This window comes from Neospora caninum, chromosome V (assembly GCF_000208865.1).
Source record: "Neospora caninum Liverpool complete genome, chromosome V".
NCBI classification, from domain to species: Eukaryota; Apicomplexa; class Conoidasida; order Eucoccidiorida; family Sarcocystidae; genus Neospora; species Neospora caninum.
In genome coordinates, this window is record NC_018391.1 from 110,557 (window position 1) to 178,557 (window position 68,001).

Sequence of the window (68,001 nt, forward strand, 5' to 3'; positions counted from 1 at the left end):
GGGGGTCTTCCGTTGTGTAGCGTTCACACACCAGTCCAGCCGATGGAGTGTGACGAGATCTACTGCGATGTTCGTTTTGTAGACGCGTTGTGAGTCTGAAACAACTTACCGGTTAGGTTCTTTCTGCGGCTCTCGGCACACAGCCCCGGTGCACTGTTTTTATATAGACACGGCACGGTCTGGTTGAAACAACTGAATTCTTGCTGCTGCTCTGGTGGCATCCTCGGTGGTGACAGGGCGCTTCCGAGTCATTCGTGTCGTGGAAGTCCTCACAAAGAAAAGAACAGGATGTCCAAGACACACGAGTGGAAAGATATGCAGGTAGAAGCGGTTGGCCGGTTTGCGAGTCTCTCCCCGGTACTCTATCATCTGATGTGTTGTCATGGACGCCTCAACTGTTCGAGAATCTAACAATAAAACATATTCAAGTCATCGGTAGGTTAAACGCTACTGAGATTCTGGTCTAGACTCATGTATAGTCACTCCTTTCAAATAAAATTCTTAAATGGCCGGCTATCAGCAATGTGGAAGAACGTCGGTAAGCTCTGTCGCTGGTCCCATTCTCTTCTTGTGAGCCAGAACAACGGATAAACGGTCTTTCCCCTGTCGAAGTTCCCACTCCAGCTCCACTGGCTGTCCGGTGTGACATCGCCGTGAACATCTCGTGGAGCGGGGTGGTAATGGTATACGGGGTGTAGTGCTCAACAAGAGACGTGCCATCGAAAAAAGCGTCGAGCAACACCAGTGGCTGTGTAAACATATGAGAATCCAGTTAACATGCCGTTTCCGAACTGCTGAGATGGGATCAGTAGTGTAGGATGTGTTCGACTGCCGCGATAAACCACCGCCGCTTTCGGGGTGCGAAATTCGTGGCGTTGGAGTCGGGCTTCAGGCGATTCCGCTGGTCTCCTGCATCAGCAATGATATCACTCACTCGCGGCGATCATCAGTCGATAGAGTTATTCCTGCTTTGCTCAGTCCGGGCTTTTGCATAAAAGCGTGTTTCGATGTTTTTGATTAGCGAAATGTACGGCCAGCCACAGCCAGATTGGCTCCGTCAACTAGAGACCCGACCCATAATAAGCGAAAAGAAGCGGACTGCACGCCGGTCGTAGTTTAGGTTCCTGGCGTTCTGTCGCTGTACTGATCCACCAGCATCGTCACTCAAAATGTGTTTTTCCGACTTTCGTGTCATTCGTGTTGCCGTTGCCAGTACATCTCAAACGGGCTTATCTACCCTGGACGAACAGGACTGAAGTGTCAAGTGAAAACTTAGTCCTCCCTGCAGCATCACAAGGAGGAAGCCAGGCGAACACGTCATGGGTGCACAAAGCACACACCATTAGCAACAAGGCCAAAGCGGCATCCACCTCCCGTGTTCCTTCCTCATTTTACTTGGCAATGCCTCGGGTGCTGTGTTCTGAAGGATTTCAGACGCTGCGAGGATAGCACGCTACAACTGCAAAATTTTTTTCACCCATATATAAAAACCGTTCTTCACTGGTTCGTGTCATGCGGAGAAGAGCGGATCTAGAATGCTCACAGACGGGTAACAAGTCTGATACACGAAGAGACAAGGTACCCCTGCGTCAAGCAAGTGTTTCTGAATCGCTGAAACCGTAGGCAAAGTCAATGAACTATGGTGTCACGGAGAAGGAAGGTGTACCCCGTGCGTCACATCACGTGAAAAATCCTGTCGCTGCGCACACAAAAGCAAAGTGGCAGTAGGGTCCGATGAAACGCTGCGTGCCATAGGTCCGTTTTACGCAAGAGAGCTAGAATATCCCCAGGCGGTGATCTTGATCAAGCACCGGCGGCATGGATGATGGCCTCTCCATGGGTCCTTGGTGCGCTGGCCTGTGGCCAGTCCGGATCATACAGATTGAAGTTAAAGCACACCTTCATCCTCAGGAGCATCGACTGCGAAATCAGGGAGAAACACCATTTCGTCATCGAAACGCGTCTTGCTTGAACGGGCTCGGCTTCATTCCGCTGTTACAAAGGTGGATCGCAAGGCCCCATGTCACTGTGTTCCAGTACTTGTCTTTTCCGCATTGGCGGAAGTTGACGCTTTCCCTTTCTGGTCGCCGATTACTCGCCATGTTCAAGCTTGGCTTTTCCCTATGACGCAGCGCAGGGATTCCACTGGGGCTCTGTCCTCCCGAATGTGCCACCCGCCGGGCGCTGCTTTCGACCTGGAGGCTGTCCCGGATGGTGACCGGCTGCGGGCTGCCCCGCCTGTCACGCACAGACCTGGCCTGAAGATGTCCCTGATGGCTTCCGGCCTGGTTCCAGTTGACACACTGGCTTAACAGGACACGATGGCGCGGTGTGTGGGTTTAGTTTCAATGAAGTTACAACCTGTCAAAGGATAGTCTCTCGGCATCCCGCCGCTGGGTTGCTGCCACTGCCTCTTGGCCGTTTCTTCACAGCTGTCGCGTCCGCAAATTCGCTACCGCAGGCGAAAAGAGTCACAGTCTGGTGTTGCTGTCGCGGGTACGGATTTTCGCTTCTATGTCAGCCCGCTGGGCTATGACCGCCGTGCCGTACGGCGCCACAATCCTACACCGCCCTCCCCACGCGGCTAAAAAAGGGTGGAGGAAGCGGACGACCCCACGGGTTTGTCGTTCCTCTTACAGTACAACAAGTTCGAGAACCGCTGCGCTCACCCGCGGCGGCTGCACGCCTCCTGTTGCTATGCCGACGTCAAGCAAGAGCTGGTAACATGAGGCGGCACCCCCCCTCGAGGGGACGGGGCGATGACGGTCACCTGCTGTCGTCTTCCTTGGTGTTGTCTATCATACTCTCCTCTTCTTTTTTTCCCTCCGCTGTACTTTCGCTCTCCTCTGGTATCGGTGCCGCCGCCGCACGGGAACGCCGATGCGGGCGCTGCTCCAAGAACCGGTGTAACCATGGGTGCTTGGGGTAGGGTGTTGGCGCTGGGTCCGTACTGCCGTGTTCACGCTTCTCTCCGCGGCGCGCCCCTGCGTCTCTTCCCGGCGGCGCTGGCTCTGGACGATTTTCGCCTGATCCTCGTGGCGTCACCGTCCCTGCGCCAGCAGGCACCCGTAAGAGCCCGGGGGTTTTCGTCTTTCCGCCTCTGCCTGGGTCACGCGGCTCTCCACGGCGAGGTCTGGAGCCTCCTCCTGGCGCCTGTGTAATCAAGCCAACACGTTGGCGTGGTTTCGCTCCACTTACACCAGGAGGCACCCATGGAGGTGCACGCGGACTAGGCACGCTGCCATCGAATCTTCCACCCGGCTGCCGTCTAGGCGTATCCCGTGAGCCGCTGGCCCCACCGTCTCCCCTTGGCGTCGCGCTTAGCTGCTGTGCACGAGAGTTCGGAGGCGGTGGGACAGGAGCCATCCATGTAGGCGAACCAGGCGGCCCGCTGCTGCTACCACTTGCCGGGTGCGTCTCCTCTCCACGTCGCGCGCCTGACTTGCTCGCCCCACTGTCTCCCCCTTGCGTCTCTCTTAGCAGCTGTGCACGAGGGATCGGACTCGGTAAGACAGGAGCCATCCATGTAGGCGAACCAGGCGGCCCGCTGCTGCTACCACTTGCCGGGTGCGTCTCCTCTCCACGTCGCGCGCCTGACTTGCTCGCCCCACTGTCTCCCCCTTGCGTCTCTCTTAGCAGCTGTGCACGAGGGATCGGACTCGGTAAGACAGGAGCCATCCATGTAGGCGAACCAGGCGACCCGCTGCTGCTACCGCTTGCCGGGTGCGTCACCGGTTCACCTGTCTTCTTGGTGACGGGGTCGTCCTCACCTTGCGTGGCTGGCATTGAAAACCCGGCAGGTGCATGAGGGCTCAATGGCCCAGGTGTGGAATGGCTCGGCTGCTTTTCTGTTCCCTCGCTGCCTATCGGAGGGACTGATGTTCCACTGCTACCCGCAGTGGACTCTGTTTCACCGTGTCCCCAAAAAGGATCGTGGAATCCCGCCTGCGGTGCGTCACTGTCATTGCCGCTACTACCAGACACAGCGGTCCATTCGCCACTTGTCTCCAAGGGTGCGGATGTGCCGGAGCCAGATTTGGAAGGAGTGGATAGGCCATCGCCATCTTGACCTGTTAGGAGATACGCTTGCAACACTGGAACTGCGGTGGCACCCGCTGCAGAAGTAGAGCCTGAAGACGCCTTGCTAGTAGAAGCGGTTTCTGGCAACTCTTCTGGTTGACTGCCTTCCTCGGGAGGAACCTCCTCACGCGGATGCTTGCGGGCACGTCTAAAAACGGAATACCCTACGAGGAGAACAGCAACGATCGAGCAGATAGCTCGAATCGGAATTGCATATCGCTTGAGAGCCCCATGCACCCTTTTCACCAGTTTTTTCTTTAACGAGGTCTTGGCGCTACCGGCACCGCTGACATGAGCCACAGAACCCGAGGCGGGGTATCCGTCGGGGCCGCGCGTCTCGACAACAGCCACGGCTTCCGCAGGGGAATCATGCGGCGATATGGCATGAATCCAGAACCCCAGCAGTCCCGCCACCCACAACAACTGCGCAAACCGAAATCTGACTTCCATCGCGACATGCCACCAAAGAACTGCAGCGCAGTACAAGAACGGGTGAACGGCTCGCGACCGACATCAAGCATCCCAGCTGCTGATACGTAGCGATGGGGTGCTTCCGAAGCTGCTGGGGAATCTCGTGACCTGAAGGGTCTTCTTCTCTCTGCAGGAGTCAAGCGGTCAGCTGTTTGCTCATTCATACAAGACCTCCCGTAGATATATGGCGCGGTGCGTAAGTCTGACATTCCAGGCAGGCTAAGTGATCGATGATCCGTCTGCAGGAGTGATGTTCACAGAAGTTACACGGCACATACGCGAGAGTGCTTCGCCTGTGTACGTATTATTAGAACTTGGGCCACACGTAAACGAACCTCTAGAGAATGATACAGCTACAAATAAATTCGGTTCGACGTCTGCAGAATGGATCATTATAACACACAACTGTAACGGTACCTGAGGTTGGCTACAGTGGGATTCGAAAACACGGCTTGCCCCTCTCTACAGGTGCGGGCAGTCTCCGCCGACCGAGACCGGTGTTCAAGATTCGGCCACGGTCCGTTCCGGAACCCCTGACTGGACCTCCGACGCCCAGAGACACACGGTGCGTCGCTAGCTCACAAGGCTCAGCGTTGGGGGGGAACGGGTTCGGTTTGTGTGGGGGTCAGTTGAACTATGCCTTGCGCGTGACCAGGCCGTTTTCCGTTTTACCGTGTTGCACTCCTTCGGAGGCGTGGACTGGCGGAGGCTGCAGACGCGGGTAGCTCCGCCCAAAGCTACGGCGTGTCCGGCGTCTTCTCCGGCGATTCTGATTGTCAATGTACAAACACCCCACAGTGTCAAACTCTTCGTTCCTGACAGAACGGAGCAGCAACAGGAGATGCACACGTCTTACTGCGGCGCACCCCGTCGCTGGTCCTCCCCCGGGCCAACGTAAACAACGCGGGCCTCGTGTGCGAGGCAACGTCAAGGGCATCCAAGAGACGAGGTGGGGCCACGCCGAGGGATCGCGTTATCAAGGGACCAAGGTGAGGGCGGGCGGCAAAGGCCTAATTTCACATTGTTGGAATTTGAAATACCACTGGGAATATTGCTGCTCCTAGAAATCGAGAAACGGGCAAACTCTTCAAACGGGTTCGTACCAAGACTGAAAGAGACACGGGAAGTCCAATCCTGCTCCAGGATGCCCCGGGAACGAGGTTTTCCCGCTCCCATTGCTGGCTAGGTGACTTGACAGAGCACACAGCCTTCACGTCACTCCAGTCCACGTTACCATCACACTCCCACATGCTCTCACCAAGTCGAAAGCAAAAGAAGAATTCTGGGAGCAAACGTGAGGGACACCGCAGACGGACCCAAAACGAGGGCTGTGGCCAGATCTCGCTTTTTTTCCACGTTCTGCTGATTCGAACCGTCCGAAAGAGTGACGGGTGTACCCAGCAAGACGAAGCGAAGGAACTTCCTCTGCGACACAGGGTCGCACAAAAGCGAATCGGACAAATTGAGAAGTTCTCGTCCCGGCTTCACCCGGGAGGCAACTCGCTTGTTGTTCCCTTTCCCCTCTCACTAAGTCGGTATGGGCTGTACGTCTGATAACTTTCATTTGGTCGACAGCTACCAAGTCATGTATACAAGCGCTTCAACGTTGAAGGCCCCGCGCTAGCGTTCCCCGTGTTCTCCAAATGCCATTAAGCCACTTCTGTCTACGGGAGTCTTCCTGAACAGTCTCCGTCTCTGTTCTTCCTTTTGAATTGCTTCTTCCTCTGCCCTTCATCCCCATTCGTCGTCCTCGTTCCCGTTCTACTCGGTTCCCTGTTCCTCTCCTTTTCTGCCTGCCTCCCATGTCCAATCTCACGGTGCCTTCTTTTTCTGCATCCATCGCTCCTGACGGTGCGTGCCACCGGTACAACTGCCAGCAGCCATGATGGAATTCGCTGCCTGCTGCGCTGACAAAAACTAATTCGTGCCCCTGCGGCGTACCACGTAATAGTCAGACGAGAACTCCCTCCGCATACCACGCGGTTTTTTGTTGTGCGTGGATCCTTAGGATAAACCGTTGTGCGTGGAACTGAGAGTCGACAATGTGTGTTTGCTTCCACACTGGGGGTATTTTACGTATTGTTTCGGTCTCTCACGCAACTGGTTTCGGGGTTCGATCATGTTGAGGACAACAAAAATACATAGTACACCGAAAAAGCCTGGAAGCTCTTAGCTGCCTGGTTTCAGTGGTGCTGCGAAACCCCGGCGCGTTGCACCGGCTCCTGTTCACAGTGCTATTTTCGCAGTTCATTCGGCGCCAAACATTTTCCACAACAGTAAAGAGTTGCAGTTTCCAGTCGCCTTCCCTAGCTGCTTCCGCGTATTTGGCACGCGTTCTCCCGCGAGATTCATATTCACCCAAACTCCTGCATACACAAGCTGTTTAACACCGACTCGCGTGAGAACATTTAAAGCGTGCGTGGTATTCTTTTGTGCCGGTGCCGCGCATCTGGCAGCGGAATGCGCACTGTATGAAGACCGAGCTCCTGTTCATACGTTGTGTCACTAGGAACGGCTCCCAACGAAACAGGGAGATGCGCGTGCAGCGTTCAGCCTAGGGCATCTCCATTCATTGTCGCCCGTCCTTGTCTAGTGTCCATTTGGCAACATATCTACATCCTCTCGCTCGCCGGCGTCTCGGTCTTCCCCGCCCGCGCCATTTCCGTCCTCTCCGCCCTCGACGATTTCCCAGCCGCCCTGCAAGCATCACAACAGGGCGGGATGTGCCTGCATTTTGCTGGAGATCTCTCACATGCAAATGAACTATTTTTTCTCTCAACAGCGCAGGCGACGCTCCGTCTCCTGAAGCAATCGGCAGCCTCCTCACAGTTCCCGTGAAGCAAGAAACAGACGCCGACCCAAGGAAATGCCGGGACTTCTCAGTAAACCGTCCCCACGGTCCCGAGGTCCGCTAGACACTCCAAACCCACAGACCCGTCTTCTGGGTTGCCCACGCCAGCCTGGTCAGTGTTTGAGCGTACTCATATACACACCCTGAGGATGTGGCATGCTGGCAGTATATACGCTCTATAAATAAAGCTGCGTTTGTGTAAGCACATAGTCCTGTGGCCTCCGAAACGATGAAGGATGTGCACATGTGCTACGCAGACGCACGCATATATATATATATATATATGCACATATGCAGACACAAGAACAGCTGTGCATCCGTGTTTGCACATTCACCTATCCGCCGTGGCAGTCCCTGCTGATCGTTCAAAGAAGTCGCGCCGTCAATGACCACCTGGGTCACGCGATGGAAATGAAAAACCTACATGAGCCGCCGAAACAGCACACACTCTTTCGAAACACTTACAGGAAGGGACCCTCCCTCTCGCAGCCCATCAGCTTCGATGATAAAGTCGTCCTCATCATCGTCCCCGTCATCTGCGTCAGGGTCCGGATTCAGCGCAGCCATCTCAGACATGACTTTGAACAGTGTGTCGAGCTTTCTGAGCACAGGAATGCCGGAACCAGAAAGGAGTGGAAGCAAAATGAGGAAATGGCCTCACAGGCTCACTGCAGCCAGGCCACGCTCTCTTCGTCTCATCGGTGGCACGAAGACACGCGAGCTCGAGACACCGTGCAGGTGGGTCAGACACTGCGAGGCACGAAGCTGGAACCGAAATGCTACTCCCCGCGTGTTGTCGCCTGGCGACGACGCTACGCCAATCTCTCTGCATGCAGTCCCTTACTCGGGGGAACTGGGTACAATGCGCATTTCTGGGATCACATAGTCCTCGTCTTCCTCTGCTGCCGCGTCGCTCTTAAGCTGGCAGTAGATACACGGCTCGTGCCCGCTGTCTGACGATTGGAGGACAGGGAGCGCACAGGCAACGTCACGAACAGTCGTGGAGCAAACGGTGTCGGAAAAAGACTGGAAATGTATGCGCGTGAGGCAACGCCACTGCCGATTTCTCCCCGAGGTTCCCACATGTATATGTGGCGAAAAAAAGTGAAGAAATCGCCTTCCGGTTGCGCAACAGGCGACCGGCCACGCGCAGCCGCATCTATCTACGCGTGTGCACACACATTCACAGGGCGCGCCTTGCATCAAAACGTCTGGTACAGAAATTGCACGCAGCGAACGTGACAGGCACCGCAAATGGCCGTGAATATGCGTGCAACGATACCCCGCAACCTATGCTAGACAGCACATAGGCCACAAGTACATCTAATCTCGAGATCCTGGCAGAGAGAGTGAATTGACGGTGGCGTTTTCTTTCTCACTTGGATCTCGTGACAGGGCGTGAAGCACAATCGAGGGATAGTCGACAGCAATGTCCTTTCGCTGCTCGTCTCCCGCAGAGGCTGCATCTGGCTTGGTGAGCCACGCGACGCGTCGCGAAGTGACATAGAAAGTCCCGATGCCTGAACGCAAAGGCCGGGGACAGACGCTTCGCTGGCCTGAGGAAAAACGAACAGTCGCCCTTAAAATTCGACGCCGACCGAGAGACAGAGAGCTCCGCGTACACCAGGACGCCGGGCTGCCTTCCGTGCCTGGATCCTCGAGGAGACTGACACAGTTAAGAGCACGTCACTGCGAGGTGACAGAAGGAAAAGAGAGCGAATGTTTGGAAAGCCATGGTAGTATTTTATGAGGGTATGTGAGCGACTAAATGTCAGTCGTGCGAAACTTAGGTTTTCCATGAAGTCTACTTGGAAAAAGACAAAAGCAAATTGGATAGAGCCGAGGCTCAACTTTTTTTGGATGCCCAGACGGACATCATTCGTCCTTGTCGAGTTTACACTTACTTGACTCCCTAGCGTCTATTCTGGCTTTTTGGAGATGCAGAGTTATCTGTTCCAATCTTACCTGGCTTCGGTGTACTGTACTCGAAAAACAACCCATCCACTGACTACGTTTCAAGTCATGCACCGGTGACGCATCAACATCAAGAGCTTTCTCTGGGGAAGTATATCCTCCTGCGCTGGCGCTTGTCTCGACATATTTTCATAGACTTGCGTTTGAGAGCGCCAGAAAATTCGCCCAGCGGTCAGTGACCCCGCCGAGGCGCTGAGGGGAGTCCCGACGCCAAACGATTGCCCGAGGGAATGGCGTACGCGACGAAGCCCGATGCGTTCGTTCGAAAACTGAGAGAGCCTACCATGATTTTCGCCCTGAAGAATAAGCGCCGCGTCGTTTTCGCGACAGGCAATCACCTCCTCGTCGCCGTGCGGGCCCTGTAGGATCTGCAAACTCCCGTCCGCGTTCCGGGCTGGGGACCACTGGACCGGCATCTTGGTTTCGTTCGTTTTCCCTCTCGATCGAACCGCCTTCTCGCTCTCGCCTTCTCTCCTCGGATCGGTGTCTTCTCCCTCTCCGTTTCCTCGCCCCTCCCCGTGTCTTTGTGTCTCTTTTGCCGTCGACGCGCGCCTACACTGCCCCACAGTGCTCCTAGGCTTCTCTCGCGAGGCTTGCCGACAGCGTATTTCCCTGGACGGCTTCCTCAGGAAAGAAGGCAGAGACACTGCACCAGAAGCGTCGTCGGGGTACAGGCTTCATACACAAAACCCGCAGCGAGATGTCTCTGTGCAAAAGTCGGCCAATGTGAGCACACGGCGCAAAAGGCTCTGCTATGGCAGACTGGGACTGGACTCATTCGCGTGGGGCACGCCCTTGCGCTTCGATTCTTCGGGTCGTCTGCGTTTTTCTTGAGGGGGAAAGTGCCTCCAAAAAAAGGGACCAGATCCAACAATGACCCTCCTGCGCTCCCCACAGAAAACAGCCACTCCGGGCGGACAGCTGCCTTCACCTGTCTATACAGAGAAGCGCCAATGGAAGACACGAAATGTCGAGAAAGAAGCGCCCTCTCACGGGTTCCGAGATACTTTGCCACGTGCAGCTCGGCGCAAAAAAGGCGTAGAGCGCATGCTCCAAGCCTGCGAGTGAACGCGCAACGCGTGCAGAGAACGAGAAGAATCCAGCAACTCCTCAACACAGGTTTCCTTTTGCGCGCGCGTCCAGCGAACGGATCCAAGAAGAATCGCAGATATCACGATGTTCCAGCTCTTGATAGAATCGATGTGAAACGCAGTGGGACTCGACTTCGCGATTGACATGCGCGCATGCAGAGGCCTGCCAGGGAAAAAAGGAGCAGACCCCCGTTAGCCATGGCTCCACGCATTGCGCATTTCCCACGTATTTTTACTTTTCGTCCTTCCCGTTTCAAGAGGACATGGGACGCGCTGTTCTCTCCAACAGAGACACCTTCACAAAGTTCACGTTCGCGCGGTTCCGCGTCCAACCCGGTTCCGGGCCGGCTCTGCCGTGTCGTCCTCCTGCTTGTATCCGAGGCAGCCGAAGAGAGTGTTCCTGTTCCGCTTTTCTGTTTATGCCGCTTCTTTTCTCTCTACATGTGCATCGCGGGGTTTTTTCTTGCGCTTTCGCCGCACCACCGTCCGTATTTCAGTCCGTGTGATGTGTGCCCCGCTCAGGCGGACGTAGCGCCGGGCTGCACTTGGCGCAACGGCAAACTTTGCGTGTTCAAGGACTTTCTTTCCTCTCTCCTTTTTCTACTGTTCAGTTTGCCTATTTCTCCCTCGGCCTCGCTCCCCTCTCCCGTATCTCTTCTTATCCAGTGCTTCGGTCGACGACTTCTCGCCCCCCGGCGCTCGGTTCTTCCCCCTTTGTCTGTGTCCAGCGCGCCACCGTCCCCCTCTCGCCTTCCTCCTCGTAGGTGCGTCTTCTGCGCACATTTGCCCTGTCTTCTACATCTCATCTGTCTTTCGACACCGCCTTCTGCGTCGTATTTCTTCGGAAGGCAGGCCGGCCTCGAATCCTTCCCGTGCTCCTTTCTCCGCTCTCGCGTCTCCCTGTGCGATAGAAGCTGACTCCGACCATGGCGGTGGCGGCGTCCGTCTTGTCTCAGCTCCACCAGCAGTGGAACGTATCATTCAAGTCTGAGGCACTCGATCTGCTTCCGATTCTCATTGCGGATGCATGTGACGGGCTGCCTTCTGCCGGGGTCGCCCCGTCGTCTGTGGCCTCGCCAAGCGGGAACGCGGCTCCTGTTTCCCTTCACGCGCTGCAACGGTTTCTTCTTTCGTCTGACCTTCGGAGTCTCCGTCTCGCTCCTCCTTTGCCCGAGGGGTTCATGGCACAGAAAACCGCGTCGTCTCTCCCGGCGCCGCTCATGCTGATGCTGCTCTCCTCACGAGACATCACCTTGCCGTCGAAGGAGGGCGAAGAAGACTTTCTGTCTGCCGCGGCTGCGCCTTGCTACCGGGGCCACAAGCGGCGCTTGCTCCTGCTCAAGCTGACTGATGGTGCGGGGTGTACGTACACCGCAATCGAGCACCACTACTGTCGGCAGCTGGACGTCCCTCTGGTTCCCGGACTGAAGCTGCTGCTCCGTCCGACGACGCGAATCACGAACGGGCTCTTTCTCCTTGAGCCGGCCACGGTGCAGGTTCTTGGCGGGAGCGTGGCCAGCCTCGAAAGCGCGTACAAACTCCGCGAGCACGTCCAGCAGGCGCGCATGCACAAGAAGTCAGAGAGAGCGTCTCTGAACGGAGCGGTCGGCGGTTCTGGAGACGGCGAAGAAGACGGACCGCCGCGCTTCCTTCCCTTCTCCTACGCCGCGGCAAAGAAGGCGCTCGCGGAAGGGAAGGAAGTCGTCGCTGCGGCGCTGGTGAGCCAGCAGAAGAGCAGTGAGAAGGCCCAGACTGCCCGCCGTGGCGACGACCGTGAAGGCGCGAGGAAGACGTTGCAGCAGCTAAAGGAAGAGTCGAGTGCAGGAGGCGAAGCTGCTGGAAGCAAAGTGGAGAGGTTCCAGCAGCGAGATGAGCCGAAGAACGCTGCGCTGCAGGCACTTGTCGTGAATCCCCACGAGAGAGGCCGAGAGAGGAGGGGTGCTCGAGAGGACCCGGACGGGGAGACACCGCCTCGCGGAGGGCGAGGCGGGCGCGGAGGGACGGGCGGAGGCAGGAGAAGAAGAAGAGACGACGGCTTCGAAGAGGAAGGCCTCTACATGAAGGATTCCAAGGCACCGGTCTCCTACAATCTCCTCGACCTGATTTGCAAAGAAAAACCCAGCAGCGCAAGCGCGACAGGGAACGAGCAGACGGCAGGAGCGACTCCCTTCTCTTTGCATCCCAGAGACGAGGGCCCCACGGCCTCCACCAGTGTCTCGACACTTCAAAGACCCGGTTCGTCCGAGCCGGCCTCTCGGCCTGCCAGGGACAGAGGCAGGGCCGGAGGCTCAGGGCAGAGCAGAGGGGGACGAGGGCACGGGGTCGTTTCTGGAGACAGCTCTCCTCGAGGCGGAAAAAATCCCGAGGAGGGAAGAGGCGGCAATTTCTTCTCTTACTACTACGCCGAAGATCCGTCTACGATGGCTCTCTTCCCTTCTGCACACGCTCCTGCGTATGCTCAGAGAAGCTCAGCACGCGGTGGAGTCTCTTCGACCCGTCCCGGAGGCAGTTACGCCGGTGGAGGTCATCACAACGCCTCGGGTCCGCAGTCGTACTCTTCTCATTCGCCTTCTACCGCCTATCCTGCACCGTCTCTCTCTGCTCACCCTTCGCCGCACGCGCATGCCACTAGACGCGCTGCAGAGGCAGCTCGTACTCTCGATTCCGGCCCTGGTCACGTGCGCGGAGCGAGAGGGAGAGGGAGAGGAGGAGAGCGGGGACGAGGTATGGGAAGGGGGAGAGGCGGAGGGGGAAGGGGGAAAAGGGAGTTTTAGGACGCACTGAGGCACCTGAAACGGCCGTTTTTGTCAAAGTGAATCGGGGCAAAAAGGAAAAGCGGTGGGCCACCAGGAACGAACAGGGAAAAAAGGGATTTCCCCAGCTGGAGACACCTGAGACGCATTTGTATTCGCAGCTGCACGCGGGGTGGAACGCATCCGCGCCGCCTGCTTAGTCAAGGGAGCGGACGCTGCGGTCTTAGCCCCGGCGGTAGGTGTGGTTCTGTCTTTGTATCGCCAACGTCCTGCATTCGTTGTGTCAGTGACCGTTTTTTACTGTGCCAGGAATGGCGGCCATCGAGGCAGAATGTAGCCTTGGGGGACGGGGTGGATTAGAACCGCCTCCGTGGCGCTTGTTTCCCTATCGTCTGTCCTACGCGTCTAACAAAAAAAACCGTATTTGGGGAGTTCACCGTACCCCAGTTGTGTCTGTTTACTGTTCGACTGAACCTCTACAGCAACAAGGATGTTCCACTTCAGGTAGGTTCTTTGTGTAGCAATGCCGTGTGAAAGAAGAAATAGACGCTCTCGCGTAGATAGAAAGGGTTACACGCGCAGGCAAGATAGGGCCGCACGCAGCAGCTACGACTGCGGGTTTTGACGCGTTTCCCCTCTTAACTCAGGGGGGGTAGTGACGACCGACTCGTGAGTTTTGCCGCATATACACAGCACCTGACTCCTAGCTGCTGGTCCGCAGCAGGTGGAGAGCAGGGTGACCACCCCGTTTTTAAGGGCGTGCTTCGGAAAAAATAGGTGAAACTTCAGCCATGTCATCGCCAACAGTGTCATTTTTGCCTGGGAAAGACTCAACTGACGGAGAGGAATCGGTGCAAATGCGGCGTGCGAAGTCCACTCCTGCCTGCACGATACAGCGAGTCAGGGATGCGAGTCGACGCTTTGAGGCAAATTCCACAGCGAGAGCAGAAGCCTGACCTGAAGGAAACCGGCTTCTGTGAAAGAATTCGACATATTTGACGACCCCGCCGAAGCGACTTGCTCCATCGTGGTGTGGGCATTGGCACAGGCTTAAAAAGGAAACGCAAGCGTCCTCAACAGCAGCGTGTGGCGACAGACCCGAGGTGATCCCATGTGGCACAGTATCTTTGGCAAGACATTTTGGGGGAGCGGAGACTACGAGTCGGGCTCTTGAACGAAACCGTTTGCAAAAATGGATATCTCCGCATTAGTCATCAGGTGGCTTTTACATGAGAGACGCCCGCCACGAGTTGACTGTCTAAAACACTTGATCAGACAACACGTGGAAAGGAGCAGAAAGTGTCTCTCCTGTGGTAATTCCTCGCGGCAGAGAGGTGCACGCGCTCTCTGCTTCTTTGTGTCGTTTCATGACTCTGGTAAACGGGGACGAATTGAGTAGCAATCGCCCCACAATTTCTTTCGTTGTCGCTGCCTTCACTCACAAGGTTGCCCTGGTGTTGCGAGCCGTACATTTAGTGAACGGCTAGCGAGAGCGCAAAGTACGCAATCATTGCGTAGAGCTCAGATACTTGCCTGCTGAGCAAGAGAATGCTGCCTTACGTGTCACAACCGTGCATAACTGACTCAATGATGCAAACAGGATCTCCGAACATCATTAGCAAACCGTGTTGTCTCCGGCATAAGCAGGGGTCACGCCAAGACTTGTGAGTCCGTACCGTAGTCGAAATATATGTTTAGGATGAATAATCGAAAACGAGAAATCGTTTTTGTCGGCCCGGTAAGGAAGCGGAACGCAAGACCCCTCAGAAGCCAATCTTGTTACGTTAATGGCCACCGTCGGTGTTGCTGGCCCGACTTGAATGGCACAGTAAACGCCAGCAGGGTTTTCTCCCTTGTACGCATCCTCACTCCTATTCTTTTGTTTGGTACACACAGGCTGCCCTCGAGACTGTTGCAGGTTCCCCTTGTAAGGATATGCCGTTTTCTTCACCGCAGACTTCCGTTTTCTTTTTACGTCTGCTGAAAGTCTCGTGTCCAACAAGTTGCAAGTGCCGCCAGATGGCCGGTCAAGCCAGATAGGCAGAAACCCGCCACTTTTGCAGCGCCAGCTAACAGGCTACCGGTGGTTCCATGATAAAAGCACCCTGGTCGCTGTAGCTCCTCTGTAGTCCATATGAATGTATATAACGCTGGAAATCACACAAGCAATACGTATGTGGGTTGTAAAAACTTGGTCGTGGTGTAGGGGGTCGGAAGTGGCCTTTTGAGGCAACAAAACGTTTTCTCAATTGCCAATCGTGTGGCGTAGTGCCGCAGCATAAGGAGTATGAGACATCAGCTCTGAACGTACAATGGCGCCAGTTCGTACGCAAATTCTCATTGGTTCTGTTCGTACGAGCATCGCAAACGCCCGCTGGAACCGCGGCGTGGTTTCGATCCTTCGCATCAGCACTAGGTCCCGCCGGCGTAGAGCCCCAGGTTAGACCGGATCCGATCGAGTCTGCCAGTCTCTCCGTCCTGTTACACCCTGCGACTACCTGGGTCCTTTTGTACCCTACTTCCTGTCTCGGCATCTCTCGTTTATTTTTAGACCGGCACCTCTTGAGGTAAGAAACTCTCGTAACCCTTTTTCTTTAATTTTGATTTCAAAAGAAGTTAGTGAGTTCACACCCGGAAACATGCAACGCCCAGGTTGTGAGGAGAACGCAAAAATGTTGGAAAAGAGTGGAAGGGGCGACATTTTTTACGCCAAAGAGATTCGCGGATATCTGGGGAAGTGAATACGGCGCAAGACCAGCCACCAGCTTTGACGCTGGATTGTTCCTTCAACACAGTTGTATGTTTGCATTTATATTTATGCATGCACATACATAAATAAATCTGTATACAGCGAAGATCTGGGATATATGGGTATGCTTCACATTTGCAGTGGGCATACACATGCGCAGTGAGCATACACGATTCGTTTCCCCCGGTCATATCTTCTCTCCTGGCAGGCATGTGAGACTAGTTATGCCTGCGGTGCATGTCGGACGCGGGTCCCCTCTACCCAAGGAGCGGGGGCACATACAGGATGAGTGCCTCATGACTGCCGTTAGCGCAATTCGAGTTGATAGGAAGGCAGAATAAAAAACGAAAAGGCACCCCAAAAACTGAAGGTAGAAGATCCCTCTGTCACTCGATTCACACAACAGCACAAAACAAGAAAGCACCTTTTCGGTGCCGTCGCCAAAATTATTCGCGTCCTGCACCCGTCAGCTCATCAGGTCCCCGCGCCCTACCAGTGAGCTCGCTCCCAGTCCCACAGACATCCCGAGGCTGTTTGATACAGCTAGTCGTTACCTCCCACGTCGAAGCCTTCTCGGCTTTCCTTCTACATAATATTCTTCCAGATTTGCCTGCAGACTGTGGCTGAGTGCTACCTTATGGGCGCTCCCAAATTGTAAGAGTCCCTGCACTGTGTCCCTCAGCCTATTTTGAGCTAGACCCTGTCCCGCCGCAGGTCTCGGTCCTTGAGCCTCAGTGCACGTCATCTTCAGAGATGAGAGAGCTGCCTCGGCTCCTCTGTTGCTCACCCGAGCGGGCACTTCTTTCCGTTCTTTCGGACAGCCTCTCGTCTCCCGATCCTTGGCGGGGTTCTGATTCTGCGCCCATCTGCGCCACAGACGACCCGCGATTCAGTTGCCTCGAAGCTTCTGAAGTTCTTCCTTCCTGAACAGCCGCGCGTACTTCTTTCATCTGGTCTGCTGTGAGAAATTCCATTTGTCGCCCTTGCTGGGGAGGGCCGCACACGGCACCCGCGCCACAGAGGTTCATGGCGTCCTCGGCGGCGAGTTGGTTGTGGGCTCTGATGTACTCGTCTGAAACACGAAGAGTGCCTGGAGGAGAGGCGACATCGAAGCCTTGCTCTGCGATGGCTGAGTCGGGGACTTCCTTGCGAACCATGACCGCAGGCATTTCCTTGACAGCTTGCATCGGGTACGGGACAATGAGAGGCGCGGGGCACTCAAGAGAGACATCGAAGACGGGGACAAAGCGTTCAACGTGGACGATCTTCTCAACCGGAGTCCACACATATTTGACTTCGTCCACGTATTTGGGGACCTCGATAATCTTCGGGACCTTCTTTTCGATGGTGTCAACGACGACTTCGTGTTCAACAACCTTGTCGACGAACTTCACTTGCGGCACCTCCACTTCGATTTCTTCTTGCTTACCAACATACTTAACGACGGGACGCGGGACCTCTCTAATGTCCCATTTGGCAACGAACTTATGAGTAAAGCCTGTCACGATAGGGACCACGACCTCTTTCTCGACATACTTGATCTGTTCCACATCAAAATCTTCGTGATCCGCGTTAATCTGCATGACAGGAACCTCATGCTCGACCCCCTGGTTGTACACCTTAGGTCTCACAGCGTCCACCACGTCGACTTGAGGCACTTCAATGATTTTGTCGCGCCGGTGAATCTCCTGGATGACGGGGACGGGGACAAGGGGCTGGCCGCAGCGCAGCTGCAGCTTCCCGTCCCTCGTCCACCTCCACATGTTGTCTCCATAGCCCTGTTCGTATGTTTCTGCGCCATTGACCGCTCCCATCTGAGCCCCCCCGCAACAGTTGCCGAACACGCCGCCGTTGTCCATAGGAATTCTGTTCTGATGCCAGTTGTACATGGGTAGTGGGTTGCTGGCGCCGGCAAAACTGCCCATGGTGGCCATGCCCGGGACAGTCTGGTTCGCGGGCATCGACCCTGGGAATCCCGCTGGAGGGGTGAAAAGTGGCGAAGGCGGGGCGCCTGGCATCTGGGTTTGTGGAGCCGTTCCCGCAGCCGGAAAACTGGTCATGGAAGCCAGAGGAGGAAAACCCGGAGTCGGGCCAGATTGGGTAGGGGCCGTCTGCGCCATTTCGCAGGAATAAACACGAAACTAAAGAGAAACTACCACCACACACTCCAGTAGAAAGCGACAAGACGGACGGGGGTCAACAGGAGCAGTTCACCGAGAAGCGAAGTATCTGGGTGACTCGAAAGTTGCGCACTGCCCCGAAGCAGCTGGGCTCTCCCGCTGGTTCGACCGCGGCGCCTAGAAGGAAACGGCGGTTGGTCGACGAGCAAGGGAGACACCTCTGCAAACGAGAGAAAGCCGAGAGCAACGACACAATGACTTAAAAGCAAAAACTTAACCCAGTGTGTTTCACAAGGTGGCCGACGAGCTAAAAGCAGTCGATTGGACGGGCGGGTTGTCGGAGCGGGCAGCAAGCGACTGAGCAACTGCGCGGCCCTCGACCGAGCGCTCGAAGAAAAGGAAGCAGCTTGTTCCACAGAAAAGCCTGAGTTCTGCCGTACACATAAGCAAGCAGGAAATACATCAGTTGCGCTTTAGAAAGAAGTTCTATACCGCTACCATGTGGCGGAAAACAATGCGCCGAAAATGAGTAACCAGTGGCTTCGCCACGCTGTCCTCACGGGCCTCGCGTGCGCGAGAAGGAAATTGCTGGATGCGTCTCGTGGGTTGGGGCTGCGCAGCGCTCGCCAAGGCACCAGTCGAGGGCTCACACGCACCGTCCAGTTGCCACCGTTGGCAAAACACTCAGGAACGGGGAGGCAAAATCAGGCGTTCAAGATTTCGTTGCATACTTCGCAAGAAAAATCGGCTCGTTTGTGCTGGGAAAGGTAGCACCCCCACAACAAGCACCCTGAGAAAAAGTACTCGCGAGTCACTGCCTATAGATGTAGGCACCTCGGCGTTGCAACCAGCAAGACCTCGCACGTGTCAGGAGCAGCCACGACTCATGTAACGCGCTCTTCCAGTTTCTGCAGTCGCACGCGGCATCGAACCTCTCAGCGACAGCGGCCGCGTCCGCTCATCAACTCCGTGGTTCTCCTCGCCGCTGGTCGAGCAATCGATCTGGCAGCCACGCCGAACTTCTGAGCTCACAGCGGCCTAATCCAGGTTTCGAAAAGCTGTCCATGCAATTAATTACTACACAACCGCCGACGCTTTTTTTTCGGTTGAGGTCTCGGGCACTGTTGCGAAAAAGAGCACGGCTGCCGGCAGTTGAAGGCAGAGTACACTTGGAGAAAAAGGCGTCAGATACAAAACGTGATGTGTGTATGGACTTGTTAGTCCCAGTGTCTACCAGCTTTCATCGGTGAGGCGCTTTCTCACCATGGCCAGGCGAGGCTTGCGAGGTAACTAACCGATTACGTAGTTTCTATTCATCAAAGGGAAACACACTGCTACCCCAGCTTCAGCACGTCACAGTGACCATATTCGTCGAGATGCCTATTTTCCTGTTAGCAGGAGCATGGCTAGGGGTTTTCCGTAGCTAGCTCTCACGAGGGGCAGCAACCACAGGTCGTGTTTCTCTGCGATGGATCGGCACAACGCCTTCACCAGGTGTTCGTACCTGAAGGTCGTGGAGTTTCTAGAGGCGACACACCGGTGAACAAGGCTCTAGAAGACTTGCCTAGACTTGTAGGAGTTTCGGATTCTGTTCTTCTTTCCGGGGGTGGAAAAAAATGGAAGGTGCCGCCCAGATGCAACTGCCTGTCCCAAGAGTGCACCATCCAACTCTGGGTATCTCGACAGCAGCTGAAGTTGCTCATGGGGCAAAATCCCGGAAGCGAAAATCGGACAGTGCGTATGTTAACTACAGCGTGCCATAAAATGATGGGTTTCAAAGTAGAGAAGAGTAATCCACAGTTTCACTGCAGTCTCACTGTTTGGCTTGATTCCCTTTCTTGAATAGAGTGTTGCATGTTTGGGCGGAAGATGTGCCTACAATTTCAAGTTGTAGTTGGTAAAACTGAATTACGAATGAGTCTCCTCCCTCAAGTCGGATCCATAAAAGAACTTTCTTTGTGACCCCGCAGGATATAGGCACCGGAGAAGCCGGAAACTGCATGGGTGCTTCCGGGCTCGTGACGGGCCCCCAAATTCCCGGAAGGCCGTGCGGTAGCCATGACACCAATGTAACAGCATTTTATTCTGGAGGCAAGAGCTTTGACAGGCAAAAAGATATCGCGTGATGTTTATCCAAGGTGTCGATACGTAAACGGATGGGTGTGCTGAGCTGATAACAGGTGATGTCGAGTGTTGGTAATACCAGGCCTACGCGGACTGGCAGATCACATATTTTCACCACGCGGCAACAGCTTGTTCGTGCCATCTGTAGTGCCCCTGAAGCAGGTCCATTGCCAAGTAACTGTATGTGCAGCCCACTGGAAGACACCTCGAAGCGGTTGCGGGTAGTGAAACACGGCAGGTTTACAGCAGCTCAAAGTAGGGTACCAAAGAGTCTCTGTTCCACGCTACAACTGCTGAGGAGTTATATGCAACAGTAGTCAAATACCGTCAACTGTCCCGAAAGTCGCTGTCTTCAGAGCTCCAAGGAGCCAAGTACAGTCGCTACTCTTTAGTGCGCAACGGAGACGAGCATTCAATCGCTCGAGTTTTGTGTTCTACCGGATCTCAACTGAACGAGGGAAAACTCCTCCTGTCAGTTTATTTCTGCACCATTGAGACGCGAGGCGAGGTCATTTCGTGTCTCCGAGGCACACTTGCTGTTAATCTACTGGTCGGCGTTAGTTAAACTGCCTCGCACCAGCGAATGGAATGACGCATTTGTGTATAGATACGGAATCTTTTTCTGAACCTTTTCTTTTTTTCCATGTCTTGGAAGTGTTCTTGAGTTACATCACAATCTCCTTGAGCAGCTGATTGGCTGTATGCATTACAGACACACGCGAAATGGACATCCATATATTTCAAGTTTGCTGTACACCTGGGCACACCAAATTCTGCGCGGACATCAATGCGTAGTTGGAAAAATCGGACACTGACTTGTTTTTTTTCCGTTAGGCACTCTCGGAATAGCATTTATTGCGAGCGGTACCAGATGCGATGTTCGGAACTTAGGCGATTGTCGAAGCGACTAGCTAGCTCGGTGTGCCCTGGAGTTACCTGCATCGACACTACACAGGACTACGTTACCTTCTGTGAGTGGACATCACGGAATCAGCTGCAACGGAGCGTCACCGACAAGCCACACAGATGCTGAGCTACGTTCGTCCTGCAAATTCCACAAGGATGGTCTTTCCTCTTTCCGCTTCTTCGACCGGCGAGGCTGTCACACCGATAGCGCCTGGCTTCTCACCTGAGCGCCCTCTCCCTATGGCTAGCGGTCTCATTTGGCTCAAGTTTCCGCTGTCGCCTTCCACAGAACAGATTCAGGCTGTAGATGGCTTGCTGTAGTTGACTAGGTTGTCGCAAATCACCGATCTCTGCTGTTCGAATCAAGGAATGCACCGAAATTCTATCCAACCCAGGTTGGGAGTAGTCGATGATAGCCAAATGACTTCACTCATACTCATTGTCAGAGTATTTGCTGTTCTCCTTGCATATGAAGCAGTTGCGTCTTCCAGTGCCTTTCAATGTTTCCACAACGGCCATCGAAGCTTTGCTACCCCGCGTACCCCTTGGCTTTCCAATGTTCAGCTCAACTCTTTTCCCGTTCATGCGCTTGACTTGAAGCGTGTTTTCCCAGTTCCCATTTTCATTCTGCTTTGTTGCTGCTGGTAGATGGATTCATCGGTTAACAAGTCGTGGAATGTTGATTCACACGCATATAGCGTTGTCTGTCTATGGCCAGTATCCTGGAGTAGTTTGTCGTTTTAACTAACAACAACGACTGCTGAGATACCTCATCCATCGTGCAAAGCCACGTGAAAATCTTCTGTAGGAGACACCCTCATGTTACCACACCAAGAGGTTTCTCTGCCCATCTCTGCATCTGGCAACAACGTTATGTTCGTTTCAGTTTCGTTACTTATTGCAGTTCTGACTCCGTAGTATCGTAAACGCTGCCAATTTTCACCCTGCAGCCTCATTGCCAGTTGTTAACCCTGCTGATCGAGGTAGCCATGGCTAGAAGTATTATTTCGCTCGGTGGCCTTCTCCTCTCACTCTGCATGCTTGCGTCAATAGAGAAGAAGCATTTTGTTGTCGGATGGCGTCCTCGTCAGACGCAAGGTGAGTTGCTCATTCTGAGAATGAGACAAAGAATGTGCGTAAACTCATTAGCATGATACAGGAATCGAAACTATCAAGGCCTTCCTTGTCTAGAGCATGATCAAAAGGACGCGAAAAAATCCATGTTGCTCTTGAGGAACCGTCGAGCCTACTTGCATTGCTTCAGCGAATGCCTGTTGTTGCAGATCTCGATTCGGCGAAGCCGTACGCCCAGCAGAATGATACTCCACTACACAGTGCTGCTTCCCGTGTTTCTTCGCGTGTCAACAATGAAGCCGGTTATCGCCGGGAAGTATCAGCATCCCTTTTGAACACATCAGCAATCAACGCCCACGCGGGTCTGCGTAATTTAGATACTCTCGCATGGACCCCGAAGTCAATGCGAGAACTGAGTACGCCCAGATATGCCCCAGATTCTCATGTTGACTCATATGAAACAAGGTCTTTTGAGCAACTGCGTGAGCACACACTCGGAAGCACAAATCATTCCAACCGCAACCTCGCAACAACAGGGCTAAACAGCTCACAATCACAAAACATGACTCCAACAATTAGTGTTGAAGACGTTTCCTCCGGTGAGTGTGATCATAGGGCTGTCTGCTGTGAGCCTCGTTCACTCGTCGCTGTTTGCCAATCGCGAGACACTGATTGTACTGTTGGTATTTATGTAGCCCGAGAGTGCGATCCGTTTGCAATTGAGTCCCTGGGTACATGGAATAGACGGGAAATAGCAGAGATAGGATGCACTGTATCGCCCGCAACATACCAGTATGTGCTGCATTCGTACTCTCAGATGTTCCTTTCCTCCAGAGTTACGATGGTGTGTTTGTATTTTTCTGTGATTAGCATGTGTGGCATATCACAACGCAAAGAGAGGCTTCCAGCTGTCCCCGCGGCTATCGGAGTTGACAATTGGAGATAAAGAACGCGCGTCGCGACGGATCCAGGCTTTCATTGATAATGGATGTGAAGACATAAACGAAGTGGACGAGTGCCGTAACAAGGTGTGGCCCGTTACACGCTTTGGGTTTATATACGAATAAACCATGTCACCAGTGAAGATAAAGAGGAACTACACCCCTACACCTCTACACTAGTTCAGTTCACGCACAAATGATAAAGTGAATGCCCGAGTGCATTCGTATGTTACACACACCGTTCTGTGCGACTTCATCATGCTACCACCTATGTCTCTACAGGGAATCAACGTATTTGACGGGACGACTGTTAGCTGCGTCGATGCTGTCCGAGCTTGGTACAACGAAGTTCATGACTACACGTAAGATACAGAAAATCATCTACTGCCGTCGCCTTGAGCCTGCGTGCTGCTCTTCAAAGCATTGCTCAGTACGCCTTTGTCTGCTGTGGCACCGACGGTTACTTCGCCTTTGCACTTTCTGGTTTATGCAGGTACGAACGCTACTCCAACTGGCATTTCAAGAAGACAGGATCCTTCACTCTGCTGATGTGGCATGACACAGAAGAGCTGAGCTGTGTTCAAACAAACGGGTGCAGCCGAATCGGAAAGCCGGAAAGGCTACTTTGCACTTACTCTCCGTCAGGAAACACTGTAGGAGAGTACCCCTTCAGGTAATCTGAATCAATGCCGTCTCCTCTGTTCGTGGGACTAGAAAGTACTAGCACGATGACGTCTGCGATTTGTGGGATCTCCTGCTAGCTAAATTGTCGTTCGGCAAATCTGGTGGACCGGGATGAGCAGTGCGCCACTACTTGAGTCTACTGCTGCGACTATAGAGAGCGAACTGACACCGCTAGAATGCAGTTCTTACTTCATAACACCATCGACAGCACTTTGGTATCATACAGATACTTCTCGCTAGAAAGGTGGGTGTGGGCGCCCGTCGTCTCCGATGGACGCCAAAGCTAAACTGTGCTGCGTGGACGAACGCCGCTGGCGGTATTCGTTCCTTTTGTCGTTTCTACAGTCTTGATCAGTGGAAAAGCATTATCGCACGAGATGGCCTCCCTCAGGTGACGATTGTAATAGGCAGTCCGTCCAGCGAAACACCTTCTGTTACAACGACATCAACCCGAACTGCTACTACCACCAGCACACGCACAACGACGTCGACAATTCGCACCACATCAAGCACTTCTACGACGACACGGACTACAACAACGACTACAACATCAACTACAACCACAACTACAACGACGCGTCCACCTGAGGCAGACTTTACAGACGGTGAGGTACTAAGACCGGGAAACGCATGTGCAAGCCCGTCTCGGATATCGTTCAGATACTGCCACGTGTAAAAACGTGGGGGCCGGGTATGTAGGCCATATCGCAAATGTACCCTCGATTAGTTGTAAAGTTATAAAGACCACGTTTCCAATTAAACTACATAATACTTTTATCCTCATATGTTAATGACGGATGCTAAATGTCTGTCATACTTAATTGGATTAATCTGCTTACAAGCGGCTTTCGTTTTGATCTTGGTACTGAACAAGATTCATTTAGAAACAACAGTTAAATAGACCATTACCAAATCCATTATCGTTAATATAAATAGATAGGCTTGAGTATTCCGTACAGATTAACATCAGGGAGGCGCAGGCACTGGCTCTCTATCAGAAGAGCGATACGCAGTGGAAGTGTAGATCACACCTCCTGACATCACAATAGCACAGCCAACCAAATATGTCCAGCATAAAGTGATCTTTTCGGAGGGCGAGGAGATGAGCTAGACATCTGCCAAGTCAATTTCTGGGTTGGCTACACATTCCAGCGCATCACTTCAGTATAAGCACACCGGCTAGCTCCATGTCGTCTTCAGGAAAACAATCTTTCTGTCGTATTGTCGAACACATTTTTGCATCCCGGAACTGCTCTCGTTGAAAGGCTGGCTCCCAGCCACACACAGGTGCTGTCGTCGTATTCAAAAAGCGGCTCTATAGTCCCCTCATGCCGCTGTAGTTCCTGTAATGTTTTTGCGGTCGGACAGAATGTCTTCAGATTCACAATAACAAAAGAGCAGAAGGGATGTCTAACCCCATCCAGAAGCTGGTCCGAAACAGGGGGGCGGTCTCACAAGCAGAGGCATACCGAGACCAGATGGAGCAGCGAGGCTGTCCTTTCCAGCACAGCGGAGTCCGTCTGGTAGGGCCTGGAGCTCTAGTCAGTTTTAACTCCACTGGAAAGCGCACATGAACGTTAAATTGATAATTATGCATGCCATTTAGCAACAGCGGCGGGGCCCTGGCCGAGCCAATAATTCTCCTGTCTCTGTGGGACGGATTGGCGGCGTTCGCTTTTGTAATCATGAATGAAACCGACACACATTGCAGTCCAGGTTGGTATGTGCAGTTTTTTTGCCATTACGTTCTTTTGGCATAAGGTGATTTCTTCGATTACCGACTGTGCCAAAAGTGGGTATTATGCAATTACTCTTATGTATAGCCGAGACATATCTCTTGTGACGACTGAATGGAAGAGGGGGGCAGAGACGAAGAATTCAACTATAGCAACAAGAGCCCGCTCGTGCTGAGATTGCTCGTGTGTTTCTGACTCTCCGCGTGTTTACAGTACGGTGAAAACCTTTACAGATCATCTGCTCACACCGACTGCAAGGATGCGGTTGAGCTGTGGTATAGCGAGAAGAAAAACTACACTTCGTAAGTCTGAGAATTGTATGCGGTGGCAGGATCTCACACCGATTTTGCATCGCCAGCGCGAGGCGAAAACCAGCGCAGTGCTTAAAACCCGAGCGTATGTGTGTCATGGGGTTGGTAATTCAGTCTCGGGAAAACCGACTCCCACGGAGCCGTAGTCATCACCGAAGTCGCGCTGACAATGAGCGTCATATCGCCTGCGATGTAAAGGACGTGACACTTTCTCCAGTATATTACCTTCCCCTCACGGAACTCTTGCTTTCCGGTTGCAGCTACACAGCTCTCAACTCTTTCAACTACCAGAACGTCGGCCACTTCACTCAAGTCATGTGGGCAAATAGCACTGGCCTCGGATGTGCATACAGTTCTACGTGCCGTACCATCGTATGCAACTACTACCCACCAGGAAACTATATCGGACAGTATCCTTTCAGGTGAGATAAGAGAATGAGTTGAGTTTATCTTTTCTCTAGTTGTTCAAGTTTGCTGCTTTAAGATAGTCGACGTCTGTGGCTGGCAGAGCACTGTTGCTTTTTTTTATGATGTGGTAGTACAGGGGACGACTTAAGCTGAATATGAGTGTTTGTGTTCTGGCTTCTCTCTGACCTTCCAGCCGAGCTCAGTACAACAGCCTTGTCCAGAGGGACGCATGACAATGCGCAGCCCTTGTTGGGTGACAGGCCAGGAGAAATCAGGCCAGCAACTAAAACCAATACGCCCCTCACTTCAGTGAGCTTGCCACCAAGTGTTTTGTGGTTGGTGTTACCAAATCAAATACAGGACAGCCAAGATGCCTTCGAAACGAAGTGACGCTTTTTTAGAATTCCAAAGCTCAGTGATCTGTTTCATTTTGTGGCAATGTGTGCGTTGCCTTGCAGTTTGTTTGTTTAAGTTTGATAGTGCGCAGCTAGTCATTGCTTAGCTGGTATGGGTCCACCAACAGATAAACTTCTTGATGAGGTTCAGCCTCCAAAGGGCCATCAAACTGTTTTAGATCTAGGTGTTGTGCGCGCGAATTCTCAATAGTAAGAACCGAGTGCAGTAAGGCTAGTGAGAAGTTCTGCAAGAAAAAGGAATGAGGTTAAAGTCCCACTTCCGCCTTCACATAGCCCTCAAATTGTGTTTACAAAGCGGCAAAACTTGTTTTCCCCCCCCTCTCCGTCTGTTGCTAAAAAGAAAACCTTGGGTGACAAAACTTTGCTCCGTTGTCAGACGACAACATGAGTGGCCAGCATAATCGCTGCTCCACGATGACATAGGTGCATGCGCTACACTACAACGGTAGGGCTGCCACGAAGGTGGCAGCGGTCAACTACCCTAGGGTTCACAATGGTGCCGCGTTTGTCGACCTTCCTGATCATCATCTCGAGAGAGACCGTCCGACTGCGGAGCTAGAAAGTATTTCTGATTCACGGTGCATCTAGTGGATGCTCCTGTCATTTACGGCTTCCTCTATCGTCCGGCTAGGTAGAAAGAAAGACATGTCCTGAAATGAACAGGATACTCAACTTGCTGCGGCGTACACAAATAGTGCTTGACGACGTTCGCCTGCAGGGACTTGCGGATCTCCTACCCTTTCTCTGAGGCCATATTCAGTTGGGGCTGGTGCCGACAAACACCGGAAAATACCACCAAAACTGCTCATTTTCATGTTATATTGCTCTCTGCTTGCGCATGCGCTCGCGGAAGAACGCGGCCATGCATAATGCTGCATACGCAACACAGGTTTGCCTGCCTTTGTAGTTTCCTTGAAAAATCTGAATCTCCCAGTAGTTAGCCACCCAACAAAATAGAGGCGAGCATTAGCAAGGTAATAGCGTGACAACGATATGGAGAATTGCTTGCGGTTGGAACGGCGTAGCATATACGTGCAAAAGTGCCGCTCAAGCTCAATTTAAAATCTGATATTCACATACGCTTTTTACCATTCCTGATTGGAATATAGAGCGTTTTGGTAGTTCACTTAATCAGGACTCTAAATTGTAAAACTCTCCCATGTTTGGTTAGATACCAAGCGCCTAGTCTAGGTTTTCCTCAGCTGCGGTCTTGGCCAGTTTATGACGAAACGAGTTTTCAAGAAATCTACCGTCCTTCAGAGTACCACTCCTAGCCGTTGAATTTTGCCAATTCTACCAGCTCAGAAACATCTCCGGATTGGAGCTCTTCCGCCTCATGACATGACCATCCACTTTCTGGCTGCAGAAACATCCTCCATTTTCGGCTGTGTCCGCGACGGAATAAGACAATCTACAGCATGGTCTGACGGGCCCGAGCCTGTGTAGAACCGAGAGCGGCTACCGCTGAGTAGCCTGGGAATGCTTTTCCCAGCTTACTTAACTCTGAAAAGAATGGTTGACTCGACAAGTGGCAGGCGGTTCTGTCTCCAGTGCTATCAGGAACTCAACTTCACAAATCCCCATGATACTATCGCATAAAAACTATGCTCCGACCGCGTCCCAAGTTTCTTATAAGCCTGTTCTTTTAGGGGCCCTTGTGTTTTCTACGGCAATTTACTCGCTGCTCTTTCTCAGATTGGGGGTCTTCCCTTGTCTTGTGCGTCGGATCCTCGTCCTCTTTCGAGCATCGAAATGGAAGAAGGCTACCATCGCAAGGGACACACCGTCCCAGGGGTAAATCTGACAGAGAGCAATGACTATATCGAACGCCCTCATTCTCCGGCCACTCAGGCCGTGGTCCACCGCGCGAAATGCGCTGTCCGATCGTCCTCAATACCGGCTATGCCTGGCTCCGGAGTTTCTTTGTCTATCAACGAGTATCGCCGGAGAAAAGAAGAGAGGTACGAGCGCGTGGAGTTCACACATTCTGCGGAATCAACAGTTTCTTTGCCGCGAACAGCCACCGCGAATGAACTTGGGAGAACAGCGGGCAAACTCGAAGCTGTGACGGCATCAAACACAAACATCGGTGGGCAGTGAACAAGAAAACACTGTTGTAGCCTAGCACGCTGTCGGTTGTGCGCCATGAGCAGCAGAACGTTCTAAATAGATGGTGACGATCCCTTCCGCAGGAACAGGACTCGCTCTTGCCACAACCTCGAGAGTAAGGAAGCGTCTGTCACGGTGTTTTAGGAATCACTGAGGAAATGAGGAAACCTGCTTTGCCCGTAACTACTCTAATAACTACTCCTGTCGTACCTCCAAAAGTAAACAGAAGAGTAAGGCCACGGGAAGCACAGTAGATGCCCTGTTCGGTAGCTGTGTAAAAAGCCGTATTGGTACTTAACCAATAGAAGAGCTTAGACCCTGTAAGAATGGCGTTGACCAAGTGACAGGCATCTTTTTTCTGGGAGCAGCCCGCACTGAGTGTCAGTTGCCGATTTTGCAGCAACAATGATCTGGTGTTTCCCCTCGTTTTGAAAAGAACAAGTGCCATCGGCTGTGTTTCTACGCGAACGTGGCTGTGTAGGACAGCCAGTACAAACCAGAGCCTTTCCAGACTCTGTTAGGTACGCTCCAGCCACTCAACGCTGTACGCGTCAAACGTTCTGGATGCCTGCAGCTTGCACGTCCCTGTTACGCGCGGCATCCTGCAGCATTTTTTGTTCAGGAGAAGAAACACAGCTGAGGCTGAGCGAAAGCAAGAGGAGAAGCGTCTCATGGATCGGGCTAAGCGCCTCGTCCGGTTTAAGCAGTCTCTCGACAAGGCGATGAGCGAAGTCGCCTCCTGCAGTGAAAAAAATCGGAAGAAACAGGCGGAGCAACAAGAGAGACAACGCAGTGAGCGGAGATGGAGAGCCGACCATTCGCTCCTCAAATAGGCTTGTTAGTTTTGTTTGTTGCCCGTTGGGTTCTTGTTCTCTCTGTTTGATAGGTTTCACTCGTCAAACACCAATATCGAGGAGGCCGAGAATGCCTATCCACAGTGTGTTAGAGGCGCAATTTTGCCACCGGTTCGAATCCCCTCACGACTCAGTTCCGTGACTCCAATCTGTACACAGAACAGAGACAGCACTAGTCAGAAAATGTCTCCTGAGCGCAAGGGAGCTCTGCCGACAAAACTCAGCCGGAAGTGTCTGTGTTCCCACGGGGTCCCATTTTCTATCGTCGTGAAGCGTTTCGTGTCTCGTTATTGACGTTGCACGCGGCGGGATTCACTGACTCTGTTTGCGTTGCCGGCTCTACCGGAGTTCCGCTTTTTGTCGATCGTTCTAGCTGAAGCCTTGCACTTGATCGGCGCTGGACAAAATCCTGCTCAAGTGTACAAGATCCGAGAGGTGGAGAGCAGAGTAGAACGAAAGACCCAGACACTTGCGCAGGAACAGCAACGCCGAAAAGCGATTCTTATCGAGCGCTTGGCAGATGAAGACCGGTGGCAAGAAACGATCGAAGCCCATGAAAGGCAACAGCGGAATTCCGAAAGGCGATTCGAGGAAGAAATAGGTCAGCACATGTCAAAAGAGAGCACGAAGGCCGCCGGGCACCGCTCCCAGAAAAAAGTTTGAGAACTCCGGATGCTTCAGCCCGGTCGTATGTGGCTGCTGGAACGAGTCTCTCCGAACAAGTAATGGGTGAGAAATCATCCACCCAAGTGCCTGTTGCTTCGGTTTATTGGAAGCACTATGCGGGTTGTTCACGTTTGCTTTGACCTACAAGCAACAAGAATCGGGTTTTGTAAAAACCCGCATGTCGCGATCTTGTCAAGCATAGATGCACTACTCTAGTTACAAGGCCTCGCCCACGGCATTGTCACAAGTATCTTACCCTTCAGGAGAAACCACTGGAGTCGGATGCTGTCTGTTTCTTCTAGGCACGTGCACATCGTTCAGGATTTTGAAATTTGTTTTTCTCCAGGCATCTTGCGGCAGAGAGAAATTTCAAATTATCTGCACAAGATGACCGGCGTCGAGGATCCGTCAGCCGTCGCCTCGACGGCCGCGGAAGGAGGAAACATGATTTTCGCCAGTTCTTTGATTCGAAAAACCACGGGGACAACGCGGGCTTCTACGCGATTTCCTTGCTCAGACGGGACGGGCACAGACACTCTCGCAAACGACACCCGATGCTCGCGGTTCACTTTCTCAGACAACGATGACAAAGACTTGGGGTGAGCTCCCACATCATCTCCGCGCACAAGCAGTAAAGATGGGGCCGAGCAGCACACCGGGACACTTGCCCGACCGCATGACGTTTCCAATGCGTTTGCCTCGATGCCTTCCGCCGCTGCCGTGCCACAGCGTAAGTTGCTGGCGAAGAGTCCGTGGGGGAGGTGTCCAAGGTGCCTCGCCTTTACCTTGGAGAGGAATTGAAGAGTGGAGAGCACCTAGGTCGAAGACCCGCTCCTCACTGTGAGCTGTCGCTTTGGGAGTTCTCTGCCTCCACATGTTTTGGTTGGCCCACACGGTGCCGCCGCTCTGTCCCTCTGTTCCTGACCGCAGGAACTGTGCGTCGTTCGCACGGAGAGAGAAGTTCCAGTGGAAGCCGAAACTCAGCAAATTCGAGCGGCAGAGCCTGCGGCGTTCTCTCAACGCGCAAAAGCAGAACATGCTGCGAGGCGAAGTCCAGAAGGCAGCCGGGAAGGTCCACACGGGCCCGAGTTTTCGCGCGAAGCCGGAGATCATCCACTTTGAGAACTTTGAGCCGGGCCAAGTTTACAAGAAAACCATCGAAGTCACCAACATCAGCATGACATTCAACACCTTCCGCATCGTCCCCGTCCCGGAAGATCTGCGCGACATCATAGAAGTGGACTTTACCCCGCCCGGACGCATGTCGGCGGGGACCACGACGAGTTTTACCGTCACGTTCTGCCCGAAAAAGAACGCAGATGTCATCTCAAAAATCTCCATTTTGGCGCCAACGGGTCCCGAAGAGTTCCCCCTGCGGTGCTCCACCAAGAAAACCGTCTTGACATTCTCCCCCCCGCTAGTCGACGTCCAAGACTTCATAGCAAACGCCCGAGAAGACAGCTCCAGCACAGAGGCAGACGCCCCGAACGAAGCGACGCACACAGACGCCACGCCACTCGCTTCTGGTAGGCATAACGCATGTCCGAGTTTCGCTTCTGCTGGCCTCATCGTCGTCTGCACGTCTCCTTAAACTCGCCATGGAACCTCGTTCAAACTCGCCTCCAGTATCGATATAGATACAGCGATTTGTTTATACACATGTTGGTTTGCGTGCCTGCAGTTGCCTGTATATTTGCAGTGAGTCCCCTCAGATATATATATATATATATATACATACATACATATACATGAACCGGTAATTAGGTACGTAAATAGGCTTGTGCACGCTTTCTGTGTTCTTCTTCTTTCTGGATTGTGTGTGAGAAACCCGAGGAGGCGAGCGCCTGGCTCAGCGCTACTGGACTGATCCCAGATGTCTAAACTTGCGTCTGTTTGTAAAACCTCTCTGACGCTCGATGCACCCACAGGCACACGAGCGCGACAGTGCCGCAGCGGAAGCCTGCCTCATGTTCCCCCTCATGGAGCGTCCTGTCGCGAGTCTGTTTTCTGCCTCGCTTTTCGCTAGATGCCTGAGGCGTGTGCATTCCGCGTGGTTCGCAGAGCTGCGGCCGCAGGGCCTCGAGCGTCACGGGAGCAGCGCAACTTCCTTTTCTCGGCCTGCAGACGGAGAGGCCGAGGGGCTCGAGAGAATGCTCGCTTTGGACATGGGGGAATTGCAGCTGGGCGCAGTCGGGACGTGTTCGCTGCGCATTCGAAACGAAGGAGCCCTGGCGTCAGAGTATCTGCTACTGCCTCTCGTGTGCAACGTCTCCAGTCTGTCCTTTCCTCTCTCACGACCCTCCGAGGACTCGCCCGTTCTCCCAGGCACGGACGACGCCTTGCCGAGCACTCTGTTGCCCGGCGAGGCCGAGAGTGCGGCCGAGCCGCCTCTCTCGGCTTCTGGGCCTGCTCTCGCGTCCCAGACAGGCGGCAAGACTGGATCCGACGCGACACAACGGAAAGGAGACGAAGGCGAGAGAAGCAGGGACACGACCGGTTACGCGGCCTCGCCTGCTGCCTTCTCGGAGCCGTTCCAGGACACCCTCGAGGCTGTGGAAATGGTGTCGGCCGACAAACTGGTGACGGGCGCCTCTTTCAACGAAGGCCAGCGACTCGCAGACATCCCGGGGCTTTTGAATCTCCTAAACCAGTGGACGTATGAGCCTATGAATCTCCAGCATTTGGTGCTTGAGAACGCGATTTCCTCTTTCGCCCCGAGAAAGATGACGGCCATCCGCTTCAGCTACGCCCCTTTCGAGCCCGGCGACTTCTACGCGCTCTTCCTCCTCAAGACGCGCAATCCGCTCGTAAGAAAAAAGGCAGAGAAGAGATAGGAACAGGGGGAGAAAAGCCGAGAGAAGGAGAAACACGACGAACGGGAGATCGAAGGAAATGGAAAAGTTGAAGTGGCTTATCTGCAGCCCGGCGCGTTGTGGCCATGTCGACGGGCACCTCCCATCTCCTCAGTGAACATTCCTGCATTTTTGGGTCGCGTCTTCTCTCCCTTTTCTCTGCTCTCGCCTTTGTTCTCTCCGCGTGTCCACCTTGCTCTCTCTAGATCGGTCTGTTTGTCTGACGTCCTCCCGCCTCGTTCCCTGTGTTGCCCTCTCCCGGTTGTCTCTGCCTGTCTTGCCGTTCTGCCTGTACGCGTGCGTCGGCGTCTCGCTTTCCCTCTCTCCCGCTCCTCCCCCAAGGTCCCTTCGTTGTTTCCTTGGTTCTCCGAATTGCTGTGCTTTGCGGTCGTCTCTGGCGCTGAAAAGGAGTTTCCTCTCCCTCGCCCTCCTCTGCTCTGTCCCTCTTACCCCCTCCCCGCCGTTTGCTTCTCCTCGCTCGAAACCGTGCAGGTCCGCGACCGCCTCGTAGCGGTGCAATGTCGCTGTCTGCCGCCTCCCATCTCGGTCGAATCCGCGCAGTACGACTTTGGAGTCTGCATCGTTGGGAACACGTACTCCCAGCAGCTCTCGTTCCACAATTCCCAGAACTCGACGATGAAGGTCTGGGTCACTTCGCCCTCGCTGGGATCCGAAGGCGAGCTCTGCCTCGAGCCTCGTTCTTCGTTCATCCAGGCGCACCAACGCTTAACCGTCACAGCGACGTTCCGTCCCAAGGAAGAATTCTTCGACAGATTCCCGCAGTACGTCCAAGAGCTCGACGCCGACGTCCGGCGGAAACACCCAGGCTCCCTCGCCTTCGCCATTCTCGTCCGTGTCGAAGGCGCAGACCAAGTCCTGCCGGTGGAAACAAGGCTAACCGGTGAGGCCGAAACATGCTGCAAGAAAGAATGCGAAGCGAAGAAAGAGAAAGAGAAAAAGAAAAAGAACGAGAGAACGCGAAAGAGGGAGGGAAAGAGGGATAAGGGAAGGGAGCGAAAGAGTGAGAGAGGGGAAGAATGAGGGAACAGGCGCGAGCGAGGCGCGTTCCCTCCTGTTTCGCAGACAGGTCGACGGGGCCCCTCGAGTTCGTGACTGCCGAGCCTCTGTTACTCGTATTTCGGGAACCTGCGCTTTTGCCAGCTGCTCGTTTCTCGCGCGTCCGCGTTTGTGTGCAGGCATGGTGACTCGGAAAGAGATTGTGGTTTCTCCTCCCACTCTGGATTTCGGGCCCTGCTGTGAAGGCTCCGCCGTCTCTACGCCCCTGGTGCTCTTCAACCCTTCTCTCCTGATCATGGAGTACGCCTTCTGTCGTCTTCACCAGGACATTGCGATTTACAACTCCTGCGATGCGGACAACCTGTGCCCGGATTCGTCCGTCGCATCTCTCAGCTCATCCTCTTCCTCCTCGTCCTCTGCGTTCCCTGCTTTCCCTGCTTTCCCTGCCGCTGTGTCGCCTTCGAGTAAACATGCCCTGAGGTGGGTGGACGCCTTCGACAGCAAGGCGACGGGAACGCGTGCGTTGTCGAGCAGTGTCTGTACACCGGGGCCCAGGTCGCCTTTTGCAGGTCCGCCGTCCTTCTCTCCTGCGTTTCTCTCGGAGCTCGAGGAGCAACACATCCTCCCGCAGAATCGCCTCACTCACATGCAGCGAGGCGAGTACGGGTACCTGCTTCCCGGCGAAATCCGGAAAGTTCTTGCCGTGTACAGCCCCAACAAGCACTCGCCGGAGAGCTCCAATTTCGGCGGGCTGCGGACTGATCCCTCCGACTCGGGTGTGCGTACAGACGCTTTCGTGCTCCGGACGCTAGTAGGCAGCCAGGCTGCGCTGGAGACGCGGATTTCTTGGAAAGCTGCTCCGTCTTTGGCAAAAGTCTCCTTCACGCCTGCCGCGACTCTCCGCCTACCAGCGGTGCCCATCGAGGAATCGGTGTGTGGCACGCTCTACATGCGTCTGCTTCCCTCGCGTTTCCCCAAGGGGTTCCAAGCCACCAAGAAGCTTGCCTTTCTGGCTCCTACGTCTTCCTCGGGCCCCAGCTCTGTTTCTTCTCCTCCCCTCTCTTCTCCCTCCCTGAAGGTCACCTCAGAGCAAGCAGGAGCGGAACGGCGCGAAGAAGCGGCGAGCTCCGATGCGACCCTGGGCCCTTATGCCTCCCCTGCTGTCAGGCCTTGCGGCCGAGGCAGGCTCCGAACGGAGACAGAGAACTCGCGGAAGAAGCCTTGCTCACCGCCTTCGCTCTCGCACGACGCGCAGGAGGAGAACGCCTGCTGTGGGGTTCTTTGGGTGGAGGTTCTCGCGCCTCCGTTTGCTCTCGCCGCCCTCCAGTTCAACCCAGCTTGCTTCGCCCTCTCTGCGAGAGAGCCGTCGCAAAAGATCGCTGTCTCCTTCTCGCCCGACGGCGCCTACTTGCGGCGAACCGCGAAAAAACCATCGATCTCCCCGCAGGTTCCCGCGCGAAGCGAGGCTGACACTCTCGCCCGGTCCCCTGTGTTGGGAGGCACACAGATGGGGCGCGACCAGACTAGGGAAGAGGTCGGGATCTCTCCGGCTGCTGCCGGGCTGGGTCAGGCTGCGGCAGGCGAGAAACCCCGAGAGCATCCGAACGAGAAAGCCCCCAAAACGCTTACATTCGCTGTTGAGGCCAAGTCAGCGAGCAAGGAGATGCGCAACGACAGCGTGCCAGAGACCGCAGAGAAGGAAAAAGAAGAAGACGCAGAAGAAGAGGGAAAAGATGAAGAGCACCTAAAAGAAGTTCGCGAGTACGGAGGCGTCCGGTGGACATCGAGTCTTCTCCCCTCGCCTCTCTTGGACAAGGAGGAAGGCGTTTGGGCCTCTGCCGGAGGGGACGTGAAACCGGAAGAAGGGCCTTTGGAGCGAAAGAAATCTCCAAATGCATGCGTCCATGCACAATGGATCATCCCCGTCAGATGCCGCGTCGCGAAAGGTAGCGCAGACGACGAGTTCTTTTCTTTCCTTCAGGTGCGGCTGCCTGAACATCTCACCACAACAGACTAACGCCGAGACCGCCGCCTGCTTGAAGACAGCGGGAACAGGCATATCCATACACCAACGAACACATTCCGACCAAACATTTCTACAGATACCCCTATCTGTGCATATACATATATATATATATATATATATAAAGTATGCCGATATAGGTAGAGGCAGATGTCTATTCAACATGTAGTTTCACGTATTTCATGAAGTGTTTGTGTCTCAGTCTCCTCACATATTGCCAGGGCTTCGGGTTTGGCCCCCCTTGCAAAGAGACGTTAGAAGAGCGAGGCGTTGTTTTTTCCTCCGCCCGCTGTCTCTTTCTCTCCACTCTGTGTCTCCTCTCCAGGTGTCGACCTGCGCAACGCCTGCTCTCCTCTCGGCCTCGCCTGCCGTGCTGGACTTTGGAGACGTCACCGTGGGGGCTGAGGCTCGGCTGCGATGCAGCTTGGCCTCTACGCCGGCCCTGGCTAGCGCCTCCGCTTCGCCGTCCCGGCATTCCGGGTCTTCCGCGGCACCTGCTGTTTTTCTGAGAGCTGAGGAACTGCCTTTCTCTTCCTGCTTCGAGCTCGTCAGCCCGCTGCGTCCACTCCATCCTGAGAAACCGCTCACTCTCTCTGTGGCCTTTCACCCCAGGGCGCCGCAGGTACATGGAGACGCGAAGGCGTGCAAAGGGAAAGAAAGAGGGAACTCGAGTCTGCACGCACCACGCGACAAGCACGCAAGTTTCTCGTTGGCGAGCGCCGAGCCCTCGGCTCGAAACGACCCTGAGGGCTCAACACATGCGGCGATCGGCGACACCTCCGCTTCCGCGAAGCCTTTTACAGAAATAAAGAAATGCACAACTCTACACATATGCGTTTCTGTGCACAGAGATATAAACACGGCGAGATCCACATAGATATGTCCCGGACCTATATTTACATGCATACAGGCTTATGAATCCGTATGGATGGATGTTTCCATGTAAAGGGACAAGTCTAGATCTATGCATGTGCAGGTGAATGGATGCATAGTTGTTCCTTTAAATGAAGAAGGAGGAGTTTGGAATGTTGTGTGTCTTTCCGTTGGTGTTTGTATGTGTCCGCCGCGGGGAGGGCCGGCGCTTCACGCGTTTGTCTTTCCGTTTCGGGTGAAAATGCTTCAGACTTATCGAGCGACACTTCGCCTCGTCGGGCCGCTTACACGGCAGTCTGTGGAACTTCGCGGTCGCGGCATCCGCGCGGAGTTGGCTGTCTCGCCTCCTGAGCATGACCTCGACTTTGGAGCGGTTGTCGTGCCTCCTCGGTCCCCCGGAAGAGGTATGCTTGGGAGCGGAAAAAAAACGACAGGAAAAACACAAGTTCTCCTTCAGCTTGTCCCGGTCGCGAAAACGCACGCTCATCTCACATGCGTACATCCCAGTGGCAAAACCCCCCTTCTCGTCTGCGTAGACCTCCAAGATGGGGTTCTGTCTTTCTTCCCGAGATGGTGAGGCCGCGACTACGTCATCGACTCCGTTTGCTCGCCTCTTCCTCTACTTCCCTTCCTCTCCTTTCCTGTCTCATCTTTTCTCTCACTTTCTCACCTTTCCTGTCAGGCCAAGCGCTGCCTGCGAGTTCTTCTCTCTGCCCGAGCTGGACGCAGCACATTTTGACGGTTCGCAACCCGGCTTCTTCCTGCGCCATTCGTTTCCGCGTCGAGTGTCTGTACACCTCGCACCCTGAAATCGAGACGTGCGGGGCCGGGAGGGCCTTGGCCGCGTTTTCCTGCTGGCCGCTCCACGGCGAGATTGCTCCGGAGGCCTCGCAGCAGTTTTGCTTCGCCTTCCGGCCCACAAAGGCAGGTAACGCAAACTGGGAGAATCGGCAGAGCGCCCTGCAAAAAACGAGGAACAGTGCCTCCCTCCTCGATCGCCTTCGTGGCAGTCCGTCAAAAACGCCATGCTTCGACGAACGCTGCCGACACCGAGAGAAGCTTCTCCGCGTTGTTTTGGCCTTCTCGTCCCTCCCTGCCGCATCTGGTGCTTCAGTGCTGTCTCTTTTCGCCTCTTCACCGTTTGATGCGGTCTCTCCTGGTCCTTGTCCACTCGCCTTCTGCACTGCGTCGATGTCGTCTGAGTGCTACCTCTCGACATCGCTGCGGATCGCGAGTCTTTCGACTTGTTCGCTGTTTTCCTGTCTCTGCAGAAGGCCTCCACACCGCGGTGTTTCGCCTGGTGTCCGGAAACGGCTCCCAGCGACCGCATTACCTTTACCTTCGAGGCCTTGCAGTGTCTCATCAGCTCTACGCCCTCCCTCCTGTCTCGCCTTTCCATCCTCCCTCTTGGTCTTCTTTCCCTTCTTCAGTGTCCCTCGCATCTTCTCGCCCGACCCTCTCTCCGGGGCCCCCTTCTTCTTCTACAGAAAAGGAAAGCCTTCTGTCTTGTCTCCCTCAGCCTCGCGGGTTGTGCGAGAGACCCGGACTTCTCGTGCTCTCTCGGATTCCCGTGGCAGGTGGCGAGGCATCCACTTCGCCGTTCTTCCCCCTGCCTTCTTCGGCCGCGCCGCCTGCTTCCTCGCCTCGACCTGGTCCGGCTGTATCCGAGGCAACGTCGCCACTCTTTCCTTCCTTCGTCTCTCCTCTTGGACAGGACTCGCAGAGAGGCCAAGGCGACCTCAGCAACTCTCTCGCTTCAGGCTGCTGCCGCAACGCCGTCTTTCACCTCCTCTTTGACGACGGCCCCGAATCTCCAGGCGAGCGAAACGCCCTGCGTCTCTCTCGCACTTCTACTCCTCGCTTGACTTCTCCTCGCCCGTCTTCTCCTCGCTTGTCTTCTCCTCGCTTGTCTTCTCCTCGCTTGTCTTCTCCTCGTCCTTCTTCTCGGCCAGCGTCTGCCTCCCTCTGTGCTGCGAGTCCGCGAGGTCTCTCGAAGGACGCGTCTTCTGGAAGCAAAAAGACTGTAGAGGAGAACGACGGCATTGAGAAGGGGAAATCCACGGGCGAGAGAACGGTTCGCTCCCCGCAGCCAGAGAAGCGTGAGTCTATGGAGAAGGCCTCGAGTGGTCCCGACAAGCACGGCCAGCTGCGGACCCGCGTGTTCCTCCTTGGCGCCGCTTGGGCGCCTGTCCCCGCGTCCGCTTCCACTGCTCAAGTCGCGGGGAAAGGAAACTCTGGCGATAAGGGTGACGCCAAAGGACAAGGCTCGGGGAACAAAGACGGATCTTCGCTCGAAACTCGCGCTGCGTATGCACCCTCTTCTCCCTCGGGACTTGCAGTCGCTGCGTGCCCGGTTCCTTCTTCTCTCCATCTTTCCAGCGCCGTCTCTTCCCTGGCGACCGGCTCGGCTCCGGGAAAGGCCCCGCCGTTTGCTGAAGGGAAAGGGGAGCCTGTGGGCCAGTTTGAGTTCTCCATGGAAGGCGAATTCGCCGAGTGTTTTTCTGTGGAACCCAGCCGCGGAAGCCTCGCAGCCGGCACGCAGCAGCCCGTGACTTTCTCCTTCAATCCTGTCTCGCGTGGTAAGGCCCGGAGACGGCGCACACGTCCGGAATCAAACGCAGGGACAAGCGAAAAGAGAGAAGAGAGAGAAAAGAGGAGAAAGAGAGCGGGGAACAGGAGCAGGATCAGAAGGGCTGAGAGGGTGTTGGAGGTACTGGGAGATACTCGAAGAAAAACGTCCGAAGCACTTTTGGAGCGTGGAAGAAGGCGAAACGCGATTGCCGAAGCGAGACGGGGCAAAACCAATTAAAACCTCGCAGCGCTTATGCGTGAAGAGGGGAAAGACGAACAAGCTTAAACAGGAAGGAAGACGGAACCAGACAGAAGGGAAGAGAGGTATTTCCCGCGGACAGCACGTAGACACAGGCCGCGAGTGTCTAGGTGTTCAGGCAGCCCATTTTTCTGTTTCTGTTCCGTTCTCAAGGCGTCTGACTCCTCTCTCCACGTTTCCTTTTCACTCCCTCGCTTTTCGCAGCCTCCTCACGGACACGAGCAATTCTGCAGAGCGCCCCCCGCGTTGTCACTGCGGGGCAGTGGGTGTCGGCGAAGGCACGGGGCGTTCTCAAGGGAGGCTTCGTCCCGGCCACCTCGAGCGCAGCGGCTCAGCAAGAGTTCGAAATTCTTCTGAAGGCGTTTTGCCCGACTTTTCCTTCCTGAGAAGGACAACGCCTGTCGTTTCCGAAACGCCTCCAGAGAGCCGCGCGAGGCTCAACGGGCCCGTCCACCTATAGCGGCCGAGCGTGAACCGTCGGCAGGAACGCGCTAGAAAGAAACGCACCTCGTTTCAGAGAAGAAACGGTTTTCCCACGTGTCCTTCGATGCGACACAGCCAGAGGTCTCCACGTGTGTCTAGGCAAAGATCGTCTAGCTTTAGGGAAAAGCCTGAAAAACGATGCCCCTTTGGTCTCTTTTGTCTCCTTTCTCGCGTCAAGCTCGGTCCACGTAAAGCTCTCTTCAGAGACTTGAGTGCTCTGCATTCTCCGTTTTTCTGTGTCCCCTGCGCTGGACCGATCGCCAAACCCTCGGCGGGTCAGCAGACATAACCAGGTTTGGCGGCAACAGCGGCTGCGAGAGTTCAAACACGTGTTCCCTCCATCACTCCGAAACGGCGACTGTTCAAGACAGGCAGTGCGTCTTATCTTTTTTAAACGAATCTACGAGCAAACTGAGACAGCACCTAAAAAACTCTGAAAATCCCGAGTCCAGAAAAGTTTCCACAGACTCCACACGGAGCGAAGGTCCACGTGAGCGCATGCGATCCAGCGGAAAACGTGCGAGAATTTCCCACGAGTTTTCTCCCTCTACGATGTGCGAGGCTGGTATGCCCGATGGAGGCGAGCGCTCTCTCTCTTTGCTCCTCTTCTGCCGTATCGCGCTGTCGCATCTCTCGCGGTTCTGTTTCTCGCCGGAGGCAAAAGAGGCGCCTGTAGAAAAGCGAGTTCGCCTCTGCAGGAGTTGCCTGTCGAAGGCCCTCGTCAACCGCGGCTGCTTTTTCGTTTCCCCGTCTCTCGTCCATTTTTGCTTCCGTGTCTCCTCTGGAGAGGTGTTGGTTTTCTCTTGTTCGACTGGCTGCATTTTCGGGGGAGTCCGCTCTGGATGCATGCTTGAATCTGCTCTGTCTGCCTTCCTGGGCGGTCTCATTCAACTGAGAGACGCGTCTTCTTTCGCTCGCCTCTCCCCACTCGTTCGTCCTCTCTGTCGAGGCTCACGCGTCTTCCTTCGCTTGTGGCGCGTCAGAGAAAAGTTCGCGCTCTCGCGCTTCTCGCCGCTTCTTCATGAGGAATCGCCGCCACCTGTGCACACACCCAGACGCACGAGAGTCGAAAAACGCGCACGTCCAACGGAAGAAAAAAAAGAAACCGGAGAAAAACGACAGAGAGAAGAGAGAGAAAAGAGTGTGAACTTCACTGACGACGTACGCGGGACCGAGGCACGTGGATCCTCGCACCTCAGCTGTACGCGGGCAGCGCCAGCAGGACGCAGCTGCTCTTTCCGCGACACACAGCGTGGAAAAGAGAAACGCACGGAAAAAGCTTCGTCTTTCGTCCGCGGCACGCCCACGCTGCACGCCAGACGAAGCGCGGAAATGCAGTCTCCAGACCGTCAGATCAGGAGCGACAGAAAAAAAACAGACAGAGGAGGCCGGGAAGGTGGGGCAAGCACCGAGAGACGGCACACAAAGTCGACCGACGAGAGGGACAAGTGTCGGCACAAAAACGAAGAAGCTCGGCTCTCTTCGCCTTCGCGATGCAGGGAGAGAGAGCCAACGGGAGTGCAGGCGGGGGATTGAAAACCCAGGAAAGTGACCAGGAAGGCTCTAGCGCCACTACTTCCACCCCTGGAGAGACACAGGACCCGAGAGGCAAAAACCCGAACAGCAGCCGTCCAGAAGCGGTACGTCCAGCTCGGCAAGTCCAAAGACAGGATTTCTTCGCTCCGTTTCTCACCTGAGAAGATCTCTCTGTTTCGGCGGAAGCCTGCCAGGGTAGACGAACCGCCGCGGGACCTTCCTCAACACAACCAGCTTTTCTTCTTTCTGTCCTCCTTCTTCTCCCTCTTGTTCTCCTTCGTTGTCTCGTTCCTCCTCTGTTAGGTCTTCAAGCTCGGCCTGAAGTCGGTCGATGCGTGACGCCAAATTCAGGACTCTCCTTCTCCTCTTTTTCGTCGGGTGCGCAGTCCTCTGTAACCTTCCTCGGTGTTCGCGCAGCAGTTTCGTCAGCCCTTGGAGCTGCAGAGAGAGTACGCGACGGCGCAGGCGCGCGAGTTGCTGAAGCGGTCTCTCGCTGTCTTCCACGTCGTCCCCTGCTGTCTCCGTCTCAGCGTCTCTCTTCGCGCTCTTCTTCGGAGGCACGTAGTCTGGGTTGTACTCCGCGACTACCCGATCTTGCGTGCGCCGCTGCAGCAGCAAGCACCTCCCGCCCAGGGCGATGATGGCGCGCGCTGCAGTCTTGGTAAACGCGTGAGCCTGGAAAAGAGAACGCGGAGAGATACGCGGGGACAGTCCTTGGCCGGGGGGGAGTCTTCTCGAGGCAAAACGAAAACCAGATACACGGAAAAAGACCCAAAACACAACTGGGTGAAGCATACGGCGAAACTGAGTGCCTGGCGAGGAAGGGTTTAAGCGGAAGAACAAGAGGGAGAACAGGAGGAAGAACAAGAGGAAGAACAAGAGGGAAAACAAGAGGGAACACAAGAGGAAGATTAGGGGGAAGAACAGGAGGAAGGATACAGGGAAGAAGAACAGAGCACAAAAGACAGAAGAAACAGTGGACGCAGGAGGACGGCGGCAGCGAGGGGGGGAACTTGGGAGAGAGGCCTAAGGCGAACGGGGAGACGGCAGGACACAGGAGAGAGAAACTTGCCTTGACGATTAAATTGCGAACAGTGAGGTCGGCGCCTTCCTTCGCTCGAGTCACATTCTTCAGCGAGGGCCCGACAACCTGCACCCACGAAGAAGACAGCCACCGGAGAGGGGCATCTTCAATCTCAACGGACGCAAAGCACGAAAATTGAAGAGACGCAATCAAGGGAGCGAGAGAGAGAGAGCGAGGGGGAGCGCAAGAGGAGAGCTGCGAAACAAAACGAGACTGAGGAAGGCGCGCGAGAGCGGGCTGTTAGGGGGCTCTGTCCATCTGCGAAATACAGTTCGGGGTGAAGAACGGTTGATCGCGGAGAAGGTCAAAAAACGCCAAGGCAAAAGAAGCCGCGAGCGCAATTAAACGAAGCGCCCGACGCAAAAAGCCCAGAAGCGAACGAAACTCCGCGCTTTTGCAGAGAGTCGCAGACGCCTCACCTTGACGGGGCAGTCCCTTTTGAACCTTCCGAGGGCGGCGCCCCGCTCTCGGAGCGTTAGCCAGTCGCAGGTGTCTCCGTCGCTCATCACGTTCAGCTGCGGAAGGCGGATCAACTGGAAAGGATATTTTCGATATTTTTCCTGGTGTGCGGGGCCCAGCGGCCGACCCACGAACTTTGGCAGTTTGCGGTAGAGCGGCATCTGCCCGCCCTCGAAGCCTGAAAGAGGCCAAGTCAACACGGTTGCAGGCAGAGAAAAAAGTGAGAAACGAAAGAAAAGAAACGAAAGAAAAGAAAGAAAAGAAAGGAAAAGAGAGAGAAAAAAAGATAGAAATGAAAAGAGAGAAGTGGGCCAGCTCCGGTCTCTCTTCGTTCGCGCCTCGCGCTTCTCAAACTCCATTGGTTTCGCCCTCTTTCACCCGCACCCCCACTGCGGTTTTGATCGGCGCCCGCCAGAATCGCTTTTATACGCATCGAGAACGGGCCTTTGTCGAAGGCGACAGCGCAGAGTGAGCCCTCTCACGAGTCGCCAACAGACATGGCCAGACGAGGCGAACAGATGCATTTCTCTGTTCCTGTGACGACAGTCGCTCCTCGAGCTGGAAAGCACGGCGCTGTCGCCAGATTCTGCAGCCCCGAAAAAGGGCCGACGTCTCTCTAGCGTTGAACGCCGTCAACAAACTCGGCACCCCTCACACACGTTCTCGCCGGGGCCCGATGCAAGAGGAGAAAGGGGGAATCGGCGGAGCTACGCAATGTTGAAAGCAGCTTCATCCACAAGTATTTTTGTCTGCACAGTTCTATACTCCAGCACGCCAGCAATGAACATCTACTGCTTATAGGTATTACATAGGTCTACATATGCATATACATGCACATACATATACACATATATACCTATATATATACATATACATATATGCATATATATATATATATATACCTAGATATACAAATATAGGTATGTGTAGTCACGACGCTTACTCAAAGGAATGCTGCCGCCACTTCGGGATTTCTGGCCTTTCGTGCCTCGTCCTGCCGAGCCTCCTTTCCCACTCGCGTCTCCGCGCCCGAGACGCTTTCTTCTTTTTCTGCGACATTTGAGGATGTTGTCCAAGCCGAAGAAATACTCTCCAGTTCGGCGGCCTTCGCCAAGCGCAGTGAACTGCGCGCAAAGACAAAAGAGCAACGCCAACCGGGAGAAAGCGAATGAGACAAAGGGAAAAGAGGAGCATGCACCTGCTACGGCGGGAAAGTTAGAAAACGCAAGCGATCGAAAGATAGAGATTGCGAGAAAGAAAAAGAGAAAACAAAAAAAATGAGGCAGGCAGAGGGAGAGAGCGACGCTTCGACACATCGAGAGGGACATAAACAGCTATCGCCTCAGAAATATCTACCTATATATATATATATATATATACATTTATACGGAGAGAGAGATGCGTAAATCGAGTCGATAGGCAGATAGACTTGGGTGGAACGATGCATATATATATATATATATATATCTGCAGGTCTCGACCTCGATGCTATGTTTGTGGATGCCGGCGAGGTTTGTTTTCCCGAGATCAAATTCCAAGCCTGAGGCAGGCACGGCGAATGCGATTACGAAACGCGGAACTTTCGTCTCTGCGAATCTCTGCTCACCGTCCACTCGAAGTTGGGCTGGCCTTCTGCCAGCATGCGCTGTTTCTTGGTCCACCATCTCCCGAAGAACTTTCGTTCCTCTCTCCGCTGTCTCTCTTCTTCTTCCGGCGTCATTCTCCCCGTTTCTTCTCTCGCGTCTCGCGCTCCGCTGCCTTCGGTGTCTCCTGGGTCTCCGGCCGTGCTGTCTCCGATCTGGGCCCCCGGCGACCGTACATAGAAGGCGCCCGCCCAGCACTTGGGGGCGCTGAGGTTCCACACGAGTTCCTGGAAGACGGGCGGAGCCTGGGGCGGGGCAACAGGCAGATGTGAATCGTCTTCGGGATAAGGCGCTTCAAACAGCCGGCGGGATTTCACCTGAGAAGGCGCCTCTCCAGTCGGCCTCGCTCCGGCGACAGACGACAAAGAAGTGGAGTGGTTCTTGTCGGTGCCTGGTGTCATGCGGACGTTTCTCTGTTCGCGTGGATCTGCGCTGTCTGGGCTGTCTCCTCCGGGAGCGTCAAGCGTCTCTTGTGCTCCGCCCCCGTTCGCGTCCTCTTGCGGCGGATGGTCTCTCTTGTAGAATGGCACTATTGGCGTCTCCCGCGAAAGTTTCCTCGTCCACGCTTCGTTCCGCTGCTCGGGCGGCCGAACAAACGGCGCAGAGAACGGAGACGGCGCAGAGAACGGAGACGGCGCAGGCGACGAAGGCCCAGACTGGAGAGCTTCGTCAGGCGGCGGCAGGAGAGGATTGTCGACGGTGTACTCTAGCGAAGGCGCCCCTGAGAGAAGAACACACAAACAACACCAGAGAGGAACGGATGAGAGCTCCACAAGAAGACGCAAGGACGAAACAGGCAAGCGGCAGCTGAAGAACGCGCACACAGGAAACAAGACATGCACGCCTGAGAAAACGAGCGCACGCGCCCGCCTCGCTGATCGACTGGAAAGTCTACAGAGAGCGTTTTTCGTTTGGATATACACCCCCTTTCCCCTTTCCAAGAAGGCCACGAGGACTCCGTACCGGCTCGTCGATCTCTCTCTTTGAGGAGACAAATGAACATTTTGTGGTACGGCCGCTGGACCCGCTGCAACTCCTTCCTCAGCGGCGCCATGCGAACCATTCTTTCGTCGAAGGATATCGACTGGTCCTGCTCAATCACGTAGATGCGAGCGAGAAGCTTCTGCGAGAGATGCAGCATTCTGCCAGGGGGGCCGAAACAGCGTGCCCCGAGAAGAGGGAAAGAAACAGAAAGACACAGAGACAACGCAACCTTTAGTGGGTGATGGAGGCTGATTTTAGCGCGACAGCATGGGGAAGAACACCACGGAGGGAAAAGAAACTACCCGTCGACGCACATGAAGAGAACGAGGAGACAACGCTTCCGTTCCCCAACGGTCTCCGGGTTCCTTCCGTCCCGTGCGCTCAGTTCAGAAAACAAGTGATTCCTGTTCCTGTCGCGTCTTTGGCTCTTCTCGGCTTTCCGTGTGGTTTGTGGTCTTGCCCCTCCAGCCGGTGGTAGTCGCGAGATTTCCGGCAGCCTCTCCGCCTCGCGTTTCGGGCACCACGGGAACGCATCAAGAGCGAACCTCCAACCTCTCGCTCTCCTTTCTGTCTTCGTCTTCTTGCATCCCCTCTTTCTCCTGCAGCTTTATCCTTTTCTTCTCTCTGTTCCGCTAACACATAGCCTTCTCTCATCTCTCTATGTTCTCCCCGCACCGCTTCCGTCCCCTCTCTGTCTCTCTTTCTCCTTCTTTCTCTTTCTCCGTCTCTCTCTTTCTCCTCTCTCTCTTTCTGTCTCTCTTCCTGTCTCTCTTTCCCTCTCTTTCTCCTTTTCTTTCTCTTGCCCTCTGGATCCTCTCTCCTTCTCTTCCTTTCTCTTGCTCTCTGTCTCTTCTTCTCCCGGCTCTTACTTGGCATTGAGCCTCCTCGCTTCTTTCCCGAGGTCTTCTGCCTGTGCGTAGTACGCTGCTGCCTCTTCGTCAGTGAGAGGAACGAGATCGTCGTCTGCGCCTTCGCCTTCCTCGGGCACGGCGTTCGACAGAGGCATCGCCACGAGACCGCGTCTCTCGAGCACTTTTCGTCGATACGACGAAGACGGGTCCATTTCCCATTTGTGGCGGAAGCGATGCACAGGTTCCTTTTTCTCTCCTGTCTCTCCTATCTCTCTTTGCTCTGCTTCCTTTTCGGCGTCCGCGACGATCTTGTGAATGCGGAAGATTCCGCCTTCTTCTCCACTCTCAGACTCGCAGCGGCTGAGCACATCCGTCTGTCTCTTGACAGGACGCGAGGGATTTGTCCCTTTCTTGTTAGTCGTCTTCGCGTTCAAATCTGTCGTCGCGCGTTCCTCGACTGCAGCCACCTGAGCGAGAACCTGCTCCAAGCGAAGTCTCGCTCGCCGTGTTTCTTCCAAGTCTCTCGCCAGCTCCGCATCTGTCTTGTTTGCAATCTCCTCGCCGTCGCGCTCTGGGTTTGTCCCCACAAGCGCCTCGCTGTCAGCCGGAGGCTCTCCAGAAGAGAGACCCGCATCTTCTCTCGCGTTTTCGCCGTCGTCGACACAGTCCCCGACTGTCAGCCCTTCCTTTCCTCTGGCTTCTTCGCCTTCCTCGCGGTCGCCTCTTTGCGATTCTGCCGCCGTCACCGCCTGCCGCTCTTCTTGGGCCGTGAGGTCTCTTTCCCCTGACTCTGCGCGTTTCTCCATCTCCGTTTCGAGCGCTGCTTCTCGTCTCAGAAGCGCCTTTCTTCGCTCCCTGAGGCGTTTCTTCTGAAAGGTCGCCTCCACCGAGCGAAAGATCGGATGAATGACTATGTTCTTCTTCGCGTCGCTCTCCGCGACCAGCGACGGGTCGTGGCTGTGGCGAAACAGGAAAACGTTCTCGTGCCGCGCACGCAGTTTGTCCTGGATGAGTGTGCGGAGGCGAAAGTGCTTCTTCCGTTCCTTCTTCCGCTCCTTCTTTCTCTCGCGGTAGTTCGGAGACGCCGGGGAAGGCGCCGGCGGAAGCAAAGAGATCAAACGCAGAAACAAAGAAGACGACGGAAACTGCGCAGACAAATAATGCTTCGGAGATGTCAACGGATGAAAAAAGTAATCAAACGAAGAAGCCTCCGACGACGAAGACGACGGAGAAGAAGTCTCAGATGAAGGAGAGGCCTCAGCTGACGAAGGAGCAGTGCAGGCAGGAGCGGAGGAAGAAGGTGACGAGGCACCGAGGGAGGAAGGTGAAGCGCCAAGAGCGGAGACATGAGAGCAAAAACGGCGGGCTGGAAGAGAGGGAAAAGCGAAGGCAGGCAAGCCAGAGACGGGACGGAAGGACGAGAAAAGTCGCGAAGCTACGCGGGGAAGCAAAGAAGAAAACGAGGTCGAAGTGTCGAGTGTATAGACACTCGCCGGACGTTCAAAGCCAGCAGCGGTGGGCGCTGCATCGAAGCGAGTCCTCGCCCAGCCACCCTCTCGCTTGCAAAGTTCAACGTGACGGTTTGTCCCGACGGAGAAATGTTCCATTTGCAAGACTTTCCGGCCAGGAAGACACCGCAAAGCGGCGTTTTCCGTTTGAGCGGAACTCTCAGGAAGGCACGCGGCAGAACCCCGCGAGAAACAACGCAGGGAAGAGACGGCACGCGAGACAGACACGAGAAGACTTCTCGAGGCAAGCAAGAAAGACGGAAGAGAAGACGAGCAGGTTGCTGAAGAGGGAGAGGCATGCGGATACGGGACGGTGAGAGCAAGAGGAAGAGATGACAAAGAGAATTGAGGAGATGAAAGAAATTGCGACCGAGAAGAAGAGGGGAAAGGCGAGAGAGGAGAAAACTCACAGGCCGTCTGAGAGATAGAGCGGCCAGCAGGCAAACGGGGAGAAGGGTGTCGCGTGGTTGAGGAGCAGGCGAGCGCGTCGGCACGGAAAGAGAGACAGGGTAGGAAGGCGAGAAGAAAGCATGCAGTGGCGAGGCGAAGCACTCGCCTTCGTCCCTTTTTCTTTTTCTTCATTTTCGGCGAAGACCTGGTTGAGGGAATTGCTGCGGCGGCCGTTCCCCTCGCGCGTTCACACGCCAGGGGAGTCGGGAAAAAGGGGGGAGACTCAAAAGGAGTGGCGAGGAAGAGACACCAGCGCTGGCCCCGCCACGGAAGGGATAGAGGGAACTGGAAAGAAGAAGGAGAAAACAACGAGAGAAGGCGACACCCGAGACCAGGCAGGAGAGGAGCGCGACATGGCAGACGCTTCGCGTCGGCGAGCCTAAAAAAGGAAAGGAGAAAGAAAAGAGCGACGAACGAGGAACGGCCGAAAAAAGACGGTGGTGGTGGACGAAGGAGACACCCGAGGCGCGAAAGGAGAGAGAAACAGAAGAGACAGCTGAACAGCGAGAAGAAAGAGACAGGGGAGAAGGACATACGAACAGCACAACGATAGGGCGAAGGAGCGAAGAGAGAGAGAAAACACGCGGGACCAAGGCGAGAGACGAGGGAGACAAGAGAGAAGGAGTAAATGTGGAGAGATGGAGAGAAGGATCAGGATACAAAGACGGCGCCGCAGCGTCGTCAGAAACGGAGAGACTTGTGTCGAGAGATCTGCATTTTTCTTCTCGACACGAAGGTCCACAGCGAAAGGCGTGTCTTGGCGGTTTTTTCCACGCAGGCAGCGGCTGCCTCGTGTCCGCGTCCGCATTCCCCCCGACGCTTCGCGGTCAGTGGCAGGTCTTTTCAAAAGAGGGGTAAAAAGGCGCCTGCGATTCACCCGAAATCCTTTTCTTCGGGAGACGCGGTCTGTCTCTGAGAGAGCAGTGTGCCTGCGCAGTTGCTGAAACTCTCTCAGCCCCAAGGAGAGCCGGAAGATCGAGGGCGACCAGCCACAAAAAAGGGAAAAGCATCCGGTGTATGTGCAGATTGTTCACGACACAGCATAGTCCTCTCTTTCCCCGTGTCTTTGTCCTGTCGCTTCCTGCCTGTTTGTCTTCTCGGCCTTGGTGTCTGTGGTCTGCGCAGCGCCTGAGAGCTTTGTCCACACACTACAGTTTCGCGTTAACTAGACGAAGGAGAAGATCGCGAAAAAGGAAGGAAAGCGATTGTCTTTCTCAAGGATGGTTTCGCAAAGGAGAAACGACGAGACACTGGAGAGTCGTGCGAAACTTCGCCGAGAGAAACAAGGTGAGAAAAGGAAAGAAGGGAGCATAAAAGAACTGCGAATTCGATGTGTCACACAAGCTTGGAAGGGAAAGATTCACCAGTGGCGGGAAACATCGAGACACTTGCTGGCGGCAGAATCGAAAACTCGAACGGAGCGAGGCAGACCCCAAAACTCTGTGCATGCAGTCCCCCAGAAAAAGACAAATGCCTTTTCTCTTTCCACGGCCTGCTGCACTCAGGTCGGTTTGGCGCAAAAGAGCGAAGAGAGAAGGAGAAAAGGAAACCTGATCGAGACCAAACGCCTCCTAAAAGCAAGAGAGAGTGCGTCCGTAGGAGAGATGAGAAAAAGCGGGTCTTTTCTGTCTGTCTCCTCCCTCTGGCGAAGTCGCTCGACCCTCCGGTTGGCAAAGAGAGCGAGGCGACGGAACGCCAAACATTTGTCAGTCGGACGCGTTTTCCCTCTATTTGCTTTTTCCTGTCGCCGCGGAAAGGCTTCACTTGGGTGGTGACGCGAGTGAGGAGGCGAAGCCGCCCCAGTATGTCTCCTCGAGCAACAACAGAGACATGGCGAGTCTCCTGTCTCCGTTGTGGCTGGGGCGCCGAACTGGGTTTTTCCGCGCAACCGATTGGGCTTTTGGATGAGTTCGAAGGAAAGAGTGCAAATCGACAAAAACGAAGGGGCAAGCCTTATGTCGACATTCAAAACAATGTTCAAGAAACATATCCCGCACAAATTCATCGATATGTTGGATATTTCTTATCGATAGCGGCAAGTATGTAGCTGTGCATATGCTTTAACCCTCGCATATGTATATAGATATATGTATGTGTAGCCACTTTTTTGTTGTCATATAGACAGAGAGATAGACAACTACGTAGATCTTGGTAGATCGGAGTGGGTATAGGTTCGCTAACAGCAGTGTAGACACGTGAATTTATATGGATAGCAGATAGAAGACATATATGTCGACAGCGGATAAAAGTAAAGAGATGTAGATCTAACATGTGACCCGTTCAATACACGCGAAAAGACGAAACAACGCACTGAATGGTGAATGCCGACACCTGATGCGCTGTACGGCAATTTCGTTTGTCTCGTATATCGAATTTGTAACAAAGCTTTGTAGAGTGTTTCTGTATCTCCCAGAACAGAACCGGATGCCTGGCCTCTCGCCCGAGATTTGCGAAACTTGGAGCTCTGCTTCTCCGCTCAGTGTCGCATGCGGAGGGTTGACAGATTTTGTTACTGGGTGCAGCTTTTTGCCCGTTTTGTAGGAAAGACTCTCAAAAAACAGAAAACATCAACGAAGAAAGATTCTCTGCCTTCGTCCTGTATCTCCATCGGAACTCTGGGGTGCTGTCAGGTCTTTCTTTCCTGTTTTCTCCTTTTCTCTCCTTTCTCTAAGCCTCTCATCAAGTCAGTCCTTTCTTTCCTGGCTTGTCTTGTTGCTGTCTCCTTTGTTCTCGTGCGCCTTCGGGAAGCTCTCCCGTCGTTAGAGGCGTACGACTCTATGTCTCCCTAGATGTCTCTGTGGATTTGCATGCGTTTCCATCTCCAAAACCTTCCCTCTGTACCTGCGTTCTGTCGCCTTTCCTCGGACTTAGAAAGGTGGATCTTCTGCGTTGTTTCCCCTCTCTGCAGTCCAAAGCTGCCCTCGATCGGCCTCCAAAAGAGTCAGTCTTCAGTTTCAACAGAAAAACAAAGCACCTCAAAGGATGCGCTGCATGCCTCTAGGGATAAAAGGATATGGCATTTACAGTCACTTATTTGCATGCATATATATACATATATTTGTATCATGTATAGATGCATATGTTTATGTAAGCATGCAGCTGAGGACTGTGCTCTTGCCTTGTTTCGGTTTCTCCCTACTCACGGCTCCGCAGTTGGGACTTCCCATGGCAAGTTTACACGCTTTTGTGTCAGCAATCCCACAAGTACAACTTTATGTATATGTAGATCCACATTCGTATTTACACGTATCTACAGATATATATATATATATATATATACTAGGCTGGGTTCCTTGAAGACAGGGGGACGGACGAGCTCCTATTCTAGACCAGTCTTCTGGCAACACTAACGTGATGTGGTGCACCGCTGGGCGAACTCTCTGACCGGGAAGAAGTGCGAAAGAGAAAAGGGGCCGGAGGCTGTGTGAGGGACGTGTATGGGAGGCCGGAGACTGGATGGAGGGAGATCTGACGAGAAAGAGACGTCCGAAGAAAGCGAGAGACAAGAAAGGAACCTCAAGCCAGCAGAGATACCAGAGAGAGACACAGACGAGAGAGACAGAAAATGAGAGAGAGACACAAAGAGGAAAGAGAAAGAAAGAGAGAAAGAGAAGATGCAAACAACAGAGCAAGTAAATTTGCACATCGCACTGGCATGGCGGGTGGTTCTCCAGCACTCACCACCACGCAGAGCGGGAGGTGAGAAGCGATCTCCAGGCGGCGCTTTTTTGTCCCGAAAAAACAGCCAGGAGCTTCTTGGCTCTGTCAACATGTGGTTTTTCTCTGTATTTAACGGGAAGAGGATAGGACGCGGTTTCTGGTCGAGTATGCGGAACCTGGAAGACACGACAAGAACTGTAGTGTCGCTTGCGCGGCGTCGGGGGCAACGGCCATCTGGAGCGTGTTCCCGACTGTGTACCTCTTTAGTGCAGCAAAAAACTGTCTCTACGCAGCTGCGTAAAAGAGAAGAAAAAGGAGAAATTGCGCATTCTCTGCAGGAACGTAGCATGGAACAACGAATGCAGATCATGGGGAAAAGGGAAAAGACGGGTGCATGCGAAACGCGAAGACCAGCTGGAGGGACAGCAATCGTGAAGCTGTGTCTTCTCCCGAGGCGTAGAGACACGCAGGGACCTCGTACCGGTTTCCGTGTAGGTTTCTCGTTAAGTTTTGGAAGAAGCATTTCTTGGCGATTTCTGCGTCAAGGGAGAGAAGGGAGGACTTCTTGCCGGGAGAGCTTTGCTCCACCTGGGGGCAGAGAGAGAGACGTCTCCAGGTATCACTGTTCACCATCGGCGGCGAGCTGAACATGCTGCAGTCGAAAAAACGCTGCCGTCCACGTGAACGGGACATGTGCGCTTTTCTCTGTTTTGTGCCCTTGCCTCTCTCTTGAGTTTTGCTCGACCTGCACAGAGGCGTTCTGCGCTACGACTCGTGCCGTTACGTCAATGTCGCCGTACTCTCCTGCAGGCGCGGGCGTGTCCTATCTTCCAACAATCTCCGTCTCGTTCTTTCCTTTTTCTCTTCTTCCTCGTCCTTCTTCTCCCTCTCTTCTTCCTCGTCCTTCTTCTCCCTCTCTTCTTCCTCGTCCTTCGTCCCTCTCTCTTCTTCCTCGTCCTTCTTCCCTCTCTTCTTCCTCGTCCTTCTTCCCTCTCTCTTCTTCCTCGTCCTTCGTCCCTCTCTCTTCTTCCTCGTCCTTCTTCCCTCTCTCTTCTTCCTCGTCCTTCTTCCCTCTCTCTTCTTCCTCGTCCTTCTTCTCCCTCTCTTCTTCCTCGTCCTTCTTCTCTCTCTCTTCTTCCTCGTCCTTCTTCTCCCTCTCTTCTTCCTCGTCCTTCTTCTCCCTCTCTTCTTCCTCGTCCTTCTTCTCCCTCTCTTCTTCCTCGTCCTTCGTCCCTCTCTCTTCTTCCTCGTCCTTCTTCCCTCTCTTCTTCCTCGTCCTTCTTCCCTCTCTCTTCTTCCTCGTCCTTCTTCTCTCTCTTCTTTCTCGTTCTTCTTCCTTCTCTCTTGTTCCTCGTCCTTTTTTCTTCCTCTTCAAGGTCACGAGTGGTGCTCTCGAGCTTCTTGGCGCTGCAGAGGTGCACAGGCAAGAAAGCGATGTGTTTCTGCGAACAGCCTTTCTCAAATCACGCACCTTTGTTTCCTGAGAGTTTCGTCAGGGAGACAAAACTTTCGCTCGTTTCCTTCCTTGACGCGAAAGACATACAGTGCCGCCAGACGTCGACGGCGCGTCGGGACTCGTCCTCTTCGAGCTCTCTCTTCCTCTCTTCTGCTCTTTTCCTTCCTGCCTTTTTCCCCCTTCAGTGCGTTTGGGACCTCGAGAGAGGCGCATTTGGAGCAACTGGATGCTTTCTACAGCCGTCGCCTCTCCTTTCTGGAGAGCTCTCCGTGCGTAAATCCTCTGAACCTGGAAAGGAACAGCAAAGCGAAAGGAAGCCGTCTGTGAGCTCGGGATAAAACTTTCCTGACTGGAGCACGTCCGCGCTTTCCTCTTCGATCCTGTTGGTCTCTCTAACGGAAACCCCTTCCCTGTCTCTGCTTGTGTCTCTCTAGCTGTTTCTCTGTCTCTGTCTGCTTTCCCGAGAGTCTGGCCCTCTCTTCCTCTCTGTCGTTTATCTCCCACTGTTCCGTCCGTTCTGTCTCTCTCTCTCCTCATTCAAGCTCTCTCCCGCCTGTGTCAGTTCCCGTTTTTCGTGTCTCTTCCGTTCTCTCCGCGCGTCGTCATCTCTGTGGCGTCTGTACACTCCCTCTCCGCGCGTCGTCATCTCTGTGGCGTCTGTACACTCCCTCTCCGCGCGTCGTCATCTCTGTGGCGTCTGTACACTCCCTCTCCGCGCGTCGTCATCTCTGTGGCGTCTGTACACTCCCTCTCCGCGCGTCAGCGCACTCGTGTGCTTTCCTTGCTCGTCTTCTGGTTCTCCGTGCTCTCCTTTCCTTCTTTTTCTCGGCTTTTCCGGGTGCATTCTCCCACTTTCCTCGCCCTGCGCAAGAACGATGGGCGCATCCGAGAGTACAGACAGCCTGCGGGCTGACCACGAAGCGCGAGAGCTCCGCGAATTGAACGGTGAGTTTGCATGGGGCCTTGATCTCCCCGCCGTCTTCTGGCCAGTCCTTGCGTAGCGATATAAATCTGTGTTGTACAGTTTGGAACGCATGGACCTCTCGCTCTTTTCTCTCGCGTTTTCTTTCTGAGCATCTTCTGTCTCTCCTACCTCTTTTTGCTCTTTTCTCTCCTCTCTTCTCTCCTCCCTCGTCTCCTCTCTCTTTTGTCCTCTGTCTCTTCTCACCTTTCTTTCTTCTGTGGAGCATCTGCGTGCGCCAGGGGCAGCAAAGGTCCTGGTTGTCTGAGACTATTGCGCTGCGCGGGTGTCTGTACACTCTGTGCAGGCCAGAACTACCAAGACGCAGAGTACCCGTGGTTCTTCCTCGTGCAGTGGGCGTGCGAGCGCATTCCCGCCGACGCCGTTTTCACGTGGAATCTCTCCGACATCAAAGCAGGTGCGGCGACACGCGCTTTCTTCTGTCGTCTCTCTCCTTGCCGGCCTCCGCTCTTCATGCGTCCTCTACTGTGTTCCTTGTGCGCTCCACACGTCTCTGTGCGAAAGGCAGAAAGGATCTTGGTAACTGCGAACCGAAACTTCATGGCGCTGCAAGCAACCTCAGCCCCTGGGAGAGTTCTCCCGCGCAGACACCGCGGCAGCAAAAGCCGTGGCCTGCGTTTTTTCCTCTCTCGCGGCTCTCCGGCGCTTTTCCTGTCGCCGCTGTCTCTCCCTCTGCCCGACCACGCGTCGCGTGCGAGCCGAGTCTTTCCCTGAACCTTCTCTGATGCGTCGTTGTTTTTTCCCGTCTCTCCTGTTTTCTGCAGACGTCGCAGAACTGACAGCCGATCCAAGCACCTTTCTCGCGTGCTGCCCCGCGGATGAAGCCTTTCGGAACAGCGGCGAGTTCTCGTTCACAGAGGACGGCGTCTTCGTCGAGTGGTACGGGTCTGTGTGAAACAACAGCGCTCTCGTGGACACTGGCGAAAAAGAAGAGAATATGTTGGCGCTGTTGCACACACGTCGATCCTCTCTGTCGCTCCTGAGCTTTGCTTCCACTCCACGCGAAAGCGCGGTCTGTGGGCAGACTCGCCGCCTTTCTCGCGGTTTTTTTTTATCTCCGTGAAAGTTCCCTGCATCGCTTCCTCTCTTCGTACATCCCGGATTTGCCCTCTCTCTGCCATTCTCTCTTATGTTCGTGTCCTTTTCTCCTGGCCCGCTCCCCTTCTCGCCTTCCCTCTATTTTCGTTCCCTCGTTTCTCGTCCTTCCCCATTTTCTCTGCAGGGCCGTTCTCCTGTTGGAACTCGTCCCTGCGCTCGGATCCGTCCGCTACAAGCTCGTCCCTGCGAAACTCGCCGAGGAAGAATTCTGGTGTCGCTACTTCTCCGCAGTCCGCCGACGCATTCAGCAGCATGTGAGCCCGCTAGCCCTTTTCCCAGACCTTCCAGAGGGTTTCAAGTGAAATATATATGTATATATCTTTTATAATATATATATGTAACTGTGTATAGAGAGAGGGCAGTGTAAGATGTGCATATTCTTAGAGAGAGGGAGCAGCGCAAGAGGAAAATCGAACCAGCATGTACAGACATCCAGCCACCTATACATATATATCGATGTAAGTGTTTGAGTCGAGAGAGGTGCTCGTGGCCTCAGCTCGTTGCTAGGGGCTTTGTTCGTGGCTCTCGTGTGACTCAGAGGTGAGAGCCGAACGCTCAAGAGAACCGACAGGTTTTGTCCTAGTGCAGATGCGTCTCTTTTTTGTTTTCGCTGGAGTCCGCGTCGCCACTAGGCCCTTTTTTGCGAGTCCTCTCCTGTCACTTTGCGAACACGGGGTTGTTGTTTCGTCGCCGACGCGGTGCCGCAGCTGGCTTTTCTTCTCTACCATGTATTTTCCACTGTTGTTTCTCCAGCGCTTTTGTTCCGCCTTGGGTGTTTCCTCGCGTTCTTCGAGTTAGGTTCTGGCCGCTCAAGAGGCGCCGATCGCGACTCCGCTTTCCAAGTCGTCTCTGGGCCGTCGTGGCGTTGCTCCCCGGCCGCTCCCCCTGCCGCATGCTGAAGCGAACTGCGGCGTTGGTCGGTCTTCTCTCGCCAACGGAGCTTCTCGGCCTGTCTCCCGCGAGGCTAGCTGGGGCGAAGCTGGCCCGCACCGGAGACGGCCCTCGGCGCACGCGGACACGGACCTCGGGCCTTCGACAGGTGCCTCGAGAGGCGCGCCGGCAGCCGACGGCGTAGCCCCGCAACAGGGAGATCTCGGCCCTCACTGGGGCACGACGAATTCCCCCTATTCGCCAGGAGACCAGCGAGGCGCAGAAAGAGACGGAGGCGCTCTCCCGACGGGTAGGACGATGTGCGGGTGCGAGACGTGCGAGACTCCGCCAAGACAGCTCGGAATGCCGGTCCTCTTCCAAGCAGGCTCTCCGTTGGCAGCTTTGTGTTTTTGGAGAGCGTACCTTTCTCCCTTTTATGGCACCATAAAAAGTTCGCCTGGGTGGGTGGTCACAGGCGTGAAACGGTTCGTCTCATCGTGCAGCCGCGGCTCTCCGTGAGCCGGGGCGCTCGCGATGATTATTCACCTGCTTTCGGTCATGTTTTCTCTTGCCTTCAGCTGGGCCTGCTGTCGAATGGGACTCGGCGGCAGAAAACCCCCGTTTCCCCACCTTGATTGGCGCCCCCTCAGACGCCGCTGCTTCGGGTGTACGTACACCTCACTACGTGATGCAGAATGGGGGAGCCGGATGCGGTGTACCTACCTACCCCTGAGGAGGCGTTGTGTTGCACGCGCCTCTGTGGATTTCGCACGGGGAAAAGACCCGCCATGGGAACGAGGCGCCGTACATGAATGCATACGTGAATCTACACGTAAATAGGCATATATATATATATATATATATACGTATGCGTGTAGGCATGCATGTATACGCGCCAGCACTTTGCCCCTGGGCGTCGGTGCGTAGGAGGGAAGCGAGAAGGCTGAGTGGGATCGGCCATTGCGCGAGCGTCTGAGGGATCCAAGAGAGAGCATGAACTGCTTGCCTTGCTTGTGTGGACGAATTGCAGTTTCTGAGAATGGGCAACACAGTTTCACACCGCAAAGACGCGCGTTGGGTGCGTTTGACGTTCGTGTCTTTGGTTAAGATGGGATCTTTCCGGATGTGTCCCATCAGGCCCTACGCTGAACCTGCGAACTCTGCGTCTCCATTCACGTTCTGTGCGCCTTACGGGTGTCTCTATTTTGCACCCCCATCTGCTTCCGCCCATCGCGGGGGGGGGGGGGGGGAAGTGCTTGAACATTCGTTGTCTTTTTTTCCGCTACGGCGCGGCGTCGTTCCGTCTGCTCCCTTTATCTTGCGCTCGGGTTCTGAGGAAGACAACCATCGTCAAATTGAACGTGGAAGAAAAAGACGCGGCCGCGTGCCTTTCTTCTCTGCGACACTCCCTGCGCTGCCGCTGTCTCTGCCAGTCTGTTCTGTTCGAGATCTCCCTCTCTGAACGGAAGTGGATGCAACGGCGGCCAGCCTTCTTTCTCTCTAAAGGAACATGCGCGTGTTTTCACGTTTCTCAGTTCCTGGTCTCCATGTGTGTTCCCCGTCGGCGCCACTCCCAGAAAAGGTAGTTTGTATCAACATAGGAATCCCACTTTAATATATATGCAGCACCCAGGTACTGCTGTTATTTTGTTGGAATTGCACGCGGGGTCCGGATTTCTGCATGCCACAAAAGGTGGCGCCGGAGAACACAAGTCTCTTCCGAGGAGACCGTGTCCTTTGCGTCTCCGTAGTTCGGTGCTCGTTCCCTAAGCTGTCTCTCTGTCTCCTATCTCTGGGGTCGTCGCTTCGCAGTGGTGGTGATCACGAACCAACGATCCACACACAAGGTCACCTTGTCGCTACACACTCCCCGGCGCATCAGCTGTTTAGTTCCAAGGCACCTCTTTCCACTTGGTTGCGTTGCTGCTACGCCCATGCCAGGAAACACGTTCAGAATTCTGGTGCCCAGCCCTCCAGGCTGCTCCACAGCAGCCAGTTCCGCCGCGAGAATCAAGCGTCTACAGAGTTGCGAGTTCGTCTCCTGGAGAGGCCGATGAGCGCTGGGCACCTTTGGGATCGATGTGGTCCCACTGAGCTCCCCCGGAGACGCATCTCCGGCCGTCCACGCTTTCGCTCTTTCCTCTGACCGCGGGTAAAACTCTTCATTCCTTGATCGCTAAAGCCTACGCATCAAGGCGTCGCAGACTGTCGGACTAGAGACAGAATCAGGAGACGAGGAGAGTGAAAGTGAGAAGGGGAGAGAGGGACAGAGAGGGGGGAACAACAGGCACTTGGAGCTTTGAGCGATGGAAAAAGAAATGAGAAGCTCGGAGAGAGAGGAAACCAGTTGGAGAAAAAAGGTGTTTACAAGAGTTCGGGACGGAGGCGGGACTGTTCCAATATCGCAGAGGTAAGAGATCAGTCGGTTTACGAAAGAGACAGAAGAGAGCAGGGACACGGCGGAGGAAGCGCACTGAGAACGCCAGAGAATGCGTGGTCGTGCTGCTGAGACATGGAAAGCACCCGAAGAACGTTTAGAAAGCGGAGCGGGGTTCAGTTCTTTCGAAGGAACGAGGCCTGGAAAGTGACCTCAGTGCCGAAGAGGAAGGGTGGAAGCAAGTAGGGAGCGCGGCGTCAGCGGTGACGAATTAAAAATAACTTGATACAGCAGGAAGCGAGTTTTTGAAGGTGCGAAAAAAAAGAAGGGAAAGAGAGTGGCGGGGAAGACAACGTCGACTGGCCAGTCTGGCAGGGCGGAACCGCTCCTCGAGTGTATGTACACTCGGCACGCCTCTGGCTGATGGGCAGCTCGCGTGAGGAAAGGAGGCCCCCACACAAGGCAGGATACAACGAAAAACGTGGAGTTTACCGCCAAATAAGAGAGACCAACGAAACCAAGGAGACGCAAAATGTGGTCTGTGCATTCTCTTTCGTCGGGTTGCTTGACGTCGGGAAGCCCCGCCGCCGAAACCTGTTTTCGTCTCACTTTGACTTGTCGCATACATGTACAGGCAGGTACAAGAGGGTACGGTGGCTTCACCTCAGGGGAAACCAGGCTGCGCCCTCGTTCAAAATTTAACGCGCTTGCGGGTGACCACACGGAGACGTTTTCACTGTATATCGGAACTGTTCACAGAAACTGGAGACTCGATACGTTGTGCTGGTCTCCCGAAGCGGGAGGTCCGCGGTATTCGCACTCCGTTTCCCTGTTTACCGCAGATGGGAATGCAAGGAAAAAATCTGTTTCTCCACTGGCCATGGATGCCTAATCACCGCTACCGCTGAGAGAGATCCAGGGAGACGCACGCCGAATTGCGTCTCGCATTGCTTTCTCCGTTTCTGCCAGTATCCCTCTAGTTGGACGGACCAACCCCGACAAAGTCGCGAATGGCAAACAGAGAACAGGCCGCAACAAACAGAAAGGGGCCTCTCCAGAGAGGGTTGCCCTCTTTTTCGCGGCGACAACGACCGAAATGCCCGCCCCTGAGGCACGCGTCGGAACGCAGTGTACAGACACCTCGAGTTGCTCTAAGAGCTGCGCCTGTTTCCCAGCCGGAGGAGTCTGGTTTCCCTTGTCACGCTCAAGGGAGGATCCTCCGGTCCAAAACAAGGATCGGTCGCGTTTCCTCGTTTGGTTCCCCCACTGTTAGGCCGTTGTCGGGGAACCTCCACCACAAATATCCACCTTGCATGTGCGCGTACATAATCCGTGTTCCTGTATGAGAAAAATCTGAGGGTGGACGGACAGCCCACCTTTTGTGCAAGGAATCGGGCGCAGCATGGGCAGATTTTCCAGCCGACAAACTTCCCTGTTTCTGCGCGTGAAAGGTCGATCGCGAGGACACCCGCCGAGGCACTGCGTGGTTACTGTACCTCAGCCCGCAGAAACCCGTTTATGGAAACATCGAAAAACTATTTATTTACGAGGGGGCAACGGAGCCGTCGGGCGGGGCTCTCGTGACTTCCTCCTCGGACGTTTGGGCACAGAAGCCAGCTCGGGTTCAAAGTTTTTTCTTGAGTAGACAGAGCCGTAGACAGTCGAGAGGAGGGAGACGGTCAACGCAACATCCATGACGAAGAAGGACAGTGCCTGTTTCAGGCTGGCCGGTCCGTAGAGGAAGGCGACGAGACTCATGCTCCGCAGCAGCAAGTGGTTCTTGCCAGCTGTCCAGAGCCGCAGGATCACTTCCAGCTTGTTCCGGAACACGCCTCTCCGCAAGTCGAAGGCCAGCAAGGCAAACGGGGCAGTGCTGAGCATCAGACCTACGAACACGCCCCACGTCCTGACTCGGGGCAGGAACCGCTGCGGCGTGAGGAGGCGCAGAAAGTAGGCAGCGACGGTGAAGATGAGCGCGGAGACAGCGGCAACGGCGAACAGCGCCTGCCGAGGAAGCAGAGCGCCGAACACCTTCTCGACGGCCTGCGTCAGCCGAGGGAGGGCCTCGTACGCGCGCCAGAACGCTTTATCGAGTCGCGCAATCAGGGATCCTTGGGTGTGGAGCTCTCGGAGGAGCCGAACCAGGAGACTTGCCGCCGTTCCTCGGTCGGGAAAGGCATCCACGAAAGCGTCGACTAGGGCACCGCCTCGCTGCTCCAGCTCGGCTTCCACACGAACGATCGTGGCGAGCTTCAGAGAGACGACCGAGACGAGCAGCAACGCAGCGAAAACGACTGCAAACTGTCCGACAGTTTCCACCCTTCGGCCCCTCGGGCTCGTCGATCGGACCGCTCCAGTTTTTCGCTTCACTGGATGCCCGCCGTGGAGCCCCGCCAAGCCAGCAGCAAGCAGGTCCCTGTACGGATCCGCGCTACTCTTCCGCCTTCTCAGGCGCGGCAGGAGGACACGGACCAGTGGCGAGTTCTGGTCTGTGACTCCTGCAACTTGTGTGGAGGGACCGGCCTCGGCCTGTCTCTTTTCGAGCGCACTTGCGGAAGAAACGCGTTCAAAACTGGGTTCAGGCAGCAGGGTCTGAGCCCCCGGCGCCTCACCCTGCGTCGCGTCCGTCCACCCTCCCGACCTCTCCACTCCATTCTCACTCCCGCCGTGCTCCACAAGCACGCCAACTGGCGAGTTCTGCGAACTCTGGTCAACGCCCTCCACGTCGGTTTTCACGAAGGGCCAGAGGACCGCCAGGAGAAAAACCATGCATCTCCGGACGCGCCGAGAGACAAACTTTATTCGACGTGTGCGTTGCATGTTAACAGAATGCCTCCATCGGGTCCCCACACAAAACATGGACGCCGAGACTGTACGTACAGCTCACGGCAAAGGCGCGCCTCGCTCAGAGACGGTACCGAACGGAGAAAAGATTTCCCGAACAAACACATGAGACGCCCACTCCTCTAAGACGACAGCAGCTCTCTACGAAGGAAAACCGAAAACGCCCGTGGCCGGGGTGCGCTCTTCAGTGTCAAGGCACTGCCGAGATGTCCCTTTCTCCCAGAAAACGCTAGACCGCCACGGCACGATGACCAAAAAAACGAACAAGTACTGCGAGTCCTACGTGCACCCAGTGAAAGCAACCCTCCCTGGTGTCGCCCCGCCCGTTCCCCCCGTCATGGGACGGGTGACTCGGCAGAATCGAAGTGACGAACACTGGAAGCAAATGCCGCACAGAGGTATGTTCCTCTTCTCACGCCTGTGAACGGCTGCTCAGCTCTGTCTTCTGTACAAGAAGCGGTGCGAAAGTGCATCTCTTTTTGATCGATCCGCTGCTCGCAGAAAACGTTCACATCAAATGGAAAGCAACAAACTCCCCAGCGAATGCGCTGCGTCCTGCAGCGCATTCTTTAACTGAACACGGGATTTCAGTGGGTTCTGTAACTGGAAAGGTGACTCCAGTTTGCACAAAGAGAAAGCCGCCGGAGCCACGAATCGTTGCGGCCCAGCCATGTCTTCCGCCCGACAGGGGGAAAACGCGCTGTCCTCAAAAGAGCGGGTACGGCACACCCTGGGAGTTTCCGGCAAGCACTTGAGAAACACTATCCGTGGGAAGAGGAGGCGAAACGCGAAAGACATGTTTTGTCGGTTTTCCCTTGGATGTGGAAATCGAGAGGGCCTCCTTCCGACGGCGCACAGAAGGGGGCCGGCGGAGAATTCGACTCCTCCCCAGTCCCGCGAAACGTCATGGACGACCGGTCGTCACGAACCCTCAGGCTGGCCGTACTTTCGCACGAAAGGAAAAGAAACTCGCTGAGTTTGCGTGCACACGATCCCTCAATCGGCAAACGGGAAACGCCACAGCGTTTTAGTCTGTGATCTGGCGAAAGACCCGGTGGCCCGTTGCCAGACCCCGCCGGGGAGATTGTGCTTGCTGGAGGCTTTTCTCGCGCACAGACGGCTTTGTCTCACCGTCGGAAACTCTTTCGGGCGCTCGCAAATTCTGAGTGTCCCAGATGAGAAATTGGAGACGTGAGGGTTTCCGTAACAGCGAAAACAGAGCGGTGACAGTACCTGATGACGGTCCCCGGGGGAAAGGCAGGCGTGTCGCGGGGGGGGGGGGGGGGAGGGGGGTAGGGGTTCTGCAGGGGTTTCGGGCGTTCGTGTCTGGAAGCATCCTCAGACGAAAATAGGATCCAAAAACTCCAGGGACATACAGTGAGACAGCCACTGGACGAAACAAAAGGCGGAAACTGGCGACAGGAGGAAACGCAAAGAGTGGAGAGCCTCCAGCGTCTGGGCTCTCCTCTGAAGCGTGGCCGTTGCACGATATATACCTGCAGGAAGTAACCCACGTTACCTGGAGGCTACTTTCCCCCCGGTAACACCGCGTTCCGTGCCGGTAGGGACGGAGCCTGGAGTTGGTACCACGTGGCCGCACCCGCAGTGCACTGAAGTAGGCGTAGCGACAGGGGACCTTTAAAACTTCAATATCCTCTAGCCGGTTGAACTTAATGCATCGTACAGGGGGAAATGGACGTAAAAGACGACGCAGTGACACGTGGGCCGATTTCCTGGCAGCAATCAGGATATCTCGGGTCACTCGGCCGCGTCGTACCAGCAAGTAAGTGCCGGAGGCGCGCTGGGACACTTGGTGTGGTGTTGACCACGTGGGCCACGCGCAAACCGGCCTCTACCGCCAACTGGAGTCCCGGCGCGAATCTTTATGGTTTTTCGTCTCCAACTCGAGTACCGAAACCTTGGTGTTCTGGCGGTGAACCCCGGAGGCTGGCGTCCTACGGAGTCTCGTGATAGGCGAGAGTCTATCTTTTCTGCTTGGAGCGAATCTTCTTGTTTCTTGGCGTCAAACCCGCTGCATCTGTCGCGGGTGTCCACCTTCTCAAAATAGGAGTTTCCTGTGGTGATTTTCACACACTTGAGGCGCCTGTAGGCTTAACAGCACCACATATCTGCCTGTTTCAACAGCGCGAAAGCATGCTTGGGTCATCTGCACGAGTCATACCAGCGGAAGACGGCGTGTACAGTATTGTGTACAGTATTTCATTGCCTTCAAGCTATTCGGGGTGCCTGGACACACCAACACCAGTGGTGAAACGTGAACTTCAGGTTCCCATAGGGGGAAGACCCCAATCGGGCCTGTTTGGTTGTGTCCACTTTCCACAGGTAGATTCTCACGAAGAGAAAAGCGCGGCGAGGCACGAAAGAACAGAGAAGTTTAGGTCTTCTCGGGTCGGGCCGCCGGGGCAGGACCGCAGCGGTGTTCTGCGTGAATGAACGAGGCCGCCTCCCTTTTTGCGGCATGAATCGGCGGTAGCTTTTTTGTTCTCATAATCAGAACGAGAAAGCGTGGTCTTTTCTCATGTCGAGACACAGGACGCAAGGACTGGCGAAGAGAAAACAAACTGTTTTTGATGCCAGAAGCAAGGCCACGAGGCCGGGCTATCACACGAAAGCTCTACCTCTCTCTAGCGCTGCCAAGGATTTTCAAGTTCGTCGTTCTCCCCTGTGCACGCAAACGTACATGGCGAGCATTCGAGAAGGGAGTTAGGCTGTCACATGCAAAGCAAGAGATTCCACGCACACGTTTTTGAAGGGTTTCAACTTGCTGTCAACCAGCGATATCCCCGTGCTAAACATCACGAGGACGTCTGTTAGCAACAAGCAACAAACGGGGTTCTTGATGGAGTGACAGTCTAGTCGTTTTTCATTGTTCCTCTCGGCCTCAGCTTCCTTCGGGAGAGAAGAGGATTCTCCCGTCCCCACAAGCAACACATACGCTCAAATTAGAAATCCCACTGCAACGCAAACTATGAAGCAAGACTTCTGTGTTTGAACAGCAGCCATTTCGTTCCTCGAGCTTCCGTTGTTCCACAAGGTGAACTGTTGTTCTCTACCCGACACACGTCGGGCAGCCGGTGGTTACGAACAAGAGAACCACGGAACAAACGAAGTCGCCACTCATGGCAAAAGAGAAATTTCTAATCGTATTTTCCTCGACGGGGCTGGGCTGTGAAGTTTGACCAGAAGTCCTGCGGCCACCGCCTGTGTTCATCAGGAGGCTCATATCCCCTCCCGTGGCAAGACGCGCCTGCGATTTCGCTGTGTGCGTTTTTGAATATGCATTGTTCCACTGGACAGAACGAGGAAGGCCTGGACAGAATAACAGAACCGACGGCAACATTCCGTCTGCGCGTGGGGCGTTCCACGGTTATTTTTGTCTTCCGTTGTGGCAACTCTACGCTCCGCAATGCACAGGTCAGGAGACAGCGACAGCAAGCTGTAAAGCGTAACCGGTAGCGACCAAAAAGAGTGTACGAATGGGCGAAATTCCTGGAAGGAATCGCGTAACAGAAAATGCCAGTGGGAAGGCTCCGGCGCTTTCCTTCTTAATCAATGCCCTCCCTTGGAACGGTCCGTTTTTCATATCCAAAACGGTCAGCCGGGCACAGCAATATCGTTGAGTTGCTGTTTAGCAACGTTGTGCGGGTGCGGCAAACGCGGATGCCGTCGGTCAAAAAGACCCAAAAATCGGCGCCTTACGGAACTAGAGAGGCTTCCCCGGGACATTCCTACGCAATACTCCGCGTTCTGCAGAGATCCCACTTGATATCTGGACTGGTTCCTCACTTGAGACTTCCTCTCGCTAAAACTCACCACCTGTGACTGGTCTGAGAGCGATATGCTGCACATGGCCTGCCGCTATTTTGCCCAAAAAGAGTCAGTTGTGGCGAAACCGAACCGAGTTTCGACATTTGCACCCAGAGAAAAAGGTTCGTGTGATCTCATACCCAACCGATCCCCATGCAGTCGCTGTGCACTTTTTCGCTTCCATGGTGTCTCGTGCCCACATCCCCCAACGGGAAACTGTAGCCGGGGCGGGAGACGCGACCGCCTACGGGGAACCATTTGGGCTCCTGGCCCGGTTTTGAACAGAGACACGAGCATGGCCTGTGACACTGGCGAAAAGTGCACTATGCTTGCTCTTCTCAAACCAGAGCGCCGGATAGCTTTCGACTGACAGAAACACCCTGGTTACTGCAGCCGCCATGAATATACTTGCTATCGATGCTTCGCTCATCTGTGGCGCCGTCTCATTGTTAAGTCCCTCTGTGCCACTCTTTGATAGAGGAAACTCGAAACGCGCTTTGGTGTTCAATGCACTTGCTATCACACTCGTCTGGCGAAGTAGCGTGTTCCCAATTTTTTGATGGCTGCATGGTGAATTCCTGCGCGGGGTTTGTGCCCCGGGTCTAGTTTAACAGAAACATCCTTGCGTTCAATGCGTTATCTGGGCTACGCTTTTCGAGCAAGTGAATTCCTTTCGCGCAGTCTCGACTGCAGAACCAGAAAGAGGAACTCATCTCAGTGCACGACTGACAGCTGGCCCGTTGCAAGCAGCATCTCGTACAGAGAGAAAATTGACGTGCACAAAACAAGGCGTCCCTCAACCTTTGGCAGTAGATGACGTTATCCTCGACTTGGAAAGGCCGCCCCCGTGCACTGGATCGCGCCCCACAATTCCGTGACCCTGCGGTGGAAGGTTCTCTCTGATGGGGAGCTTCTGTTTGACCGGTCAGCCACTCGCTTCTTGAAATTTCCGGCCCCCTGGTGTTGTCCGAATCCGTTCTGACTCGTCTCACCAGGCCACTGCTCGAGACAGTGCCGCGGAAAGCCCTGGATTTGGTGGATTTTTGCGAATCTCGCACGTCTGTTGCTCTCTGTGTTCTGACGTCTTGTCCCTTGCGTGATCTAATGCTTGCGAGCCGTGCCTTTCCTCCGAATGCCAATGAGCCTCCCCCTCCAGGACTTCGCTGAGTCTGACGCTTCTTTGTTGCCGTCCTGTGAAAGATCTGTAAGCATCGAACACTAAATTTGTGAAACGCGCTCTGGGGCTGTCCGTCGACTGGTTCCGTCTCTGCTTTTCAGTTGATAGTTACAGAAGGCGTACCCGCGAGAAGGAAGTAACATACCGTGGCACTAGCCTCTTGGTCTTGGCTTCATAACTGCGTAAAGCCTTCAGTCAGGTCCTGTGAAAGATGGCGTCACTATCTCCCTCTCAACCCGTCTCTCCTTCCTTCTTCTCTCCGCGACTCTGTGTTCGTTCTGTCTACGGAAAACAGTCTCAGGAGAACATGAGCAGCAAAGTTTCTCAGATCGAAGGTGCGTCTGCTTCCCACTTTCGGAAGGCCTTCCAGGCGCCTGTTTGTGCCTCGGATCGCCTTTCGCCTGATGCTGCCACCTACACTCTAGGCGACTCGTCGAGCACCGCCGTTCTTACTTTGCCTCTCCTGTGTTCGAATTTCGACGGGCGGATCCCTTTTTCCCCCACTCCATCGTCTTCATGTCCCTCGTGTCCCCCCCCATGTGGCGGGAATGGAGCAGCGTGCGAGTGCTCACTCCCCCAAGCGCTCCCGTGCGCGTCTGCCGCTCTTTCTGTGAGTGTTCTTTCCACCTCGCCGTCAACTGCGCCTTCGCCCCTTTCCGAAAGATCCTCTGTTCAGTCCTCTCAGGCTTCTGGATGCGCAGAGTACACAAGCGCCCGAGCTGAAGTCGCGAACAGCCCGATCTCCAGAGTGCGAAGAGCCACCGGAGGCTCCCGGCCGTGCAGTCGACCCCGCCCTCC

General features: G+C 54.6%; 10 protein-coding genes across 10 annotated transcripts in view; 5 read left to right on the forward strand and 5 right to left on the reverse strand.

Annotated features, from left to right (window-relative positions):
• Positions 1 to 2,766: 2,766 nt before the first annotated feature.
• Positions 2,767 to 4,530, reverse strand: NCLIV_012370 (putative proline-rich protein; the record flags this gene model as incomplete). The annotated part of the gene is made up of 1 exon (XM_003881423.1): positions 2,767 to 4,530. One exon carries the CDS (start codon positions 4,528 to 4,530, stop codon positions 2,767 to 2,769), a length of 1,764 nt encoding a protein of 587 aa, XP_003881472.1.
• Positions 4,531 to 7,140: 2,610 nt separating this feature from the next.
• NCLIV_012380 (Methylosome subunit pICln, related) lies at positions 7,141 to 9,792 on the reverse strand (the record flags this gene model as incomplete). The annotated part of the gene is made up of 5 exons (XM_003881424.1): positions 7,141 to 7,248; positions 7,868 to 8,003; positions 8,247 to 8,355; positions 8,782 to 8,922; positions 9,660 to 9,792. 5 exons carry the CDS (start codon positions 9,790 to 9,792, stop codon positions 7,141 to 7,143), a joined length of 627 nt encoding a protein of 208 aa, XP_003881473.1.
• Positions 9,793 to 11,393: 1,601 nt separating this feature from the next.
• NCLIV_012390 (conserved hypothetical protein) lies at positions 11,394 to 13,241 on the forward strand (the record flags this gene model as incomplete). Its single annotated transcript, XM_003881425.1, has 1 exon — positions 11,394 to 13,241. The coding sequence occupies one exon, from the start codon at positions 11,394 to 11,396 to the stop codon at positions 13,239 to 13,241; it is 1,848 nt and encodes a 615-aa protein (XP_003881474.1).
• A 3,459-nt stretch (positions 13,242 to 16,700) lies between these two features.
• Positions 16,701 to 18,089, reverse strand: NCLIV_012400 (Articulin family protein, related; the record flags this gene model as incomplete). The annotated part of the gene is made up of 1 exon (XM_003881426.1): positions 16,701 to 18,089. The coding sequence occupies one exon, from the start codon at positions 18,087 to 18,089 to the stop codon at positions 16,701 to 16,703; it is 1,389 nt and encodes a 462-aa protein (XP_003881475.1).
• A 4,666-nt stretch (positions 18,090 to 22,755) lies between these two features.
• Positions 22,756 to 24,406, forward strand: NCLIV_012410 (hypothetical protein; the record flags this gene model as incomplete). Its single annotated transcript, XM_003881427.1, has 5 exons — positions 22,756 to 22,792; positions 23,064 to 23,221; positions 23,417 to 23,496; positions 23,628 to 23,807; positions 24,226 to 24,406. 5 exons carry the CDS (start codon positions 22,756 to 22,758, stop codon positions 24,404 to 24,406), a joined length of 636 nt encoding a protein of 211 aa, XP_003881476.1.
• A 4,035-nt stretch (positions 24,407 to 28,441) lies between these two features.
• On the forward strand, positions 28,442 to 40,299 carry NCLIV_012420 (Flagellar associated protein, related; the record flags this gene model as incomplete). Its single annotated transcript, XM_003881428.1, has 13 exons — positions 28,442 to 28,650; positions 29,373 to 29,590; positions 30,026 to 30,253; positions 30,665 to 30,917; positions 31,249 to 31,844; positions 32,380 to 33,125; positions 33,663 to 34,071; positions 34,367 to 36,168; positions 36,536 to 36,832; positions 37,334 to 37,487; positions 37,766 to 38,011; positions 38,355 to 39,662; positions 40,118 to 40,299. 13 exons carry the CDS (start codon positions 28,442 to 28,444, stop codon positions 40,297 to 40,299), a joined length of 6,648 nt encoding a protein of 2,215 aa, XP_003881477.1.
• Positions 40,300 to 41,347: 1,048 nt separating this feature from the next.
• NCLIV_012430 (putative ribosomal protein L15) lies at positions 41,348 to 48,560 on the reverse strand (the record flags this gene model as incomplete). The annotated part of the gene is made up of 7 exons (XM_003881429.1): positions 41,348 to 41,435; positions 42,090 to 42,607; positions 43,436 to 43,653; positions 44,419 to 44,599; positions 45,082 to 45,839; positions 46,082 to 46,260; positions 46,972 to 48,560. 7 exons carry the CDS (start codon positions 48,558 to 48,560, stop codon positions 41,348 to 41,350), a joined length of 3,531 nt encoding a protein of 1,176 aa, XP_003881478.1.
• A 6,342-nt stretch (positions 48,561 to 54,902) lies between these two features.
• On the forward strand, positions 54,903 to 57,710 carry NCLIV_012440 (conserved hypothetical protein; the record flags this gene model as incomplete). The annotated part of the gene is made up of 6 exons (XM_003881430.1): positions 54,903 to 54,972; positions 55,296 to 55,406; positions 55,774 to 55,888; positions 56,232 to 56,361; positions 56,906 to 57,287; positions 57,556 to 57,710. 6 exons carry the CDS (start codon positions 54,903 to 54,905, stop codon positions 57,708 to 57,710), a joined length of 963 nt encoding a protein of 320 aa, XP_003881479.1.
• A 3,183-nt stretch (positions 57,711 to 60,893) lies between these two features.
• NCLIV_012450 (conserved hypothetical protein) lies at positions 60,894 to 62,123 on the reverse strand (the record flags this gene model as incomplete). The annotated part of the gene is made up of 1 exon (XM_003881431.1): positions 60,894 to 62,123. The coding sequence occupies one exon, from the start codon at positions 62,121 to 62,123 to the stop codon at positions 60,894 to 60,896; it is 1,230 nt and encodes a 409-aa protein (XP_003881480.1).
• Positions 62,124 to 67,510: 5,387 nt separating this feature from the next.
• The window catches only part of NCLIV_012460 (Lysyl-tRNA synthetase, related), a gene marked incomplete at both ends in the record, with an annotated part of 14,189 nt that continues 13,698 nt past the window's right edge, over positions 67,511 to 68,001 (forward strand). The window contains one exon of the mRNA XM_003881432.1: positions 67,511 to 67,538. Coding sequence (XP_003881481.1) covers positions 67,511 to 67,538 — 28 coding nt within the window. The remainder of the gene's footprint in view (positions 67,539 to 68,001) is intronic.